The sequence below is a fragment of the Telopea speciosissima genome, unplaced genomic scaffold, assembly GCF_018873765.1.
Source record: "Telopea speciosissima isolate NSW1024214 ecotype Mountain lineage unplaced genomic scaffold, Tspe_v1 Tspe_v1.0175, whole genome shotgun sequence".
Lineage (NCBI taxonomy): Eukaryota > Viridiplantae > Streptophyta > Magnoliopsida > Proteales > Proteaceae > Telopea > Telopea speciosissima.
In genome coordinates, this window is record NW_025317511.1 from 1 (window position 1) to 71,997 (window position 71,997).

Genomic DNA, 71,997 nt, shown 5'->3' on the forward strand with positions numbered 1-71,997 from the left:
TCAGGGAACCGTAGACGATAACGATTCCCACTTCCATACACTGTGGGGCATGTCTTTCAGGTCAGATTCCAATTTGACGTCAAATCACAATCTTCACTCGCCCTCTTTATGCAATCACATCACATAACGTACAACTTAAATTATCCTTGTCTCTTCCATGGGGTCTGTGAAGTGGAGATTTATAGATATCGTGCGTACTCCTTTTGTGTGTTTCTTTAAATTTTTTGGGGGTGTCGGACCTTTATCCCCTGAGGTTTGCTGACTGGTACAGTTGTGCGATTCCTCTCATAGGGGGCTGAAATGACTATTCCACCCCCTGATCGAATACACTACCCGAGTGAGATCTATCCCTTTTATTAGAGGCACTAGGGAACCGTACCGGCAGGGGAAGCGCAGGTGATAAAAATTCGGAGGTGTCACCTAGGCTCTTCTCCTCCGTTGCCGCCGACAGACACTGACGAACAAACGAGATACACACGTAGAGAGAGAACTTTCATTCCTTCTGTAAAAAGAAAGATACTCGTTTTCAAAGAAACCACAACAAAAAATGTCGGAAGACGAGAAGTTATTAAAAGAAGCGAAGAAACTGCCGTGGGAAGATCGTCTATTACATAAGAACTGGAAGGTCAGAAACGATGCCAATATCGACCTTGCCGTCGTCTGCGATTCCATAACTGATCCTAAGGATCCCCGTCTCAGAGAATTCGGTGAGTTCGCTTTCTCATTTCTAGGGCACAGATCTGCTTCTTTAGTATATTGGTATCACATTGATCAATTTCTGCATCTGCAATGTGAGCTGATGCATTTATTGATTTAGGGTATGGCTTTTTTTCCTACATGCATCAAATGCAAATTTTCCTTTAGCCTTTCATTGATCTCACTTACTGCTATCTATGCCATTATTTCTTTTGATCAGGTCCTTTTTTTAAAAAGGCGGTTGCTGATTCGAATGCTCCTGTACAAGATAAAGCTCTTGATGCCCTTATTGCCTTCTTACGAGCTGCTGATGCCGATGCTGGAAGGTAAGGTGCTACTAGAATGTTGTCAATTTCTTGTGGATCTCATTACGTGTTGCATGTGTATATATCATTTGTATCTTAGACAAATTTTTTAAACTTGTACAGTTGTACCTGCTATGCTCGCTTATAGACAATCTTTTTTTCTTAATACCTGTTTTCAAATATAGATTTGCGAAAGAAATATGCGACGCCATTGTTGCCAAATGCCTCACTGGTCGGCCCAAGACGGTGGAGAAGGCGCAGATGGTGTTTTTGCTTTGGGTGGAGTTGGAGGCCATGGAAGTGTTCCTGGTAAGCCATTGTGTGCTTTGGAGAATAAGGTTTTCAGTGGATCTTTGTCTTTCATTATTACAGAGTTCAACAGCGTACATCTAGTAGTTGTTTTAGTGCCACTTGTGCTAGCAAACAGGTTGCCGTCAGTGATATTTTTTTTTCTTTAACTACCAATCTCTACGCCTCTCAACTCTCAAGTTAAGTTTGAGGAGTGCCTCTTTGGGCTAATGGGCTGGAGGTTTGAATCCTGTTGTATTACTTTCATTTTCCCCCTAATTAAAAAGATCTTTTTCTGGAGATAAGTTGAATTTGGGAGGGGGGAAGAGGGATAAACACATTATACTCCTAGTAGTGTATTATGTATTCAGATTCAGCCATTTGGTCATTGTCCTTGGAAAAATGTATTTATTTTTAATGAGGAACTCAAATTTTATTGGATAGAATGGATGCGTCAAATGGGACTTACAATTACATAATTAAGATTTAAAATTTTCTCCCTTTTTGGATAAGTAACACACTATTTTTTTGTTTTTGATGAAAGGAAAATATATATTTAGCTTGATGGCAAATTAGTACATTGTTCATACATACAAGGAAGAGATTGTTTTGCTGCTACATTAGCTTTTAGCCTTAACCAAGTTAGAATCCTATCATCAGTTAAAGGTCGAAAACGAATATCTTTTGCCATGTCCGAAATTTGTAAGAAAAGGGTTAGTGTTTCATATGGCCAAGGAGATCGGGATGGAGTTGGAAGAAGTCCAGGCAATGAATGGTCAGAACACCAAACTTCTTTCAGCTTCACACCTCTCTTTGAAGCAAAATTTATCCCGTTAATCATCCCAGTCAGCTCTGGTTCCATAACATGGGAATTTTTAATGAAACCTGTAGTGACCAAAATGAATTTGTCATCTAACAAAATGCCAAAGGCCCAACCAGAAGAATTTAAGTCTCTGGAATTAACCCCTGCGTATAACAAAACATGAAAATCTAAAGTGGGTAAATCAGGCATGGAAGAAAAAGACAAATCCTCATCAAGATCAGTTACAAATGGGGATGAAAAAGGAGTAGGGGAGATATGAAGATCCTGCAGCCACAAAGAAATCTTCCTTAAAAGCTTTATAGGGTTAGGTTTAACAGACTTAAAACAAGCATTGTTCCTAGCTTCCCAATGCAGTGACAAGTAATAATAAACACTGAAAAAAGCCATTGCAGAGAGGATTTATCAAGCCTTTGTGAGAGGAAGGTGGATATGCATAATTGTTCCAAAGAAGGATGGGTGATAAATTCAGTCCTCAATCGCAAAGGACCGGCTACCCAGATATGTTTAACCCAATCACTGGAGAAGAAGATATGCCAGATGGTCTCATTACAAGTGCCACAGAGAGCACAAGTGGGATCCCACTTGAATCCATTTCGAAACAGTATCCTTAACTGGAATCCTTGCATTTAATACACGCCAAAAAAACATTTTAAACTTGGGATGTAGATTGAGTTTCCAAAAAAACTTCCACCAATTGCAAGAAGATAAATCATGATTAGTGGTCAGAGAGTTAAGAAAAATGGCAGCTCTTTTAGTGTTAAACTGACCATCCTTGGTGAGGGTGCACCACTAAGAATCGCAATGGTCAGAAGTTGGTATGAGAGATATTGCAGGTGCGATGGTAGGGACAGCCAGTCTCAGCCGGTCACAATCCCATAAAAGATAATGGGAAAGAAAGAGGTGTGAGTCCTATGGGGAGCATCCCCAAGGATAGAAAAACCCGGAATGGTAGGAATCCAAGGATCCGACCAGAAGTAGGTATCCAGACCATTCCCAATTTTCCTAAAGGTGATCGACTTTAGAGTTCCAATGATTTTGGTGATACTATTCCAAGTCCAAGGTCCCTTTTTAGACATGGTTTTGGGATAAAAAAGAGACGTATTGGGAAAGTAACGGGCTTTCAAGATTTGAGCCCACAGAGAATTGTCAGAGGTCAAAAACCTCCAACCCAATTTCAAAAGAAGAGCCTCATTGTGAATTCTAGCTCTCCTGAAACCAAGCCCTCCCTCCGACAAGGGGCGACAAATTTTCTTCCAACAAGAGAGGTTTTCCTATGAGTTTCAATACCCCCATTCCAAAAATTTAGGCAAATAGAATCAATTTTCTTACAAATAGAGTTGGGAAAGTAGAAACAATTCATGAGGTAGGCAGGTAAAGAACTAAGAACAGATTTAATAAGCACACTACGCCCTGCAAAAGAGAGAAGGTTAGCTTTCCAACGAGATAATCTAGAATTCATCCTATTAATCAGAGGATAAAAGCATTTAGTGCGAGATCTGTGAGGAAATAAACTGGTTCCAAGGTAAGCTGCCTCATTAGGCATTTCAGAAATGCCTAAAATAGAGCAAAGATGATTTCTATCATGCACGGGGACATTTTTGGTAAAATGAATACCACTTTTTGAGAAGTTAATCTCCTGCCCTGACAGGTCAGAAAACAAATCAAGGATAGCCTTAATGGTTAAAAGATCCTCAGGCATAGCTCTGCAAAAGATGAGTATATCATCAGCAAACAAGAGATGAGAAATTTCAGGGGCATTCCTAGCAACTTTAATTCCTTTAAACAAATTCAGATCTCTATAAGCAGTCATGAGTCGCGACAGCACCTCCATAGCTGTGATAAATAAATAAGGACTGAGAGGGCATCCTTGTCGAATTCCCCTAGAGCCCTTACATATCAATTTTTAATGCAACATACCCTAGCATACCTTTTTTGTGGTTGAGGAAATGGAATATTTTTTGAGCAATGATGATATTGTCAGAAATCTGTTGACCTGCCACAACGGCAGCTTGATGTGGAGAAATAAACAAAGGGGTAAAGGTTTTTAACCTATTCGCAATGATCTTTGCAATTATTTTATAGCTTACAGTGCATAGGCTGATAGGTCTAAACTCCCCAAGCTTATTAGCATTATCAGTTTTAGGGATGAAATAGACCAGAGTATGGTTAACACTAGGAGGAAGATTGAGAGAACTGAAGAAGTTAACAACAAAGGAGAATAAGTCATTTTTAACCAAGTCCCAACAGTTTTGAAAGAAGCAAGCTTGAAACCCATCAATCCCCGGGGCTTTGAACGGACCCATTGAGAAAACTGCATTTTTGACTTCCTCCAAAGTGGGAGGCAGATTTTGTTGAGAAGGTGAGGGCACATTCGAAAATAGGCATTCCACAAAACTAGCATCTAGAGGGTTAGAGGTCAGAAAGACTTGTTGCAAATGATCAGAAGGCATTTGCGATGGTTACAGGATTGGAAGTTTTTTCACCATTCTTCAAAACCAGGAAATCAATCTTCCTCCTTCTCAGGTTTGATTTGACAATGGAATGATAATATCTGGTATTTTGGTCACCATCCTTGATGTAGTTGTGTCTTGACTTTTGCAACCAGAAAGCTTCCTCCGCATAAAAAATCCACTTTAAGTTAGAAGCAACAGAATTTAAGGATTCAGCAAGGGGAGCGTTAAGATTCTCTAGATGTTCAAAATTAGAGAAAAGATTTCTTTTATGAGTGTCAATGTGTCCGAAAACTTGTTTATTCCAGCTTTGAAGGAGGTTAGAGAAGGAAGCAAGTTGGCAATGGAGTGGGTCTAGGGAAGGCGCAGACCAAAAATCAGAGCACAGGGTATTAAAATTGGGGTGGTAGGTCCAAGCCATCTGGAAATGGAAGAGTTTCCTGAAAGAAGGTTTGTTGGGACTTGGGATGGGTATTGAGGAGAATTGGATTATGATCAGAGCAAACCGAAGAATGTTTCCTTAAGGAGGAAAGGGAAAGGAATGGAACCACCGAGGGATTAGAAAGCCCAATCCAAACATTCCTTAACAAGATTTGGCTCCCCTTTCACTTAGTAACACATTATTGATGAATCAAATGAAAAGGATACAACAAGCTTCCAAAGGAGGTCTGCCTAACTAGTATACCAAAAAAAAAAAAAAACTCAAAAACAATGTGGTAGTCTCAGGAGAAATGCTATCTTCATAACACATCCGAGGTCTCACAACTGCTTGTTTGATCAGATAGAGAAGCATGAATAGGAATAACCCATCTTCGTGTTCTTAAGGCCCTATAACTCCTAGCATATGCTGGACTATTTTACTGTCCCAAAGGCTTGCAACTCTACAAAGGAATGGTTGTTTAAATTATTATATAATATTAACTGAGTGTCCTACAGTCTAAAAACCTTCATTCCATAATAATAAAGGACTGGAAATGAAAATAAAATAAAAACACACACACTCTAGGAAGTTCCCAAAAATTAGAACACAAACACTCTAGGAAGCTGAAGAAATTTATGGTTAACTTGTATAGTCTTCTCTTCTTGAATTCTTTCTTGTTTACTCAGTCTATCCCGTGGAAGGCATTTAAGTAAAAACTTGTCAGTGCAGCTGTAGTTTTGGTTACCATGCACCTGTTTTTTTTTTCTCCACCAAGGACATCATATTCTAGGTATTCATCTTTCCCTTTCCTATTGGGCCTTTTTCATTGATGAATCTACTAATTGGATGTGGGATTCCATCAATTTCAATATGGTTTAGATGGATGTAATGGTCCCTTTTGGAGGAACTGGAATAAGCTAGCATAGTTTTCAGTTGGTCATGTGAGAAGTTAGACCTTGGAGGTTCTTCAGGTAAATATGATGATCTTCAGGAAGTTACCTTGATTTTTTATAAAGGAAGCATTGAAGAAGCTGTTGCTAGTGTAATTGCACATTTAGAGAATGAGGTATCTATGTAGGCCAAAGTGATGCTTAATGAGTTGCTTTCATCTGGATTTGTTTGACCAAGGATATCAAGTTTTTGGTGTTTCAATAATTTCTTTTTTCTCCTTTGCAAAATCATTGTCCTTTCTGTAACGACTCCAAAACTACAGAGCTGGGACTGCACAGGGAAAACATTTCATCCTTTACCATCAGCAACAAAGGCCGCTAGGTGTCGATTGGATCAAACACCAATCCCACCAAGGCACCAATGAACCACCCACACTTCCCACTGAAAGGTGTCAATTAGATCAAACACCAATCCCACCAGCTTTGATCAAACACAAAACAAAAATCTTCAATGGAGAAGAAGAGCAGCAAAAGCTTTCATTAATATCAAAATTTATGTTCCATGCATGCTCCCATTACAACCTTAAATAAAAGACTCAAAAATAGACCCCTACACAAAGAGAGAACCTCCTAGCCGTCACGGCGTAAGGAGAAGGAATGGAAAACAGAATTTAAATTCAAACTTACCACAGGATTCCACCGGCAGCAGCTTGATCAATGAAGGATGAAACCACCTTCACAAAGAGAGAACCTCCCAGCTGTCACGGCGTAAGGAGTCACAGGAAGTCCACTTGTCCTTCTTCCTTGATAGATCCACGAGGCAACACTCCAAGGAGCAGGAGTAGCAGCAGCAGCAATCGGCAGCCAGTAAACAGTCTTTTTTTTCTAAAATTCAATTGTGGGAGAGCCTCCACAATTTTATTTATTTATAATAAGGCCTTAGGCCAATTCCTAATACAATCTAACTACCTCCTCACTTAAAATCGTGGAAGGAACCTAATTAAAACAAAGTTACTAATATAAAACCCTGAAAAGACTTAGTTACCCCTATTAACTTAAATTAAAAGATTCTAACTTAAAACTACTGATTTAAAAGAAGATTCCATACTAGGCAATAGGATTTAAGAACCTATTAGCCAATAGGAACACTTCACTTAAATTAGACCAATTGAACCAATTGGATGCAACCAATTTAAACCGGTTCAATTTAAAAAATAGAAAAGAAAATAAACTAAGTATGGAAAATGCAAGCAAAATAAACCTAACTTATGGCTCCCTACTTCAGCCCTAAGTTCAGGACTTCTTCTTCTTCCTACTTGGGGCTGCATTAACTCTCTCCGTCTTGAAAGCATTCATCTCCGATGAATGGCTGGAGATCACAGAATGGTCTTCCAAATTACGATCAAGTTTCTTGAGTTCATCTTCAGCGGATGGTTCAAGCTTGTATGCGGACAGCAGCTCTTTGACAGATGAATAATGCTGGAACTCTGGCTGGGCAGCAACCTCTTGAAGTATCACATGAACACCTCGTACATCATCATCAAAATAATTAGCCACATCATATTCATTATTAGGAGGGAGTGCATGAATATGATGTGCTCCCTGGTCTTCATCTTTACCTTGAACTTCTTCCTTTTCAGTCACGTTGATTGGCTTCTTCTTGTGTGGACAGTCCCTAGCAATATGCCCCTTATCTTGACAATGGTAACAAGTGAAAGGGTCATTACGGCCCATAGGTGCTTTGCCCCTATCATCAACACGTGGGGGAACAGCAGGGCAGGAGGTGCTGCCTATAGAGGGTCCTTGTTGTGAGGTACTAGTGTTGATGTAGGCCGGCTTGGGAGTAGGACCCGGTTGTTTACTTGAAGCTAGTAGCTCCTTTGCTTTCAAGGCCTTCTGAAAGCAATCTCGAATGTCTTCAACGTCAACCACCCCAATTGCCCTGTTGATCTCACTTGACAAACCCAACTTGAACCGGGAAAGCATTTGGATGCCCACCTCCCTAATGCCAGTGCGAGAAGAAAGAGCATCGAATTGCCTCATGTACTCAGTTCCAGTCATGGTCCCTTGGCGGAGGGAGTTGAATTGATCCTGTAGCTGAGACCTGAAGTGCCTTGGCAAATATTGCTTACTCAGGTCGTATTTCGTGTCTTCCCAAGTGCGGGGTGCAGTACCATCAAAGTCCATCTCTCTTTTAGTGGTTCTCCACCACTCACATGCTGGTCCGACAGGTGTAGCACGGACTAACTTCATTTTCCTCTCTTCAGACAAATCATACTAGTCGAAGTAATCATCTATTGCAGATTTGCAACTAGCCAGTCATAAAATACCTGGGGGTCAGGGTGACCATCGAATTCTTTCAGCTTAAGCTTCACCTTTTGGTTGTCTGTGTAGCGCCGATTAGGGCCTTGGTCTCCAGTGAAGTAGGACCTCATATACTCCTCAAAAGTAGGCTGACGACCTCTATTTCTGTCCCGGTCTTCTCTATCTCTGTCTCTGTAGCCTCGGTGGTGATCTTTGTGTTCCCTGGAAGGCTCACGGGCATCTCTAGGTCTGTCCTGACAATCTCTTTAATAATCTCTACCATCCCTGTCATCTCGGTCAGTCCTGATTTTGTCCCTATGACCTCTGGGTCCATTTCTATAACCCTTGTAATCATCTCTGGGGCTCCCATCTCTATCAGGCAGCCTCTGTACAACTGAATGCAGTTGGTACCTGTCTTCTTCTATAGGTAAGTTGCTGTCTTTATCAAGGGGAACCCTTTGTTCTTTCAATCGTTGCACCCTAGCTATGATGGCATCGGCAGCAGCCTTTTGAGCTTCAGTTACAGCCCTCTGTTCAGCAGTAAATTTTTGGAACAAGTCCATCATAGCAGCCATAGGGTCGGGTGGATGTGGCAGCACTGTATTGTGCACTGGATTGCCATGTTCAACCTGTCTCTGATACCAAATAATGTAGTTCTAGATAGGGTAAAGCCCTACTAGAAGCCAAGTAAAATCAAGTTCTGATCGAGTCTGGTGTTTGGGGCAGATTTGGGGCTGTTTAGGGCAAATTTAGGGTTTAGGCTAGGGTTAGGGGTGAATGTGATATATGGTAATGATCAGCAGGTCTAGGGGATTATTTTTCTATAAAAATATTGACATTTGGATGAGTTTAAAATTCCTGCAGAATTAGAGTTAGGGTTTGGGTGTTAGGTTTCAGGTTCTAGGGTGAACCTTAGGGTTTTGGATGGGGGTTTGAAGTTGGGTTTTAGATGATCAGATTGGGTTCAAACTAGGATTGAGTATAGGGGCTAGGATAGGGATGATATGCCTGAAATCTGAGAGGAATTGGGTGAGGGGATAGGGCTGGACAGAACTTAGATTGAACTAGGGTTTATGAAATTAAAACAGAAATTAAAGGGGGATCGAATGGGGAAGGAGAAGGAATGGAAAACAGAATTTAAATTCAAACTTACCACAGGATTCCACCGGCAACAGCTTGATCAATGAAGGATGAAACCACCTTCACAAAGAGAGAACCTCCTAGCCGTCACGGCGTAAGGAGTCACAGGAAGTCCACCTGTCCTTCTTCCTTGATAGATCCACAAGGCAACACTCCAAGGAGCAAGAGCAGGAGCAGCAGCAGCAGCAATCGGCAGCCAGTAAACAGTCTTTTTTTTTCTTCTAAAATTCAATTGTGAGGGAGCCTCCATGATTTTATTTATTTATATTAAGGCCTTAGGCCAATTCCTAATACAATCTAACTACCTCCTCACTTAAAATCGTGGAAGGAACCTAATTAAAACAAAGTTACTAATTTAAAACCCTGAAAAGACTTAGTTATCCCTATTAGCTTAAATTAAAAGATTCTAACTTAAAACTACTAATTTAAAAGAAGATCCATACTAGCCAATAGGATTTAAGAGCCTATTAGCCAATAGGAACACTTCACTTAAATTAGACCAATTGAACCAATTGGATGCAATCAATTTAAACCGGTTCAATTTAAAAAACAGAAAAGAAAATAAACTAAGTATGGAAAATGCAAGCAAAATAAACCTAACCTATGGCTCCCTACTTAAGCCCTAAGTTCAGGACTTCTTCTTCTTCTTACTTGGGGCTACATCACTTGTTCTCCAACTCGTGCTTCATCTCTTCCCAAGTCCTAGGTACACATCTTCTAGCTTTGAGTTACTCTTCATGGGATTACTACCATTGTTTAGCATAACCAGCCAATCGGGAGTAAATAAAACTAAGCTTCTGTGCCTCTGTTTGGTTCTACCAGTCAAAATATTCCTCTAGAGAATCCAACCAATCAAGGAAATAGGAATGGAGCATTTGTTCTAGCAAAGTAAGGAACTTCTGTCTTCATCTTCTTTGTATTGATATCAACCCTAGGAGGTGATAGGCTCTGATACCAAAAAATGTAAGACTAGAACCTGAATAGGTCTAATCCAAGGCAGGATCTAAAAGAAAATCTCCAAAGAACGAGAAAGAGAGCAATGGAAACAAAAATCCTATGAGGGAACCAAGAGAACAATGGGAAGGTAATGTAGTCCTAGGTAGGAGTAATCCCACTAGGAACCAGGGTAATAGGATCTCTTAACAAGGCTGGCCGATTGGGACAGCTTAGGCTAATTAGGGCAGAATTAGGGTTATGGTTAGGGTTTCAACTTAGGGTTTTATTTGGTAATGATGTGCAGAATTTTATGAGTCTAATGGTATAAGTTGGATCAAATTTGGTTGAGGTTGGAATTCTAGGGTTTTGGGTAGGATGCCTTATGAAAATGGACTGTTTGTAAGATCTAGGGTTTAGGGGCAGATTTTAGGAAAGAGGTTTATAGGGTATTAATGGGCAGGTCTAGGGGGTTATTTTGGTATAAAGAAGTTAGGGTTTGGATGAGTTACAAAATTCTGCAATTTAGGGCAGAATTGGATTTTGGGTTTTAGGGTTCTAATGGATCTATGGATTAATGGAAGGGGTGATAATAGGAGTAGATGGAGCTTAGGTTATAGGATTAGAAGAAGAAGGTTAAATGCTGAATTGATAAACTACTTACTTGAAAGATTAAATCTTCAATGGTAGCAGCTTTGAAGAACTAGAAGAAGGACCTCCCGATCTACAAGATGCAAGGAGTCGATCGGAGTCCACCAATCCCTTCACCTTGATATTACCCACAAGGTAGCCTTGATATTACTCACAAGGTTCACTCAACAGAGCAGAGCAGCAGCTATGGCAGCAAACAAAAGCTTTTTCATTAATCAAATTCGTTTTCAATGCTGGCCTCCCTTACAAACTTATATAGAAGACTCAAAAATAGACTTAGACACTAAAAAGGAATGGCCTAACCTTATCCCTAACCTATTAGGCAATTTAAACTGACTAGGAAACTCAAATAGACTCAAAATAGAGTCCTAATGACTTAAAACAACTTAAACTACTTAAAATAAAGAAGATTCCCTAGTAGCCAATAGGATATAAGAACCTCTTAGCCAATAGGATCACTTCACTTAAATTAGACCAATTGAACCAATTGGATGCAACCAATTTAAACCGGTTCAATTAAAAACACAAAATAAAACTAAGTATTAGGCTAATCCCGTATGCAACCTATATACCCTATTTCAGGCACACTAAAGTGGCCTAATACATAGAAAACCCTTGGGATCAAAGGCCCAACATGTATGTAACTCAACCCTAGACTTATTCCCAATGAAACAAGCCTTATTTGATGATGAATCTGCATCAACTCTCCCCAACTTGAAAAAATTCGTCCTCGAATTTTGTAGTGATGAGGGGGAATCAACATGTGATCAGTAGCTTTGACCATCCCCAAACAGAATTTCGGTGAAGCGGGAACATTGGGGATAAAGTCTTCAATGCGTGGAGCGTTCTCTTCAAAGAACCATAGTGGCATAACAAACTCTATGTGCTCGACCTCTTCAAGAACAACATCTTGGATGTCGATGATTTCTTGTGGAGTGTTGTCAATCACCACTTCATCTTCCATGTCCTCAGCCTTGTCTACTTTGCCCTCTTCAGTAGTTTCTTCTACCATTGTGTGTTGGACCTCCACATCAATTTGATGGCCGAGCTTCTCAACCATGATCTCAACTACTGGTGCAGCTTGGTCTACTTGAATTTCTTTAGCTATAGGTTCTTGAATCTCTTCAACACAAACCGCTTTAGTAGAATCTTTTGTTGGTGCATCTGCCATAGGTGAAACTTCAAACACAGTCGATGTTACTTGCAGTTGAGTTGACATGTTCGGCAGTCCTTGTGGCTGTACAGTCGATGTGGTCACCTTTGGTTGTAATCCTTTTAGAGTAAACAAATGGTATAGACGTTGTCGATCAGGTAGGACACACAAGTTGTTTTCCGGTTCAATCCAACCTTGTCGCTCGTCCAACCAATTGCAACCTACTGCAATAAAGATCCTTGGAGATGGTACCGGCTTACACCAAGCACCATCATGATATGAAGAACACCCAAATTCAACACAGACTTTACCTGTAGGCTCGATGCAAATCTCTCCTGATTGGGACAGCATATCCACCACGGATTGTGAAATAATGTTGTTACGTCTCCTCTCATCAACAACTAAGATGGCTGTGCTCCCATTGGGTAGACGAACTTGGGTCTTGAAAACAAAGGGAGGTGGGTCTTTCAAGGCTTGGTTGGAGCTTCCCTCTGCCATAGCTCTGATACCAATTTAATGTAGTCCTAGGTAGGAGTAATCCCACTAGGAACCAGGGTAATAGGATCTCTTAACAAGGCTGGCCGATTGGGACAGCTTAGGCTAATTAGGGCAGAATTAGGGTTATGGTTAGGGTTTCAACTTAGGGTTTTATTTGGTAATGATGTGCAGAATTTTATGAGTCTAATGGTATAAGTTGGATCAAATTTGGTTGAGGTTGGAATTCTAGGGTTTTGGGTAGGATGCCTTATGAAAATGGACTGTTTGTAAGATCTAGGGTTTAGGGGCAGATTTTAGGAAAGAGGTTTATAGGGTATTAATGGGCAGGTCTAGGGGGTTATTTTGGTATAAAGAAGTTAGGGTTTGGATGAGTTACAAAATTCTGCAATTTAGGGCAGAATTGGATTTTGGGTTTTAGGGTTCTAATGGATCTATGGATTAATGGAAGGGGTGATAATAGGAGTAGATGGAGCTTAGGTTATAGGATTAGAAGAAGAAGGTTAAATGCTGAATTGATAAACTACTTACTTGAAAGATTAAATCTTCAATGGTAGCAGCTTTGAAGAACTAGAAGAAGGACCTCCCGATCTACAAGATGCAAGGAGTCGATCGGAGTCCACCAATCCCTTCACCTTGATATTACCCACAAGGTAGCCTTGATATTACTCACAAGGTTCACTCAACAGAGCAGAGCAGCAGCTATGGCAGCAAACAAAAGCTTTTTCATTAATCAAATTCGTTTTCAATGCTGGCCTCCCTTACAAACTTATATAGAAGACTCAAAAATAGACTTAGACACTAAAAAGGAATGGCCTAACCTTATCCCTAACCTATTAGGCAATTTAAACTGACTAGGAAACTCAAATAGACTCAAAATAGAGTCCTAATGACTTAAAACAACTTAAACTACTTAAAATAAAGAAGATTCCCTAGTAGCCAATAGGATATAAGAACCTCTTAGCCAATAGGATCACTTCACTTAAATTAGACCAATTGAACCAATTGGATGCAACCAATTTAAACCGGTTCAATTAAAAACACAAAATAAAAACTAAGTATTGGGCTAATCCCGTATGCAACCTATATACCTCTATTTCAGGCCCACTAAAGTGGCCTAATACATAGAAAACCCTTGGGATCAAAGGCCCAACATGTATGTAACTCAACCCTAGACTTATTCCCAATGAAACAAGCCTTATTTGATGATGAATCTGCATCAGAAGGTAGAATAAGGGAAACAAGAGAACAATGGAAACTCAAATGAGGGAACAATTTCTTTGGTTGAAGTATAGTTGTCACGTTGTCACGGCGATCCAAGTCGGTGGAGGGGTGTCTAATTGATATATCGACAAGTCGCCCGCTATGGCAATCATGTCGACCATGTTTTATTTTTATTCTTTATTTTTAATATAATTTAGTATGCTACAATATATACCCTATAACTTAAAAAATCAACATGAAAGTGTACTCTTTTTAATGTCATTTAATATGTTATAGTATATCCAAGGTTTAAAGTATCAGTATCGGTATCGGGTGATTTTAAGAGACGTATCGTATCGTTTTGAAGATACGTATCGAACAATACAAATACGCATAGAAATGGTCAAGATACACATGGAAATACACTTTTGGAACAAAAACCAATATAAATAAGCAATATATAATAAGCATAGTTCGAGAACTCGTTTTGTTTCGGTATTTCGAGCTGACCGAAATATCCGAAATATTCGAAATTTCGGATATTTCGGTCGAAATATTGTATTTTTTCTGGTATGTTTCGATAGGTCATTTCGGTGGGTTTTAGGCTAAGTTAAGGCCTGAAACTTCATGGAAACCCTATTTTAGGCTATATAAACACATTTAAATGGTCAAATTGCAAAAATAGTCACCCAAAATGGTGTTTTGGATGTGCACCATTGATTGGCAACGTACGGTCGGACCCTAATGTATGACTTAGTTAATTACACATTTACACATACACATTGTAAATTAAATAAATAAATTGACTTGGAACTAAGTTGGAAACATAATGACTCATAAGTTAAGTCATAAATCATAATATTAAGTACATAAGACATCTAGTTAATAACAAGTTAACAAATAACAGCTTAAGAGTTAAGATTTAAGAAGATGATATCAATTATCAAACATTTCAAATCACAATATTTCAATATCCCCAATTGTCCCGTACAAGGCTACAAGTCAAGTAGTCAACTAGTCATCATTCATCTCAAATGTTTACAAATTTGCTAATAATAACTACTCCGCCGTCCAGGATCAACCCCACTCATGGTCTGGAGCGACATGTATTGCTCTCCGACTGTAGGACAAATGCATGCCACGTCATAGTCTGGGAGAAGAAGCGAGTGTAGTCATCCACAGTGGCCATGTAAACTGCATTATCAACATGCTGAAGGTAACCTATCCTAGGATATAGGTCACCAAACTGTGAAGAAGTACTACCCGCTGATCCACTATGATATGAGTCATATGACGGCTCTGGGAGCATGTACGGGTTGTACGGCTGCGGCTGGTGGGTTGGGTAGCCAGTGTAGGAAAAGAAGTCATGCACAAAAGACGATCCACTATATCCCTGTGAGTGGGAGTCATACTCAAAACTGGGAATGGATGGAGAAGATATAGGCTGCTGCCCCCAAGGGTACTGCCCAGAATGCCCTTCGCCATATGGATGTGAATGAGATGAACCATGCTCTGATTGTGCTGGAGATGGACTGCTGTCTACATGAAAAGATGGGGCACGGAAATGCCTACTCGATTTACTGTCTTTATCGCCAATACTCAGTCCACCAACAGAGCCAGATAGGGCATCAATGTCCATAAGCTCAGCCTGCCTACCTACTAGTACCACTACCACGACCATCAGGACGGGACTGGCCACGCTGCTTTCTCGAGTAGGTCGAGGTGGACGATGTGGGCCGTGTGGCTGGTGTGGGGCCGGTGGGGGCACGGGTTGCCTCTTGTTGCTCTTGTACCACAAACGGGACTCGAGTTCCCTCATATGCTTGACCACCATCACCATCATCATTACGTCCATCATTACCTTCATCATCACCTCTATCATCACCATCTCCACCAGGACCACCACCACCATCTCCACCAGATGACATAGACCAATCTTCATCCTCCTCATCAACACCACTAGTAGGTTGGAACGGTATGGGTGACGCGTCCCGTGCGTGTACCTCACCCTCTGCAGCCATGAAGTCATCCACATTAGCTTCGATGTGTTCAGCTATCATGGGGTCAGGTCTACCTCCAGGCTGATCTAACACTGGCTCACCTCTATCCCTCACCCAATCAACAATAGGGTCTTCATCATCTGACTCCACCTGGAAAATGTAGGCGAGATCGATATTTTCCCTGATACCCTCTTGTCCCATGCGTATGTGTTGCATCTTCAACCTCAAATTATAATGCACATACACTAAGTCAGAGAGACGTTCAGAACCCAATCTATTTCTCCTCTTCGAGTGGATGAGAGAAAATGTACTCCAATTCCGTTCACAGCCAGATGCTGAACATGTCTGGGACATAACCTTGATTGCTATTTTTCTTAAATTGTTTGCCGAACCCCCATACAACACCCACCATTCAGCTGCATTACAACGAAAAAAACATGTCACCTTCATTTCAAAAGAATAAGATATTGAATTGAGTAATGACTAATGAAGTAATGACTAATGAGTACCGGCATCACCGCGTGTCCGGCCTTGCTCTGCAGCATCGGTTCCAAAACTTTCCAATGCATCCCTAAAAGTCTTCAACTATAATCATTTGGAAAATATTTAAAATTAGTAATGACTCATTACTATTTAGTATTGAATTGAGTAATTCCAAATGAATTATAACTTATAAGACTCACCTCATTGTTGCATATCGCCTGTAATTTACTATTCGGCTCCAACTTGGCAACTACTTCTTTGACTGCGTCAATAAGACTATTATTTAACCCAAGCCTATGACTGTATTGATACTTGGGGTTCAAATAATATGCTGAAATTGACATTACATATTGACTAGTTAGTAATATATCCTTCAAATTAACTTTAAAAGATGTAATTGCATAAAAAACAAAGAGTGTACACTCACCAGCCTTATGCAGTGGATGCATAAGTTGATTTTCCCAGCGCTCGTTGATAATTTTGAGAAAGTGTTTGCTACCTCGTGGATTTGCATTGCAAACACCTTCATTCATAAAGTCTATGGCAGCATATAGATGTGGCATGGTTGGTCCCTTGAGAGCAGAATCAACTATATGCAAAACCTTGACCACTGGGTCTAGAAGTTTTACCACTTTATGCAACTTAGACCAAAAGTCATCTGATGAAACTGTAGCTTGTGCTTCCCTACCACTATGGGTATTGGACCCATTCCAGTTGAACTAGTCTTCAGAAGCAAACATTGATCTCAGTCCAGACTTCTTGGTCTCTATACTCCTGAGTGCAATGTAGTTGGTGGCGAATCTAGTTATGCCTGGCCTCAGTAAGTCACCCCCACACTTCTCCCTCAAGAGGTTTAGTGCAAACCGATGGTTGTAGACAAAGTTGGTCATTTGCCTTGCCTTTTCCACAACATGTTGTACCAATTTGATCTTTCCCATGTCCTTCAACATAAGGTCTATACAATGGCAGCACATGGAGTCCAAAACAATCGGTTCTTATTGTTTTGCGTCAACCTCTCACCGACACTCTTGTAGTTTCTTCCGTTGTCCGTTACAATTTGGACAACGTTCCCCACTCCTACATCTTCTACCACTTCCTTCAGCAAATTGTAGATATACTTTGCATCCTTTTTCTTCTTGGATGCATCAACAGACTTCAGAAAGACTGTCCTTCCATCACAATACACCATAAAGTTGATGATGGACTTTCTTGTAGGACCAGTCCAACCATCACACATTATGGTCACCCCATAGTTCTCCCACAGCCCCCTCATTTCATTGATGTAGTCTTCAAGCTCTCTCTTTTGTTGGGGCAAATACACATTCATAATCTCATATGGGGTGGGTCCCTTATACCCTGGGCCAGCCTCAGCAATGGAATCTATCATAGTCTGATAAAAGGGGCCTTGTGCTGTGTTTGCTGGGATGGTATGGTATAATATCCACTTAGCTATAGATTCCTTCACCATACCCTTCAGATTTTTCCATGCTCCCTTGATTTTTGGTTGTTTGTTGCCTTTCTTTCTATAAACACCAGGTGCTTGGTGAAGTGCTGGGTCATCTTGTGGTGGTGGAGGCGGAGGGGGAGCTGCCCTCGTACTCTGTGATCTCTTAAAGGGATTAGGCAACCCACCTCCTCCACTTGTACCTGCTCCTCCACTACCACTAGCACCAGCTCCTCCACTACCACCTACTCTCTGTCTCTCGACTCTCTCCTGATCCTCATGATAACTGGCTCTGCTCATCATCTGTGCTCGTCTCCAATCCCTGGCCTCTTGCTCAGTCTCTATATCATCCGGAACATAGACATCATCATCAGGAAAAATCTCGAAATCTCGAGAATTTCGATCTAAATTTTGTATTTTTTTGATTCGAGGGGCCATTTCGTTTCGAGAGTGTCAAAATTCTCGAAATCTCGATCGATATTTCACGAGAGTTTGAACTATGGTCCTAAGGATTTTGGGTGTGTTGTTTTTGTCCGAAATCACCATGTTCATGGCAATTTTGATTCGAAGGGGTTGTAGAATAACCCAAAAAATGCAACGCTACCCAGAAGGGATACAAGTGCTATTACCCTTCCTCTAGAAGGCTGCTTGTCACTATGGATGTTGTTTTTCGGGAGACAGAGACATTTTCCATCTCATGCTCCTCTTCAGGGGGAGTCTGTCAGTGAAGAGGTGCCCTTGATTACTTCTCTTGATGCGTCTATGGTAGAAGATACATCGGTTGAACTCAAGGATGGAATAATGGGGCAGGAATAGGAGCAATCTCAAGTCCAGGGGGAGACTGGGAAATCTGACACCTTGAAGTTTTTTCTAGAGGAACGTGGCATAAACAGAAGCATGTTGACAATACCATCACCACTTCACCTAACCAGTTGTTGCTCTTTGATCCAAGTTCTTCACCAACTCCTCCTGGTAAGTCTCCTTTGGATCCTACTCTAGATTTACCGATTGCTATTCGTAGAACTTGTACTTAGCATCCCATTTCTAATGTTGTTTCTTATGACTCTCTTTCCCCCATCTTTCCATGCTTTTGAATTCTCCTTGTCTTCTGTTTCCATCCCTAACACCTGACAGGAAGCAATGGCCAATTGAAGATGGAAAGATGCAATAAATGAAGAAATGAGGGCACTAGGAAAAAATGACACATGGGATATGGTGAGTCTTCCTCCAGGAGAAAAATCGGTTGGTTGCAATTGTCAAATATAAGGCAGATGGAGCAGTGGAAATATACACGGCAAGACTAGTTGATAGAGGATTCACTCAGACACATGGGATCGACTATTAAGATTTTGAAAAATCTCGAAAAATCTCGATTTTGATCGAAATTTTGTAGTTTTTTGATTCGAGGGGCCATTTCGTTTCGAGAGGGTCGAAATTCTCAAAATCTCGATCGAGATTTCGCGAGATTTTGAACTATGATAATAAGTGTCGTGCATAAACCTAAAATGGTGAATAATGTATAACCAAACAAGTGCATTAAATTGAAATTGTTATAAAAGATGAAGTTTCTTACATGTTGTAATCGTCTATAGCCATGAAGAGTATTGGATAATGCAAAGGATGATGTTGTAGCACTCCTTGATTCGTTTTTTTCTTTAAAAGTTTGAAAAACCAAGATTAAATGCAAGATTTTAGGCTGTTGGTTGAGAGTTTTCCTTCATTTTTTCGTTAGATTAGGAATTGTATAGTCTGTGAGTGAAAATGGCTTTTTTATGGAATGTATCAATGGTATCGGTATGTATCGGTACGTATTGGTGATGTATCAGTATGTATCGAGCCGTATCGGTCGATACGTATTAAACCACCCACTGAACCCTTTACTGAATGTATCGATGCATATCGGTCGTATCGTATCGTATCGGCCCGTATCGGTCGATACAATTCGAGACAGTTCATTTTTTTTTTAAAAAAGGAGACGTATCGGTATCGACCGATACCGATACGTATCGGTCTGTATCGTATCGTATCGGTTGCTACTTTAAACCATGAGTATATCCCTCCCCCCCATCTCTCTCTCGACTCTCCCTCTGTCTCTGTGTGTGTGTGGCTGTGTGCAAGGGAAGAAGAAAGAAAGTCCCCTCTCTGTGATTGACTGACTGTGTGCAAACATACAAGGCAAGGGGAAGAAAAAAGAAAAAATCTGTGTGCAAGCCTGCAACGACTGCAAGGCAAGAAGAAGAAACAAGAAAAAAGAAAAACCTCTCTGTGACTGTGACACTGTGTGCAAGCCTGCAACTCTGCAAGGCAAGAAGAAGAAAAAAGAAAAAAAACCCCTCTCTGTTGATTCTCTCCCTCTTTTTCTGTGTGTGTGTGTGTGTGTGTGTGTGAAGAAGAACTGAAGAGAAGAAGAAGAAGAAGAACTGAAGGAGAGAGTTGCCTGTTGGAGGACTGGGAGGAGAAGAATAAGAAGAAGAACTGAAGACAAAGAAGAACTACCAAATAAAAAAAAAAACAATTACTTGCCTGCTGGGAGAACTCGCCGGAGTCGATGAAGGAGGCCGATAGTCGCTGGACTGCTGGAGGGGTTCGAAGTCTCGAGTCTCTTTCTATCTAACGATTCTCTCCTTCTCTGTTGAGTCTTTTAGATTTCTTTTCAATTTCTATTAGGGTATAGTCATTAGTCAATAGTGTTTTTTATTTTTTTTTTGTGTTAATTTGTATTGCAGGCGTAACTTTTCCCTCCAATACACATACACTTTAAGAGAAAAGCATTATCTTTTAAAAGGTTAAAAAATAATAATTATTATTAAAAACTAAAGTTTATACACTTGAACAAGAATATTGGTCTATATGGCCATATATCCTGGTATGGCGTCCATGTCGGCGCCATGGTGATGCCATGGAGGTCTTATCGGTCCATATTCTTACATATCCCATATCGTTGGTCAATATGCCCACTATTCCAGCGATATGACACCATGGCGACCCCATGACAACTATGGGTTGAAATAACAAATTAAAAAACCACAAATTTGTAACCTATTGAAGCAGCAATTATCTTGTTGTAATAATCTTCAAGAAATAGATGTGATGATCAGTTGAAAGAAATCTCAGCAGCTTGTAGCACTCTTAAACTCAATTAGGATTTGGATTCAAGAACCGATGGAAGGGGATGTGGGAAGGGAATGGCTTTCTCAGCCTGGGCATCTCACCCAACCTATCTCAGGATTTTTGGAAAGGCTAAAGCCAATATTTCATTAATCAAATTTGTGTGCAATGATGGCCTCCCTTGCAAACTTATATAGAAGACTCAAAAATAGACTTAAACACTAACAATGAAAGGCCAACCCTATCCTTAACTAATAAGGTAACCTAAATTGACTAAGAAAGTGAAATAATAAAGAAAAACTCAAAATAGGACTCTAACTAAACTAAGGAATAAATCCCATTTTCCTATTTTCTATCCATATTTTAGGCCCATTAAATTGGCCAATTACAAAATAAACCCTTGGGATCAAAAGCTCAACACCTACATAACCCAACCCAAAGCTTATTTTCAATAAAATAAGCCCTCTAAGTGACTTATTTACATCACTTTAAGATTAGTAGAACGAAGCGGAGTATTTAATGTGTAATTTTAGTCATACTATGATGGATACCGACAATGTGCGAATTGAGGAAAGAGAGATACCGCAAAGTGACTGTTTTAGATATCTGGGGCCAATCATAAATAAAGAAGATGATATAGAGGATGATGTGCCACAGAGAATTAAATTGGGATGGATGGCCAATCATAAATAAAGAAGGTGATATAGAGGATGATGTGCCACAGAGAATTAAAGTGGGATGGATGAAGTAGAGAGGTGTGTCCAAGATGCTGTGTGATCGACATATTCCTATAAAGCTTAAAGGAAAGTTCTATAGGACTGTTGTACGACCGACTATTATGTATGGGGCAGAATGTTGGGCAGTTAAGAAGTGTCATATTGAGAAGCTTTGTGTAGTAAAGACGAGGATGTGAAGATGGATGTGCTGAAAAACTAGGAAGGATAAAATAAGAAATGAATGTATTAGAGATTTAGAACCGACTTGGGAGTTGCCCCGATCAATGACAAGCTCCTAAAGAGTCGTTTAAAGTGGTATGGTCATGTTCAATGGAGGCCTAGGGACGGCCCCGTAAGGAGGAGTGATATGATCCCGATTGAAGGCCTAAAATTACCATAGGAGAATTCGTGAGGAAGGACATGCATAGTCTCGGTCTTCTCCCAAGTATGACCTTGGATCATGGAACAAGAACTCGCCGAGATCTCGATTAATTTCTTGCTTTTTTGCATAGGTGAGAAGAGATGGCAAGAAAAATAGGAAAAGTGCATTGTCTCAGCCGAGATCTTGGTTCGAGGTCTCTGTTCGACCGAGACTGAACCAAGCCCAGGTATTAAAAGTGCTTTGTCTCGACTATTCTCGGTCGTCTCGATTAGAATACCTCTATCTTGTCAAGAATTCTTTTGTCTTGTCAAATTTGGATGGAAAATCGCCGGATAACTTCAACAAACACTTGGAAACGTCGATCTATATCAAGATTGCAGTGATTAAAAGAAGTTTGGAGGATTCCAAGGTAAACCATTTTTCCCTAAATCTCTTTTTTTCCAAATTGTTCAAATCTTGGCGGTTGGGTGTCAATTTAATATATGTTACACAACTTTGGCCGATCTATGACTTCATGGAGTCTGATTTATTTATTATTATTTTTTAAATTTTCTTAAAAAAATGAATTTCTTGCAAAAAAATAGGGTCAATAGTGATTGTTTGGAATTGATTTTTACGTATGTTGCACACCGTTGAATGCTCTTCCATACTCTAAGATAGGGTACCTTCAGTTTGTTGATGACTCCACTTTTATGTATTATGTGTAAGAGTATGTGCGATTCTTCAGCATCACTATGACATGGGAAGCCTATGTGTTACAAATAGAGCCTAACTTGCTTCAACAAAGTGAACAAGGGTCTTGAGGTTTTGATCCAACACGGTAGTCGTTTGCATGATAAAATTAGTATTTGATGTATAACTGTATAAGTGAGAAGTAATTCAAGTGAGATCGAAAGAGTAGTTGATAGAGGTCTATGTTAAGATGGATGTATTTTACATTTTCACATTTCTAATGCTTATTTAAGTTTTACATTAATTGTATGCATTGATTGCTTTCTATTACTAAATTATTTGTAGAATAGGGCCTATTAGTACATCGTAGCCTAACAAGTCAAACTCCTATTTGAACTTTGATTTTGGAAAATTTGATTGTGCCATTGTGTTTAAATGACCCAAAGTAGGCTGAATGCCAAATTTCATGACCAAACTAGGTAAAAAACCTACCGAAACCACCAAACGAGTTAAAAAAAATGTACCAACTCGTCGAGATCTCGGTCCAACTCGGGCTGACCGAGTTGGGGTCCGAAACTGAGTTCTCGAACAATGCCTCAGATAGAGCGTATTGGAGGTCTGGGATCCATGTACTAGACCCTATTTAGTTGAGATTCTCTTGAGTCTTGACTTGCTGGGCTGTGCCCCTTTCCTCTACTTCTATCTTTTGTTTTCCATTTTATTTTCCATTTTTCATTTCTCACCTCATTTCCCAATCCTCTTTTCTCATCTTTTATTCCCATTTTTTTGTTTAGACCTCAATTTCCCCTAACTTGTTTCGTTTGGATCCATATAAGGGTGTCAATCAGGCACCGAAACTGTATACCGCAACCGATACCGCACTGTATTACTATACCGTACCGAATACAATTCGGTATGATACCGGTATAGAAAAATGGTACCATACTCGGTACGATACGGTATCGGTATGAAGGTTAAAATTGTCGGTACATACCGATACCGTACTGTTTTACCGAATACCGGTACCATACCGAATTAAAAGCTATATATATATATATATATATATATAATTATATGTCTATATATATAAATATATATGTATTTCATATATATAATAATTTATATATGCAATATAACATATTAAATATAATATATTTCATATTATATGCAATAATTTTATTAATTTATATATAAAATATATCATATTGAAATATTGAATGCCATATATAGGTATAATACCGAATACCGTACCGCATCAAAATCGTACCGAGTTAGTACGGTATCGGTATGGGAAATTCACCATTTATCCGGGTACGGTATGGTAAAGGTATGGGGTATTTGACTTTTGTACCGTACCGAAATTGTACCGAATACCGATACCATACCGGATTGACACCCTTAGATCCATATAGCCGACCCCATTAAGTTGGGATATGACGTTGTTGTTGTTGTTGTTCAACTTGAGAATCTCCAATCAATCTTGCACTTCAGGTAAGTTGTAGAGTTGAAAGTAGAAGTAGAACCCTAGTTTTTCATTGAAAACATCATGTTGAGTTATATGGCCTAAGAGGCATTTTGGTGTTTTCCCCCTATAGCCGATTCATAATTACAGTCGGCTATGAGGGGTATTATTGTAATTCTTCTCTCTTTTATTATAAATAAAGAGCTTGGTGATCCTATTGACCACTCAAGCATTCCGTTCTAAAGCTGCTAACATGGCATCAGAGCCAAAATTCTAACCTAAAAGCAGTTTCTTCAGTTTTTTTCCTTTTTTTTTTGTACATTCCCTCTCCACGTTTTTTTATTCTTTTCCACCACTCTCAGCTCTTCCAGCTCCATAAGGGCAATACTATGAGGTGATCTCTTGTAGATTTTGATGCTGCCCTCGTTTCTACCTCATTGAAGATGATTGAAGAATACAAGTTTGACCAGATTCTTCCGGCAGATTTCCTCCCTTTTTGAAGATCGAGGTCTTCCTCTGATTGAAGATTGATTTCTCTTTTTTTGGAGATTGCTTCCTGCTGTTATTGGTACACCTCCATTCCTGTTTGAAGACTGCAGAATTGGATCAAGATCAAATTAGATTCAGCCCTGCGATTTCTCCAAAAACAGGTTTTTTTGACCTAATTTTGTAAAAATTGAAGGTTTCTTATTTACTCATCACAGGCAGCTGATTTTTGGCCATCTCCAGAGGGAAATTCGACCCAAGTTTCAGCAAATTCTGATGGTTAATTTTGTGGGAATTTCAAAACCCGTATATCATATTCTCTTGACATCATGTCTGATCTCACAACAGTTGAATCAGATGGTTCTTCTCATCATGAGTACCTTCCTTTTGCTTCTCCCACTAAATTGGATGGGACAAATTACCTGATGTGGTCCAGATCCACTTACCTTACCATTGCTGGCCGTGGCTTCATAGAACATATTACGGGCAGCCTTGTTAAACCTGATGAAGATGGGCCTGCACAGGATTGATGGCTATCCCATGACTCCATGGTAATGTCTTATCTTCTCAATTCCATGCATGCTTCTGTAGCCCCTGGTTATCTTCTCTTAGACACTGCTGCCCGGATATGGAATGCTGCTAAAGAAACCTACTTCCAAGTTGGGAATGATGCTCAAGTATCTGAACTGAGGAAGAAGATTCATGATACAAAACATAATGAGTTAACTGTCTCTCAATATTATACAGAGCTTCGTAAGTGTTGGCAAGAACTTGATCATTACTCGGATTATCAGCCCACCACTGCTAGTGATATTGCTGCCTATCGCAAACATGTTGATAAGATTTGAGTTTATGAATTTTTGGCTGGACTCAACGTTGAATATGATCCGATTAGAGTTCAAATTCTCAGCAAGGATCCCTTTCCTACCCTAGAACAGTCTTATGCATTGGTTGACATTGAGGATCGACGCCGTTCAGCTATGCTCCAATTACAGACCAATCGGCGTTACACACTGGGACTGGTTCAAACGGTCAAACCCTACTACTGTTTACACTTCCAAAGCTGTTAAGGAAGCTGTCAAATGTGAACATTGTGGTAAGCTATGGCACACTAAGGCCACATGTTGGAATTTACATGGGAAGCTTGTTGATTTTGAAGCAAATAGAAAAAAGGGTGGTGGAAACAAGGGCCGTGGTCAACCTACTGCTAAGGCAAATCAGACTAAGACTACTACCACACCTCCTGCAGACACTGGTCTTTCTATGGAAAAACTTCAAGCTTTCCGTTGGATGTTGAAGGCCTCTTCTACCTCTGCTGCCCAATCTTCTGCACCTGCTGCCTCTTCTGGTTCTATTTCTAACTTTGCTTCAAGTATTTCTGTTAGAAGTCAGTGTGCATCGGCAGTCTCCAGCTCATGGATCATTGACTCCGGTGCCAATGGGTCTCTTTCTTCTATCTCTGGAAAGGGCTCTATTTCTTGTTCCTCTTGTCTCACTCTTAATTCTGTTTTACATGTTCCTTCCTTCTCTACTAATTTATTGTCTATTAGTAGCCTTATAAAGGATCTAAATTGCAAAGTAATTTTTTTTTCATCTCTACTTACTTGATGGTGGTTCCCAGCCTTCCACTACTATTCATGCTCACCTTCATCAGTTACGTTCAGTCTCATCTGACTTATATCAGTGGCAACGTAGATTAGGACATCCCCTCATTGGGACTTTATCTCATTTGTTTCCCAAACTAGTTCAAAATTGTATAAGGATGAGTTTTTTTGTGAAGCCTGTATTTTGGCTAAATACACTCGTTCTATTTATCCATCATTAAATAAAAGAAGTATTTTCCCTTTTTATATTGTTTATTTGGATGTATGGGGTCCTGCTCGGAATGCCTCTATTTCTGGTCACAGATGGTTTGTTACTTTTATTGACTGTCATAGTCCTACCACCTGGGTGTATATGATGCAACATAAGAGTGAAGTGTTTTAGTGTTTTCAGCTTTTCCACAAATTGGTCTAGACTCAGTTCAACGCCACTTTAAACTTCAAAGATTCTCCACAATGACAGTGGCAGAGAATACATGGAAGGGTAGTTTCAAAAATATTTGGCTGATCATGGAATCCTTCACCAAACCAGCTGTGTCGACACACCTCCCCAAAATGGTGTGGGTGAGAGGAAAAATACCACCTCCTTAAAATGGCCTGTGCCTTGATGTTTGACCGCAATGTCCCATCTTAGTATTGGAGTGATGCTGTGCTTACTGTTGCCTATTTGATCAATCAATTACCTACTTGGGTTCTGTCCTCTCGTGCTCCGGTTAATGTTCTCTAGGCTGCCTCCTCCTTTCTCATACCTCCCAAGGTTTTCTGGTGTGTATGTTATGCGCGCAATCATCATCCCCATAGTAAGTTGGATCCTCGTGGCGTCAAGTTTATTTTTTTGGGTTACTCTGCAACTCAAAAAGGGTACAAGTGCTATCATCTTCCCACTCGCTATGTGATTGTCTCTATGGATGTTGTCTTTCATGAGTCTTTACCATACTATTTAAGGTCACATCTTCAGGGGGTGTTAGACTTGGCTTGTGAAGATGTGCCGACTACATTACCTGCTGCCCATCCATCCCCACCTGCTGTCCAACCAATGCCGACATTACCTGCTGCCCATCCATCACTATTTGCTGCACCTATTTCTCTTCTTCCTCTGAAAATACCGGATCAGGTTCCTGTTCAAGAAGGGCCTTCTTCAGATGCAATTCAGGGGAGCAGCCTACTCTTGGCTCTGCTAGAAGACAGATTGAAAAACTTCAAGGAAGACTTGATTGGATAGACCTTTGTGTTTTCACTTGAACTCCTAAAAAGCAAGTTGGAACCACCACCCCTGCGGCACCTTTACTCATCCCATAGCCGTCCTTGATGACTATTCTTGCCCTACTTGGACTGTTCTGATGAAACATAAGAGTGATGTCTGTGATGCATTTAAAAATTTTTATCAGATGATTCTTACTTAGTTTGAAACTCGCATCAAAATTGTCCGTTCTGATAAGGGCGGGGGGGTGGGGGGAGTACATGTTTATTGGTCTTCAAACATTCTTTACTGATAATGGCATTATCCATCAACTAGCTTGTGTTGACACTCCCCAACAAAATGGGGGTAGCTGAGAGGAAATGTTGCCATTTATTGGAGGTCACTCGGAGTCTTTTATTTGGCATACATGTTCCTAAGATCTTTTGGTCAGAGGCTCTTCTTATAGCTTCCTTTCTCATCAACCGCATGCCTACAAAACTCTTGGATTCTAAGTCTCTATTAGAAACCTTGTCTCCTCAAGTTTCTGCTTTCTCCCTTCCCCCTAAGGTCTTTGGGTGTGTTTGTTATGTCCATGTTTACAATTCCTCTCGAAATAAACTTGATCCAAAGGAGCTCTCAAATGCCTTTTCCTTAGGTATTCTTTTACTGCCAAAGGCGACAATTGCTACCATCCTCCCTCTTGTCGATGTTTTCTCTCCAAAGATGTCACCTTCCTTGAATCTGTACCCAATTTTGCTCCTCTTCAGCACCCTCTTCAGAGGGAGAATTGTGCAAGTGAACAGGCTGCTGATGTCATTCCCTTTCTTTGTCCTTTGTCTATCCCTCCATTCTTACTTGGTGTTAGGACACACAAGGAAGTGGATGTTGTTGACATTGATACCCATTCAGGTGTTGATGCTAGTAATGAAAGAGGTGTTGTGTACAATAGAGGTGAATGCTTGAAGGGAAAGGGAAAGGGAAAGGGAAAGAAGACTTGCCAAGAGTCCTCTTTGGATCCATATCCTGAGCTCCACCATCCTCAGTTAGGTGATATCCCTTCTCTACCTTCTGATTTAGATTAGGGGTGTCAATTCCAGGCTAGACCGGTTAAAGCCCGGTCCGAACCAATTATTAAACATGTTGGGCTTAAGTCCGACACATTTTATAATCGGGTGGTCCTGGTGTGAAATTGTAGCCCGTTGGGCACCTGACCGGACCGACCGATTCTAGGCCAGACCTAGCCCACCCGGTTAAAGCCCGACCTAGTTCCATGTTAACATGTTTTTCAAACAATTTTCCTGTGGAAGCCTATATCTTATGAGGAGCAAACCATTGAGCTTCTTCGTTGCTACTCCTCCAGATTATACTATTGCCTCTTCATTTTCTTTATCCTGATTTCTTCAAATAGTTACAGATTTACAAATTTAAGTTGATTTTATTCATATAGAGCAGGCCGATGTAATAGTGGGAGTTTAATTGGTCAAAAACGTCAATTAAAGAGAATCAAAGCAGCAAAACTTTTCGTCTTTGGAGAAAAAAACCAAGACACAAAGTTTCTAACTTTTCACCATTAATGGATCCCATCTGAGCCCTTCTTATTTCTAAAGTAAAACTTTGAAATCAGCTGTTTTCTGCTCAGTTTGTTCAAGTCGAAATGATCGAGCAGGAGGGTTGTATACTAATTTCAAAAAGAGATTCAAAACTATCAAAATACGACATTTCTTTTCTCTCTTCACTCAATCATGTAAGCTGTGCAATAAATGATCTAATAGGCTACATAATATGGTTACTAATTATAGTATATGAGGATAAAAAAAAGTGGTTCATAGGGCTGCACCGTTTAGAGTCCGTTTAAACATGCCCATAGCCTGGTTAAGGGCCGATTATACTGGCTCGATTGTAGCCAGAAACCCGACCCAGCAGGACCAGGCCCGGCTTGAAGACTTAAATGGGCGGTCACGGTGTAGGCTTTAAGCACCATGAGGCCCTACTAGGCCCGACCGAAACCCACTGAGCCGACCGGTTAACACACCTAATTTAAACCTTCCAGTTGCTATTAGAAAAGGAAAGAGAGTTTGCACTAATCCTATTGCCCAGTTTGTTTCCTATGATGCTCTCTCTCCTATAGGTCTTGCTTTTATTGTCGCGGTCTCTTTTGTTTCCATTCCCAAGAATCTCACTAAGGCTAACCCAAAGTGGAAGCAAGCCATATGAGGAAATGATGGCCCTTGAGAAGAATGGTACTTGGAAATTGGTAGACCTTCCCAGGGGGAGAGTTTCAGTTGGATGTAGATGGGTCTATACAATCAAGTATCGGTCTGATGGTGCAGTTGAGAGGTACAAGGCAGGGTTGGTGGCCAAAGGTATAGTCAAGTGTATGGGATTGACTATCAAGAGACATTTGCTCCTGTAGCTAAGCATAATTCTATTCGGGTTCTCTTATCATTGACAGCCAATAGAGATTGGCCTCTATTCCTATTGGATGTGAAAAATGCTTTCTCCTTCACAGTGACTTAGAGGAGGAAGTGTACATGCGGCCCACTCCTGGCTTCAAGTTCCCTTCAATTGAGGGCAAGGTGTGTCTCCTTAAGAAGGCTTTATATGGTCTCTAACAGTCTCCAAAAGCATGGTTTGAGAGGTTTAGGTAGGCTATTCTGAAGAATGGGTACTCCCAGAGTCAAGTTGACCATAACTTATTTACCCTGAGAGGTAATGGTACCGTCACATACTTTATTGTCTATGGTGATGACATTGTTCTTAGTGGAAATTACAGAGCTGAGATAGCTAGGTTGAAGACCTACTTGGCTCAACAGTTTGAGAGGAAATATTTGGGTCCCTTGAAATATTTTTTGGGAATTGAAGTGTCAAGGTCTAAGAAAAGAATCAACATATGTCAAAGGAAGTTTGTTCTTGATGAAAGAGACAGGGATGTTGGGCTGGAAACCAACAAGTTCTCCTATTGAGCAGAATCACAAACTAAGATAAGATTGTGGTCCCTCTCTTGTTGATGCATGGAAGTCCCAGAGACTAGTGGGGAAACTCATCTACCTATCTATGATTCGCCCAGATATTTCTTATGCAGTGGGAGTTGTGAGTCAGTTTATAGATGCCCCCAAGAGTGGGCACTTGGATGTTGTATACCGCATCCTTAGATACTTGAAGTCCTCTCTCTAGGGAAAGGACTATTGTATGCTAGACATGACCACCTGAGGATAGAGGGCTTTATAGATGCTGGCTGGGCTGGATCTATCTCAGATAGAAGATCTGGATCTGGCTATTGCACATTTGTGGGTGATAATTTGGTCACATGGAGAAGCAAGAAACAACATGTTGTAGCTCAATCCAGTGTAGAGGCAGAATTTAGGGACATAACACATGGAGTTTGTGAACTTATATATGGCTGAGATGATTGGTTCAAGAGTTGGGGTTTGATATTGATGAACAACTCTATTGTGATAACAAGGCAGCCATAAGCATTGCTCACAATCCGGTGCAACACGACAGAACAGAGCATATCGCAGTGGACCGACACTTCATCAAAGAGAAGATAGACTCTGGCTGCATTTGCACCCCTTTTGTGAATGCTATTGATCAATTGACAAACATCTTTACCAAAGGGCCTTCTTCTCCTTCTTCAATCTCCTACCTTCATCTTTCCCTTGTTCCCTTAATTTCTTTTACTTCCAACTGGACTGTCTAGAGATAATGGATCGAACTAGCAGTCCTCCTCTACAAGCCTTTATTTATATAGAATCAGCATACAACCAAAGATTTCTAACCCTACTAGGAATCACCAAATTAGTAACATAGTTACAATAGGAAACCAAACTAAGACTAGGACTAGACTAACCATAGATTAACTAGGACTAACACTACAAATATAAAGGGAGACACACAGGAGGTAGATATTTTAATCGAGATAGCCTACAACCCTAGTGCTTGATATACACTTTAACAAAGTCTATTGTGGAGAAGTGAGCATTTTTTAACTTGTTGGTAGTTTGATAAAAATATTGCATTCATTTTTCTATTCCTCCCCCCCCCCCCCGCCAAAAAAAAAATAAAAAAATAAAAATCCAAGCCTCTCTCCTTACAAATTGAAGTATTCCGTTGAAATTTCATAACAGTAACTCCCGACTGCTAGTGACCATTGAAACCAAAATGATGAACCTTGAATGTATCTTGCATGATTTTCTTCTTTTCACTAGTCCTTTTCTAGTGCTCTTGGTGTTTTTTCTGTGGACTTTGGATATTATATATTAAGAGGAGTCCCTTAATTACCTGTGGGAACTGCAGGATGCTATGGAGAAAGCAATTAAAAATAAAGTTGCTAAGGCAGTTGTGCCAGCTATAGATGTCATGTTTCAAGCTCTCAGGTTTGCTTTTTAGAAATTGTCAATGGAGGCTATATTGTTTCGACTTCCTCATATAATTTTCTATTCTAATATTTTATGATTACATTTAGTGAATTTGGCACAAAAGTAGTTCCCCCCAAAAGAATTTTGAAGATACTTCCTGAACTTTTTGACCACCAAGACCAAAATGTTCGTGCATCTTCTAAAGGATTGACACTCGAGCTTTGCCGTTGGATTGGAAAGGACCCTGTGAAATCAATCTTATTTGAGAAAATGCGGGATACTATGGTGAGTATATGTATTGATTAATTACATGGCATTGGGCTATGTTTTACCCAGTATCTTATGTCTAAAATGGTAGTTCAATTTTTGACTGTTTAAAGAAAAAAGAGCTGGAGTCGGAACTTGTGAATGTTTCGGGTGCAGCGAAGCCAACACGCAAAATTAGGTCAGTATCCACTATTTCTAAAACAATTAATTTATCTTTCCAAAACCATGTGTTTCTTTGTTGAGATGGGAAATTTTTGAATTTAGTGGTATCATGACCGGTTTTTTGTTTTGGCTGCTTAACACCCTTTTTCCACTTGCTTTAGCTCTGTGTTTTTATGTTGATAGTTCTTTGTAATTCTAGTATTTACAGAGTTTACAATTGCTCAACTGCATGGAAAGTTAAAAGTAATTCATTTTCACCTTCTAATTAACATCTTTTTCTACTATGGTTTGGGCAATTATGTTCCATAGTATGCTTGGTCAATTCTTATTTATTCTTTAGTTTGCATCCTTTTCATGTGCTGTGTCTAGTTCTATTTTTTTGTTCATCTAGGGCCTGCATGATAACACTTCTGTTTATAGGCCCTGTTTCTATTCCAGAAATGACATTTGTGTATTTCTGTTACTAGGCCAAATTTCTGGGCAAAAAAATGTGTTTAGTAACAGATAATAATTTCTATTTCTGGGCTGGAAAAGAAACAGAAACGCGTTTGTCAGGCACAACTATTTCTGTTTTTAGAACTTCTTAAAATTAAAAAAATGCCATTGAATACCCAAAAATTTGGTGGAGATGGTGGCGATGGTGGAGGAGGTGGAGGTGGCGGTGGCGGTGGAGGTGCTGGTGATAGCAGTGGATGTGGCGGTGATGGTGGTGGTGGTTCAAGTTGCATTGGAGGTGGTGTGTTATTTTGAACATGAAATTACTGCTTTGCCCATCAAATTAACCATGTGCTCATTAAAGGGCAATTCCCCCCTTATTTCTTTCTTTTTATTTTTAGGACAGAGAAGCTTCAAATTGGAGCTTCTTTTTTTCTATTTCTCAGCAACTTTTTTTGTCCTGGTTCATTCCCAGGAACAAAAAAATGAACCGGTATTAACAAATGGACTTCCCTTAATTTTTTTGTTCCTAAGAACAGAAAAACAGAGAAATAGAGAAACAAAAGTGTTATCATGCAGGCCCTTAGGTTTCCTATTTCTCTATCTGTTATGCCAAATGCCAATGTCCAGTTCCAGATGTTAAAGTTTATTATAACTTGCATATAGTTGCTTTAGGAGTCCACTATAATTCCCTGGGTAGGAATTTTATGACCTATGGGCTGTGATTGTGTCATGATGGATCTATTCAGTTGGTTTTCTGTGACATCATTTATGCTGCATTTGGTAGCAAAAAAAGAGAGTATAAAAAATGGAGGAAAATATTTGGTTCAATTTGGGTTGGGTTGCTTGGGGCAAATTTTGGTTCAATTTATAGCCTTGGCCCAAGAGATGGTTAATTTTTGGTTCTTCTAGAAACCAAAAACCGTGCGCTAGTTTTAGGAGTTTGCTTTCTTTATTTTATTTGGTTTTTATGTTGCATTAGGATACTCTAGTGACAACCATTATCTGGAGGAGATAAGGATTAGTTTTAAGGTTATCTTATCTAGTATGGGTTATTATAGGTGTTTTAAGTCGTGGAAGACTTTTAGTGTGTCTTAACTTAATTTTGTTTGAGTTCCTTTTTTTTTTTTTTTTTTTAAAATAAATACCTTGTAATGGGACTAATGGGTATGAGCCCCCCTCCATGGTTCTGATTAATGGATTGATTTAGTTTGTTTGTATTGAAAGAGGTTGTTACTTCTCCTCTCTTCCCCACCTTTTTTTCTTCTCTCCTCTCCTTTTCTTCCTCTCCTCTTCCCCTTTTCTCTCTCTCTCTCTCTTTCCCTTCTCTCCTTTCTCACTCCCCCATGATTCTGAAATTCTGTTCTTGTCTTCCTCACTCTCTTTCTCTTTCCCACCACCGGCAGATCTATTACTTGATCTGCATCAATAACAATAAGAAAAACAAATAGAAAATGAAGGGAGGATGAATCAACTGAAAATATGTTTGCTGGTTTGTCACCTAAAATTGAATGAAATTAAAGAGATATAAATACCAATTAACAATCTACAACATTCTTATGTTAGGGCATCAGATACAGCATTTTCACTCTAAATCTATTGTTCTCGTATGGACCTTGAGACAGAATAAAGCAGACCAAAGGTGGTGATCTGGTAAGGGGAATCAGAAGGGAAAAGGCTGGGTTTCAATGGGTGATGGGAGAGGTAAAAGAGTTTCCGCAGGAAGGGGTTAGGGTTTTGATTCAACTTCTCTCTCTCTCTCTCTCTTTTTTGTGTGTGTGTGTGTTGTTGTGGTTGGGGTTCCAGTGGAGTTGAAGGATAGAAAGAAGGGTAGGGGTGCTGCAGAAGATGGAAAAAGGATGGGGGTACTGGTGTGACGGTAGGACAACTGGGAAGATTAAAAAAATACAAGGAAGGAGAATGGGATAAGAGAGATGGACAGGAAGGGGATGGATCCTTCAGCTCTGATACCAAATAATGCAGAACCAGGGGAATGGTCTGCTATGGTGGGCTTCACTGAGAGAACAGTAGAAGAATTAGAAGAAAGGAGGGGAAAGGGAAGAGGGAACTCATGTTGATACACACACTCTCACAGAGCTTAACAAACAACTTTCATTAATCAAATCTTCAATTCTGTTGCTCTCCTATGATTACAATAAATAAATAGAGAATAGCCTTGCATAGGAATAGAAACCTAACTAAAATAGAAACAACCAAAAATGGAAACTACTAAAATAGACCATAGCTAAAGAAAGGAAACTACCTAAGATACTCCTACGTAATCTACTCATGAAATAAAATAAACCAAATTAAATATTGCATCCTAACTCCTAAGTGAACTACCAGCCCTTGCCAGACCAGAAAACCGGTTTAGGACCAGTCCTTGGTTTGGGCTTCCAAAGTGGGTCATGTCGGTCCAGCCAGGCTAAGGCAACTGCATCACAAAATAAAATAAACCAAATTAAATATTGCATCCTAACTCCTAAGTGAACTACCAGCCCTTGCTAGACCAGAAAACTGGTTTAGGACCAGTCCTTGGTTTGGGCTTCCAAAGTGGGTCATGTCGGTCCAGCCAGGCTAAGGCAACTGCATCACAGAAACTAAGAACCATCAGAAAGGAGAAAAAGGTACAATTTTTTTTTGTTGGAGAGTGCTCTAGAAATTCTAAACAAGTTATCACATTCTTTGTTAGGGGATCAAACACAGCATCTCCACTCTAAGTCTATTGTTCTGTTATGGACCTTGAGACAAACTAAGAACCATCAGAAAGGAAGGGATTTTGAAAGAAAAAAGTGCATCAAAAAATTTATTTGCTATTCATACACAGAAATGGCTTTACAGATCAATCACTTGTTCTTCCTGCCAGATGCTTTCCTTTTGTTTCTAAGCTGCAACAAAGATGGGTTTTTGGGGCCATATGATCTGCATTTTATGACCTGCCTGCCTTCCTATTTCACATTCTTACATTGTCTAAGGATTTAAAGGGTCCTGACAGTCCATGAAACAAAGCATTGAGAAGAAATGCAGAGGAAGGCAACTGGAGTTGGTGCTAATGGTGATTTGACAAAGAAACCAAGGCGAAGTGGTGACAACCAATAGGTGTTGACACCGGTTAACAATGGACATAGTGTCTTTTTCAGCTTGTTCAGAGATATAAACTCTATTCTCACGTGTGCTTTATTTTCCTTTTGAAATGGAAAATAGTGAGCGACCAAAACATATTTTATACTTAAAAAAATATCTTAAATTCCCTTTTGCCTTTATCGGGTTTCCATGACAATCTAACCATGGAAAAATTGTTTTAGGTACTATTATTTTCTTTTTGGCCAGCATATGAGGGTGTTACTGTGTTTTCTGCTTAATTGTGCCACATGGAAGGGTGGTTCAGCAATTTTGACTGTGGGATAGGTAGGACATGGTTTGGATTGCTTGTGTGTCAAATTCTGTAGACAAAATCAACCACATGTCATCAAAGCAAGGTTCGAGGTAACTAGGGTCGAAACCGCAGAATTTTGATCGAAACCTGGAAGTTTCAATGGATGTCATAGTTGTCAAGGCGTCACACCTAAGTGTTCAGGTTCTTTCTTGGGTCCAAGGTGACATCACGCCTTGTTGACACTTAATGAGTTTACTTTGATTGATGTTTATTGCTTTGTTTTTTATGTTTATATTATATTCTATATTTGTTTATTATTATTACTAGTAAACTTTCACGTGCAGATGCACGTGTGTTTTTATTTTTCATTGTGGAGAGAGAAAATGTTACACAATGAAGAATCCTAGTACATTATCCCCCCAAATAGCATATTTTTCTTCAAAATATTAGTAAATATAGTGTGTTGTAATTGAACCACATATGCAAATTATTTGTTGATACTATAACCAGCGTATGAAGTTTTCTTTGGTTCTGCCCCTTTAAATTTTTACCCAGTGAATATTTTCAACTGATTGAGTAGTGAAAAATTTAAGTAACATATAAAAAAGTAAACAAATGCAAAACACTAGTGCGTTTATAGATTTAAGCAAGCGTTCCATACAACTTGAAATAGGGTGTACAATAATGAATGAAGTAAATATAATAATGGGTGGTATGTATCTATTATTAAAAACTATTTGAAAATTATTTAAAAATATTATTTCCAATTAACAATATGTTATATTAATAAATTAATTCTTCTTAAAGTTTAATTATTTACCATTTTTTCAAATTGTTTGCTTCTAGAATTGTTGGGTCTATCTGGATTGTGGTTTCTCCAGTTGTCGATAGTGATAGACGTAATATACAGGAGAATAACATAGAAATTATATTGAAATTTTAACTTATATGGAGTATAATATGTAAGAATCATTAGTTTGGAAAAATAAATTATTATTATTAATTAATAAAAATCAAATAAAAAATAATTTATCATCTATCTAATAAAATTTATGGAGGCTTACTTTATTAGTTGAATTTCTTCTTTATACTTGATTTCAGTGCTTTTACCTGTTTTTATGGGGGCTAAATGATGGACGCCTACAAGCAATCCAATAACATCTGCAAAATAATATTGGTTTAAATAAGTAAACTGGTTTTTATGAATATTTATTATAAAATAGTAATTACTAATATAATTTTTTGGTAATAGAGAATAAAATTTCTTGGTAAATAGGTTATCATGCTTATTGTAATTGTATATATTCCTTAGCTCAATAAATTGTATATATTCCTTAGCTCAATAAATTTATATTTGATATTCTCTACCAGATTGGAGGTAGGACAAAAAATTTGGATGAGGCTTGGGGATAGGATCCTTTGAGGGCAAGCAACTTGTCACAGCCGCGAGTGAGCGTTTCGTGGGAATAGGTTAGGTAGCGGTATCCTTTGAGCGGTGTTTCATTAGGTGTCGAGACTATCTTGTGTAAAAGATCAAGCAAGGTGCATAATCAAAGGCAAATATTATTCAGTCAATGGTCTATATTTTGGCTGCTAGATTATAACATAAGCAAATATTTGCCAAACATTGTCCAATTTCATCCATCAGAAAATAGATTCCCCATCACCTGAAAAATAAATTGTTATTTCCATGTGCAAGATGCAAGAAAAATAATTGTCCAGTTTTATCCAGCAAAAAATAGATTCCCCACCCCCTTAGAAAAAAAAATATGTTATTTCCATGTGCGAGATGTAAGAAAAAGAAATAGTAAATTCAGAACAAGACAGTAATCACATATAGTGTGAATGCAAAAACAACAACCATTATCAATATTCTCAAGTGGTGTGAAAAATCCATCCCCTGCCCAAAAAAAATAAAATGCTATTTTCATGTGTGAGATGTAAGCAAAAGAAATAGTAAATTCACAACAAGACAATAATCACCTATAGTGTGAATGCAACAACGACAACCATTATCAATATTCCCAAGTTGTGAGAAAAATCATCCATCAGTTTTTTAGCAATGAAGACAGAAAAAATTATAGTAGGAGCAGCAGTAAGGAATATGGTTAGCACCAACCATCTAACATCTGGTCCAAATATAAACCTTTCCTTGAAGAAAGAATATCTACACAAAAAGATACCATATATGTCTTGATAAAATATCCCGAGTAAAAACATATTGAAACAATCCACTATAAGAAATCTCAGCTTTTAAGAATTTAAAATTACACATGATCTAGAAATACAGCGGAGGGAAAATTTAGCCAAAGAGCCACAACCATGATAACACACATGTACACCAGAAAGAATTTAGCACCCAGTATTTAGGGATGTAAATGGATAACCGAAAATCTGAATCCGATCCACATCCGTATCCGTTTAGGGACATCTGTATTCATTTAGAGATATCCGGAAAAAATCCAAATACTTCGATAAAAGTCCATCCGGAAAAAATTAAGTAAATAATGATCTTGAGGGTTTTTGAAGATTCAACAGGTTCTAGAATATGAGGAGAAGAGAATCATGATCAAAGAGATATGGATTGAGAGTGAATTGTATCCGCTAAAGGGAGGCAGGTCCGGGTTGCACAAGGCAGAGATGTAAACGGATGGTCGAAAATCCAAATTCGATCCGCATTTGATCCATTTATATGTATTCGCATTCGGCCAGGGAAATTCAGATCCGATCACATCCAATTCGTATCCAAGCCGAATCCGAGCCGTTCATCCCTACCAGCACTGGTATACACCGAAAATTGGGTAAACTCACCCGGGCAACAAGAAGACAATTCACTTGTACATTACAAACATCTCACTTATATAAACAACAAAATACATAGGACCTATCATAGTCTGCTTCTCTATTTAAGAAATGAATTTTTTTCTTTTGTTTCAGCAGCATGAAATGGGTTTAAGTTAGTAAATAGTATAAAAAGGTGTACACTTATCATATTTTTAACATACAATTTTAACCATATGATCTGTATACAATTTTTTTTTTTGACTATTTACCATAGTTTTATGAGTATACTTTTACAAAAAAAAGTTTGAAATGTGTGTTGATTTATTGAGTGTCTTCCCATTATTCTGAATGTTAAAAACAAACTCAGATTATGAAAGATTGGAGAAATTGCACCTGGATTTGGACTTCTGGTGATCATAATATCTAATATTTACCGGTATGAAACTTTCAGATTCTGCTTTGATTGGTACTTGTCGACATAGAGAGGAAATGAATCCTTCACGTATCGTTGGCATCTCTCTCTGTCAATGCTGAAGGTGGTGTCTCTAGCTAGGGAAAAATCTAGACCAGGTGATTTCAAAGTAGAAATTTACTGGATAAAAGCCTTAAGAACAGAATGAGTTATTTGTGGAGAACTGCGTGGTTAAATGACCAAAACTTGTCTCAAATTTAGAGAATTTTGTACTTTCACTCTTTGATGCATTACTGTACGGAAATAGGTTAGAGGCGGACTTGGAGAGGGGAGGTAATATGAATAAAACAGACTTAAATAATAAACAATAAACATCAAGGCCCAAATCATACTCACCACAAAGCTTATTTGAAGAGAGAGGTGAATGGTTGCTGAAATAATTATCAGATTCCTCAAAAATGAAAGATGAAAAAAATATTCCAAACACAAAATAGATAGAGGATTAGAGCGACATTTCTGAGAGGATCTTCGTCTGGTAGAGGAGGTTCCAATCTTGTATTAAGAGGGAAGCAAGGTCACAACAGTTGGGGCGGCATGTCCTGCTATCAAGGAAGAGACTCAAGTGATAGAGATGGATTTGAGGATAGCTCGAGCCGCGTTAACTTGCATAGATGGTGGAGAGAGAGAGAGAGAGAGAGTAGTTAGGCCGCAGTGGTGGTGATTGTGTTCTATAGAGATCGTTGGTGTTGCAGAGATGGTGGAGAGAGAGAGTAGTTGGGCCGCAATGGTGGTGATTGTGTTTTGTAGAGATATTCGCATATGCAGGAGATGGTTGACATTGGAGAGCGTGAGATTCTTGAGAGAAAATAGTGGAGAGACATGACTGTTTGTGGAGAAGTCGGATCAACTCTTGACTCTTGGGAGAAAATAGGAGAGAGAGACGTGTCTATTTGAGGAGAGTCCGGATCACGTTGGAGAGTGAATGAGTCTTGTCTCTTGAGAGGAAATAGGTGGAATGAAGGAGGAACCCGGAGACACTAAGTTTCTAGTAGTGTATCATTTCAAAGAGGGGCTATCAGGGAGAGACTAAGGTGTATGACTATTTGTAGAGGGTATTTTTGTCACCGTAAAAAGTATACGAAAACATAATTGTGTTTGGACCAAGGTTTAAAATCTCGTTTCGTTTCGGTGTTTCGGTCTGACCGAAAATTTGTTGAAATATGGTATTTTTTTTTTTCTGTGGGTGTAAAATGCCAAAATGACCAAGATTTCTGAAATTTCCAAAACGAGATGACCGAATTTACCGAGATTTCCGAAACTAGATGACCGAAATTTTCGAAATATTGTATTTTTTCAATTCAATGTTACATTTCGGTTCGACTCGACTGAGATACTCGAAATTCTCGAAATCTCGATCAAGACGAAATGAGTTTTTGTACTATGGTTTGGACTTTTAAAAGTAGTAATGAACTTATGATATATGTTGATTTTCTCATATTAAGTTATTACTTGCATAATTATAATTTCATTTATATGGCTTCTTTGTTGCATAATTGTATAAATTATCATTGCTATATTTCATATATTCATATGCATGCCTAGGGCACCTATGTAATGCTTAGGTGGTGCCTTGTCACCTAAGCACCCCTCCAACGCCTTGGGTTGCTTAGTCACATTGACAACTATGGTGGATAGTTTCAAGATCCAGATTGTCAAATTAGGTCCCAAAACTTATAGTAAACACAATATTTTAGGCTTTCTAAATATAGCGAAACCCTTGGATTGTAAAAAACACACACCAAATGTTAACAGAACAGAATATGATGTAATGCTAGAATGATCGATTAGATCAAGAAAGCCTTATATTTATAAAATCAAGGATTACATCCTGAGGACAGAATTACCCCTAGCTTAGCCGACTTTACTAGGTAGTACATAAAACATAACATAAAAGCTCAAAAGGACCAGAATACCAGGATGTATTCTGGTGTACATTATTCAACACTCCCCCTCAAGTTGGAGCAAAAATGTCAATCATGCCCAACTTGACTAAATTAGGATGAAACATCTTTCCAAGCAGTCCCTTGATGAATATATCAGCAAGCTGATCAACAGACTTCATAAAAGGAACACAAATCAGCCCTTCTTCCAATTTTTCCTTGATGAAATGTCTATCCATTTCAACATGCTTGGTACGATCATGCTGTTCCGGATTATGTGCAATGCTGATTGCAGCCTTGTTGTCACAGTACAACATCATAGGGAGACAGATAGGAACACCAAGGTCTTGTAGCAAACTCTTCAGCCAGAGCAACTCAAATGCCTTGTGCCATAACATGAAATTCTGCTTCAGCACTAGAATGAGCCACCACATTCTGCTTCTTGCTATGCTAAGTGACAAGATTGCCACCTATAAAAGACAATATCCAGAGATAGACTTGTGATCCAAAGAACCAGCCCAATCAGCATTAGTGTACGCCTCCATCCGTATGTGATCATGAGGGGGCAGGAGAATGCCTTTCCCTGGGGCTGACTTCAAATAGTGAAGAATACGAAGAACAACCTCCATATGGGAAGAGTAGGGGTCATGCATAAATTGACTCACAGTACTTACAGCAACAACAATATCAGGATGTGTATGTGAGAGATAAATCAAAATCCCCAGTAGTCTTTGGTACCGACGTTTATCAACAGGTTTACCCTCCTTTTCTTTGAGACGAACATTAGCATCCATAGGAATATCTGAAGGGTGCCATCCTAACAAACCAGTTTCAGCCAATAAATCTAGGACATACTTCCTTTGGGAGAGAAAGATGCCCATAGAAGATCTGGCAACCTCAATCCCAAGAAAGTACCTTAGCTTTCCTAGATCCTTAATCTCAAACTCTTGCCCAAGAAAGATAATGTAGTCCTAGAAAGGATAGGATCCTACTAGGAGCCAGGTGAACAGAAGTTCTGAAACTGCTAGCCGATTGGGATAGATTGGGGTATTTTAAGTCAAATCTGTAAATAACTTATTTGTAATGGAAGAACTTCAATGGCAACAACCTTGAAGACAGTTTTGAAGAAGAACCTCCCGATTTACAAGATGCAAGGAGTCGTAGGAGATCAACCTACCCTTCCACCTTGATATTATTCACAAGGTTGACTTGATATGACTCACAAGACTCACTCTCAAAGGAGATAACCAGCAGCAACAATGGCAGCAGCAAAGAGATCGAATTTTTCAAAGTCTAAATTGTGGGGAGCCTCCCACGTTCTCATTAATAAATAATATGGCCTAAGACCCAATCCTATTACAAATTTAAAACCTCTCGCTCTAAAAATTGAGGGGGGACAAAACATGGCTTTAAAACAATTACTTAAAAGATGCTCTAAGAGCCAATAGGATTAAAACAAAACTAGCCAATAGAAAAGTATCACTTAAATTGGACCATTGGTTGGACTGGTTTAATTGAAGAGCTCAAAAAAAAAAAACTAAGTATAGAATGAAGTAAAGCTAAAATAAACTAAGTATAAAACTAAACTAAGGCTCCAACTATGGCCCTATGGTTAAGGCAGCTTGTCTTCCTTGCGGATGCTTGGATCTGCATCAAAAGGTCTTCAAACGGCTGACCTCAGCACCATCATTGCCAGTAACCACAATATCATCAATGTAGACTATAACAACAGTGAGTTTTTCAGCAACCTTCTTTATAAAGAGAGTGTGATAAGCATTACTTTGCTTGTAGCCCACAGAAATCATGGCCTTGTGAAACCGGCCAAACCATGCTCGAGGTGGCTGCTTTTGCCCATAATGTGCATGCTTCAATTTACACACTTGGCATTGATTTTTGTCACAAGAGAATCTTGGTGGAATATCCATAAACACCTCCTCATCAAGTTCTCCATTAAGGAAAGCATTCTTCACATCCAGCTATTGTAAATCCCATCCAAGATTGACTGCACATGAAAGCAAAACTCGAACAGTATTTAGCTTTGCAACAGAGGCAAAGGTCTCTTGGTAATCAATCCCGTATGTCTGAGTGAACCCCTTTGCCACGAGTCGTGCCTTGTATCTATCAATAGTGCCATCCTCTTTCTGTTTCACTACAAATACCCACTTACATCCAACAGTCCTTTTCCCTGGTGGAAGAACTACAAGCTCCCATGTGTCATTTTTTTTCAGGGCTTCCATTTCTTCCATCATTGTTGCCTTCTACTTTCCATCTGGTAAAGCTTCCTGCCAATTTTGAGGAATACGAATAGAAGAAAGAGATGAAATAAAATCACGAAAAGATGGAGAAAGGGAATGATAAGAAACAACATGAGATCTAGGGTGTTGAGTGCAAGCTCTAACACATTTGCAAGTAGCAATAGGTAGGTCAAGTGAATAAGTATTACCAGGTGGAGAAGTAGGTTCTGGATTCGGGGTTGGCTATTGGATGGCTACCTATGTTGAGTCGATCTAAGCTGCTTATGTCTAAGACATAAACATGAAATCTCGAGGTGGGAATGTGGTCCTCAAGCTGGATATGGCTAAGGCATATGATCGTCTTGAATGGGATTTTCTATATCAAGTCTTGGCCAGGTTTGGTTTTGCAGAAGGATGGATTAGCCTGATAAAAAAAGGTGGAAAACTTCTGGTTCTCAATTGTCTTGAATGGAGGGCCTACTGGGTTCTTCAAATCTTCTAGGGGAGTTCGTCAAGGAGATCCCCTCGCACTCTCTCTTTTTATTTTAGCGGAGGAAGTTCTTAGTAGAGGGTTGAGAACTCTTTTTGTGGAGGGTAGAGCGGAGTACTGCTAGCTGCCGCAGGGATGTCCAAGAATAATTCAGTCTGTTTTCAGATGACAGCATAATTTTTTCGAGATGTTTGAAAACATCTCTCAAGCAAATTATTGGGTTTATTAGCAGGTATAAAGGATTCTCAGGGCAGCTAGTAAACAAGCAAAAGAGCAGCTTTGTCTTAGGGAAAAAAGCTGATGAAAATAAATACCGAATGGTTGAGATGGTTACTGGGTTTACCAGGAAAACTCTGCTGATTACGTATCTTGGTGCCCCTCTTTATGCAAGCCGGCTCTGTATCAGTTTCTTTGATGATTTTTTATCGAAAATGCACAAGAAGGTAGCGGGGTGGAATGGAAAGTTACTATCTGCGGGCTGAAGATTTATTCTCCTCAAGCATGTCCTCTCCTCTTTGCCCATTTATATTATTTCTGTTTTGGATCTTCCCCATACGCTGATTAAAAAATTCAACAACATTTGTTCTGATTTTTAATAGAGTCTTTCGGATTGGGGGAAACACCATCATTGGTGGGTTGGTATAAAATTACGTGACCTGTGGAGGAAGGAGGGCTTGGCATCTGGCGTTTAGAGGACATTAGCAATGCCCTTAGACTTGAGGGTCTTTGGAGAATCATGACAGAAAAATCCCTGTGGTGCAATTTCTTTAAAGCCAAATTCCTTAAGAATGACCAAATCGCTTTGGTCAATGTGAGAGAGGTTGGGTCGATTTCTTGGAGAAGAGCTTTAAATCAGAAAGATTTTTTATTGTCAAACTTTAGATGGCTTATTGGATGGGGGGACATCAATTTTTGGATTGATAATTGGTCGTGTTGGGGCCCTCGTATGGACCACGTTGATGGGGCGTTCCATCTAGATCTCAAATTGCAAGTTAGGGACGTTCTCACTGTTGAGGGAAACTGGAATCAAGAAATCCTTATGCAAATAAACTCGCAGGAAGTGCGTGATAGCATCATGGGAATCAATTATTGTTTGTCTAATAAGGATGACAGGCTAGTGTGGATGCCAGCAAGTGATGGGAAAATTTCCACTAAACCGTTATGGAACGAAATCAGAAATGTGGAGGAGAAAAAACCATTTTGAAAATGGTTTTGGAATCGTACTATTCCTTCAAAAATTGGTTTCTTCTCTTGGCAGGCTATGTGCGGGGGTATTCCCAAAAGGATGAGGCTTTGAAGAAATTGGGAGTGCCTCTTGGTCAGGGGTCATAGTTGTCAAGGCGACCTTAGGCAGTGGAGCGGTGCCTAAGCGCTTAGGTGTTAAGACGCCCGCCTAGGTGACCAAGGCGCCCAAGTGTTATTTTTTTATTTCTCCTATTTTTTGACATTTTTTAGTATGCTATAATATATGCCTTATATCATAAAAAATCAACATTAAGCCACATCAAGTCATCGAAAATCAACATTAAGTCTCATTAAGTCATAAAAAATCGATAATAAGCCACATCAAGTCATCAAAAAATCAACATAGAACTAGAAGACAGCAGAAATGAAGAAGCAAGCTATTGGAAGATTGAAACAATCAAAACATACATTTGGTTTGTATTGTTCTTGGAAAATATGATCTTATCAACAAGTAATTAAACTGCTCTCAATTTAGAGAAATGTTCTTGTTCTCTAATAAGTTTGACTGGTCATATGATTTTATTTTTACATGAGACTTTTTATATTAGGTACAGCACAAAACTAACTTTCCAACAAATCTAATATTGTTTAACTCTGATTTAAATTGAAGGAGTTATTCTTTGGTCAAACCTTATTTGGTGGCATGAATGTTGTTTAAAATCGCCTTGAATGGAAAAAAAAATTGTAGACATCAAAACAAAAAATTATTTTACCGCTCTTTTGGTTTTTAGTGATGTTTTGGTATAGTAAGATACATACATTTGAGAAAAACCCCAGTATTTGAAAGTTGAAAAATTTACCTATCGCCAAATATCCAATTTTTGTTCTTGAATTGGGAGGGAGGGGGGGGGTTGATTTTTTATCCTTTTGTAATTTTCTTTTTTAGCTATTTTTATTGAATTCAAATAGGGGGTGTATTTGTTTTGTTTATGAATAATACCTTAAGTAAATGAAATAACAAATATAAAAACGTTTACTTATACAAAAACATTTACTTATATAAAAAGGGTAAAGCTGTTTGTAACCAAACCCGGTTACAACAGATTTTTTAACATCTTTTTTCTAACCCTTTCCTTCTTCTGTTGAACAATTTGAAATAGAGACAAACTAAGTAATTTCATTTTTGATTCATAAGACTTAGCTTAGATAAATGGTTCAACTTGAGCCAAAGCCACAGAAAACATGGGTGGCTTCACTTAAGCCAAAACCCCATGTCTTCTTCTGTCGTTCGTAATCTGCAACTCAATGAAGTTCCAAGAGTCAAACAGAATAGTAGGCGCAACCCCTCTCGATTGCAAGGCTCTGTTAACTCCATAAAATTGAAGGTTTCCAAGAACGCAAAGAACAATGAAAAGAGCAATCGCTGATTTCCTTTTCAGGCAGCAAATGCAAACCTTGACAATAAGCATAGTTCGAGAACTCGCGAGATCTCGCCGAGTTTATCCGAGACGAGATGGGAGTCGAGTCACAAAAGTACAATATCTCAGCGAGATCTCGGATCTCGGTTTGACATAGAAAAATGCCCATTTAGGTCCTTTATATGAGTGCCAGATCTTGAGATCTTGCTAGAAATTCTTGGTATACAGACACCTATCTATGCCAGGAACAAAGACAGACAAGACAGACACTTATTTATGCCTAATATCATTTAAGTAAATGGTTTTAACTTAAGATATTACTCATAATTAAGCAAATACCCCCCTATTTGAATCCAATAAAAATAGTTAAAAAATCAAATTCCAAAAGGAAAAAAAGTCAACCCCCCAGTTCAAGAACAAAAACTGGATTTTCGACAGTAGGTGCAATTTTCAACTTTCTAATGCTAGGGTTTTTCTCAAATCTAAAAATTCCATAAATCTTATTATGGTAAAACATTGCTAAAAACCAAAAGTGTGGTAAAATATTCATTTGTTTTGATGTCCAAAAAACTATTTTCATTCAGAGCGATTTTGATAGCATTCGTGCACATTGAATTAAGTTTGACTAGTATATAACTCTTTCAATATAAATCAGGTTTAAGTAATCTTGGACTTGTTGGAAAGCTTTCAAAAAGATTTATATTGAAGGAGTTATGTATCGGTCAAACTTAATTCGATGTGCGCGAATGCTGTCAAAATCGCTTTGAATGAAAATATATTTTTGGACATGAAAACAAATGAATATTTTACCGCACTTTTGATTTTTAGCAATGTTTTACCATAATAAGATTTATGGATTTTTTGATTCCCAAATTGCAGGGGTTCTGACTGTCCTGTTCTTTACTATTCCCGGGGAGGAAATAGGGACTAAAAGGCTGAGAAAGAGAGGGAGAGAATTCCGCTGTTGTGGCAGGAACTCGAATGAAACCAGTAGGCGATCCTTGGGTGGGTATCGCTGTTGTTTCCTGGGGTTCTCTTATGAGAATACCACCTCGGGGGGTAGGGAGTAAGCCAAGAGAAGAGGCTTTTTTCTTGCTCTTGCGATGTGGTGTCGCGTGAGCTTTACCTTTACCTTTATCTGGAGGATACCGGGGATTCATGGCCTGCTAAGATAATCAACCAAGAAATTGTCAGTGCCTTTAACATGTACAATTTCATATTGATATTGATTAATTAAATTGGCCCAATTAATCCGGCGAGAATTAGTTTCTTTATTTTTTATTTTCAAAAAATCTCGTACAGCTTGGTTATCAGTACGAATCAGAAACTTCTCAGGTAAAAGATATATTCTAAACCGTTGAATTGCATTAACAATGGCTAGAATCTCTTTCTCATATATATTATAATTCTGTTGAGCTGAAGTGAATTTACCGGAGTTATATCCGCAAATTTGCTCGTCAGAAGGGTTTTTAAGGGGTCGTGCTTTCAGGACAGATCCCCAGTGTTCATTGCTAGCGCCTGTTTCCAGAATTAGGAGGTCACCAGCAAGAGGGAAGTAAACAGAAGGGCAAGATTGTGTAATCTCAGCCTGTATAGAGAGGACTGTCTGTGTGTCAGACGTGGTCCAAGTGAAGTCAACATCTTTTTTCAATTTTAATAAAAGACTTTGTTCTTTAGAAGAGAGGTCCTTTATGTAATTGCGTCCATAATTTAAAATTCCGAGGAATTGTTGGAGATGTTGTTTGTCTCGTAAGACAGAGGGAAAATCCCTGATTTTAATCAGGATATGATCTTGGAGTTGGAGTCCGTGATCAGTAAGGATGAGACCTAATAATTCGATTCGAGTTTTCTCGAGTTCGATTTTCTTGGGGGAAAGGATTATTCCATGCTTGAGGAATAAATCACCGATGATACGAAGGTGTTTCGTATGTTCAGCGGGAGAAGAAGAGAAGACAAGAATGTCGTCTATATACGCCACACAAAAAGGAAGATCACCAAAGATGGAATCAATCCAACGTTGGAAAATCAGGGGGGCAGTACATAATCCGAAGGGCATAACCGTCCATTGGTAATGGCGATTAAAAGGAGTGGAGAAAGCGGTGAGAGGTTTGGAGTCCTCAGTAAGCTTGATCTGCCAGAAGCCAGATTTTAAGTCAAATTTACTATAAATCTTAGCCTGTTTGGCACGGTGGATGAGAACGTCTTTTCGCGGAATGAAGTATCCGTCAAAGACAATGTTCTGGTTTAAACGTTTGTAGTTTATAACCATACGGGCTTTGCCACGTTTTATTTCCGCATGATTGCGTACCATAAAAGCTGGGCAAGAGTGGGGACTTGTTGAAGGTTCAATAAGTCGGAGTGCCAATAATTCGGAAATTTGATGTCAAATTCTTCTATATCGGTTTTGATGTAGAGGATGGGTTTAACTCGAATGATCTTGTTTGGAGCATTGAGTTGGATAGAGCACCAGCGAGGGCTCTTGTCCCACCAAAGAAGGGGATCTTCACGAAAATTAGGGGTCAACAGGTCAAGGAGCCAGTGGAGAATGGCTGTTTTGACAGAAGTTGGCCAGATAACGGATTGTGTAATTTGTTGAATTACGGAAGAAGAAATCCGTTGAGGAGTGAAGGCTGAATCATCACAGATTGATTTGTGAGAAGTCAGTAAAGGAATAGAGATATCACCAGTAGGATGGTGGATTTGAACAGAGGAGGAGTGCAGGATGAAAGGTAAATACTTATGTAGAAAGTTATTACCGAGAATGAAATCACCATGCATATTTGGGAAACAAGTAATTTTGGGGATAAAAAATTACTTGTTTTGGAAGAAGATAGGGACGTTATGAGCTCGGTATTCCAGGGTTGTTGTGGGACCAGAAACACCACTAATGTAAGTAGGTTGTTCCATTTTTTCCCAGAGATAACCAGGGATAGCAGTTGTTTTACAAATGCATCTGGTAGCACCGGTATCCATAAGGACATCAAGGTCATAAGACTTGAATCCGGGGAAATCAAAGTGTCCTGTCACATAGGTGTAGTGTTTAGGATTTTGATTGGATTGGAAGAAGATATCGTCGTCGTGGGTGACGTAACGATGAAAGATCTTAATGACAGCAGTTGAGTCTGTGTCAAAATCCTTAGCTAAAGGAGCTTTGAATGCTCTAGCTGAAGGGGGTATCCAGTGTGGGTTTGTTCCAGGTAGGTTTCGAGGAACATAAGAGGAAGATGAAAATCGAGAAGAAGATCCAGCGACAGAGGAGTTTGCTGAGGCTGTTCTAATCGAAGGGGTGTTGGCAGTCCAAGATAAAGAAGGACTAGAACCAGTAGAACGTCTTCTGAAGTACAGGTTATTACCAGAAGCTTGGAGTTCAAAGGTAGGAGGAGGAGGTGCAGTGATATTTTGAGGGGTATCAAGAATATCGAAAAGCATCCATTCCTTTGGAAGTTGGATAACTTGCCAATCGAGTAAACGAGGTTGGATCTCGTGTTCGAATGGTTTAGGTTCGAAAAGTTCGACGAACCGTTTATCTGGAAGGGGCAATAGTTTGGTAGAGGTAATATTGGTTAACTCATGCAAACATTTTCAGCTAACAGCAAGGTTGTGGCTGTCTGCTTTCATGCCAGTCCATTGGGTCTTAATTTTAAGAACCACAGAATCACAAAGATTTGGATCATGGACAGAGAGAAAGAAATTGGGTCGCAGTTTGAACCAAACTGAACCGTGAATGAGGTTTGACTCAATTCCACCAATTAAGGCATTAATTGGGTCGGCAAGGAATCTTTTGTCAAAGATAGCAATGACAACAGGAGTGTCTATGCCTTGACGAAAAAGCGCCGTGAGTTCAATCTGAATGAGACCAATGTGAATGTATCTCAAACGAGGATGTTTGGCTGTCAATCGTTGGATTTGAGCCGGATTGAACAAAGAGATTTCAAGGGTAGCGTCATCTGTAGACTGAGCAGTGGTGTTACCACAAGCTTGGTCAAAGAAACGCCTAGACCAGAGGTTAAGCTTGGAAAGCTTGTATACCTCATCGTGCTTAATTGACTTAAGCTTAGAGAAGAGATTAGGGTCGAAAGAGACATCTTCTCGGAGGAGATTGTTAATTTTTATCGTTAGAATCTTTATACCGATCTTTCCAATGGTCCATAATTTCCTTATGATAAACAAAGTTATCATCCTGAGGAGGGTCTGTAGAAGGGGTATCCTCAGTAAGGGTGCTAATAGCAAGAAAAGTAGCCTGGGTAGGGTACTCAGGAGGGGTCTGTGGTTGTTGTTGTTCAACCAGATCAGACAGGAGAGAGTGAGGGTATTATCTAAATTTTTTGTAATTTTTTCATTATGATCTAATGTGAGATCTATCAAATAATTTAAAGCACCGCTATTGCTAGTGCGATCGTGCTGTGCGTGAATACTGTGGTCATAAGAGATGAGTGGATCGGCACAGAAACAAGGGGGTAGGGAAGCCATAATTAAAACTTAGCAATTAAAAAGATAATTTCCTGGGGGCTAAACCCGTTTGTTATAATGGGTGAGACAAGGGTCCAAAACACGTACGGTTCTTCCAACCTGGTGTTCCTCTGGACATCAATTACCTAAGCAAATATATGACCGTGGAAATTACAAGATAAAAGCATAGAAATAAACAGCTATGTACCAACCTGTGTGTGTGCAAACCGGAACTCTAGATCGATGAAACGACCTTCGCAGTACTTAAAGGGGGTAACCCTTAGCGATCTATCACTTCGCAGATAGTCTTCGGTTGTGTGCTCAATAGTCTCAGATCATAATAGAATTGAAATACAGAAAAGAAAAACTTCAATATATGTGCATAAATGCTTACAAGCAGTCGGCAATAAGTTTGCCTCTTGCACTCTGCTGCAGATCGGAAGATAGGATTGACGATCTTTGGGTAGATCCTCGATACTATCTAACGGTCATTAGCAAATTTCTATACCTGTTTGGTCAGGTGCAGTTACAAAGAAAGAAAAAGAAAAGAGCGTACTAAAGCTCTGATACCAAATTGCAGGGGTTCGATCCTTAGAGAAGGTATCGAAAGGGAGATAGAAGGTGAAGGAGAAGATCAGAGAGGGGCGAGAGAGGCGGAGCTCGAGAGCTGGCGGAGCAAGGTCTGTCTTCTCTGAAGAAATGAGCTGCCTTATATAGAGGCAGAGGTCGGTTACGGATTCCAAAATTTCATTTCAAATCCGGAACAGTATCTGCTGACGTAAGTGCTGACGTAGGGCGGCTGGTACTATTCAACACTGTTCATGGGTCCATGATGACGTCAGGGGTGACGTAGGGCGGCGGCACTGTTTTGATGACGTCTGGTGACGTAGGGCGGCTGCACTGTTCATGTGGACCAAGGTGACGTCCGGGATGACGCTAATCAGAGCCGAGGTTGATGTCTTCTCTGAAGAAATTGTTAAGAGAAACCGAGTCACTTTCAGGTGAGGGAATCGGTTGGATTTCAATTGGAGTTGAGTCGGTTATAGACTCGTCTTCCATAAAGATGAAATCGGAGGAGTCATCAGAATCAAAATCGTCTGATGCTGAGAAGACTTCATAGAGAAGTTCAGTTGGGTCTGAAACTTCGGAGAAGAAGAGAATCTCGTAATTGCATTCGTCGAGGTAACGAATCATTTTACGGGCATTCTTCGATTTGTTTGGGCATTCATTGGCAAAATGGCCCTTTTCATTACAGAGGTAGCAGGTACATTGGGATTTGTCCTTTTTACCAGTGTAAGGGGTACGTTTGGAAACAAAGCGTTTTTTGGCAAAACGTTTGTGTTTAGCATAGTACTATATCTCGCGATATATCGGTATCTCGGGCCTACCGAGATATCCGAAATATCCGAGATATCGCGAAATATTCCCGAAATATTGTATTTTTTCTGCAATATTTCGGGGGTCCATCTCGGGGGGTATTTGGCCATATTTAGGCCTGAAACTTCATGGACAGCCTTATTTAAGCTTAATAAACACATTTAAACCATAAAATTGTAAAAATGTGAATTCAAATTGGTGTTTTGGGCTTGCACCCTTGATTGACATACGGTCGCCGACCTTAATGTATAAATAGTTAAATACACATAGATTAATGAAATCACAACTTAAGTTACAAATTACAAGTGCTAAATCGCTAATAGTAGTTCGTGCCTCCTGGATCAATCCCACTCATGCCTCATGGAGTCGACGTCCATTGCTCTCTGTTTGAATGACATATGTGGACCACGGTATAGAATCGGAGAAGAAACGAGTGTAGTCATCCACAAGTGTCACGTAAATGGAATCATCAACGATCAGAGGTAACCTATCCTAGGATATAAACTAGGGTTACCAATCGATCCGTCCGTGAAGAAGATGATCCATTGTGATATGATGTTGGCGCCGCGCCAAGAGGCGATGGCATTGGCCGCATGTATGGCTGGTGAGGTTGGTATCTAGGTCCGCTAGGGTATGCAAAGATGTTATCTACAAAAGATGATCAAGATGTCCCGGACTGGGATCGGTAGTCATAGTCCCCTACCCCACTAAATCGCCCATATGATGATGATCCATATCCATATCCACCGTAAGGTTGTGATGCACCATAATCCGATGCCAATGGAGTGGCATGTGCGTCAAAAGATGGGGCACGCCAATGTCCAGTCGGTCCTCCCTCCCTATCACCCATACTCAAACCACCAACAGAGCTAGATAGGTTATCAATGTCCATTTGATCAGAGTTGCAATGTGTTTGTCGACCCCTACGCTTCTGTTGTATGTATGTAGGGGGCCTCTCGAGGGTGGGGGTGCGGGGGGCACGTGCTCCGTGGTCCGTATCTTGTGTGGCATGATCAAACTGTGTCTCTCCAGTGAATCGGAGTGGGTCTACAGGTGCTGAATCCTGGGCCTCCTGGCCTACCACATAACGCTCTCGCATGCCGTCATATTCTTCACCAGCATCACCACCACCAACATCACCACCACCAGCATCACCATCACCACCACCAGCATCACCATCATCACCATCATCATCATTTGAGGACTTAGACCAGTCTTTCATCATCAAGAACATTGCCACCAGGTGGCTGGAATGGTATGGGTGAGGCTTCCTGCATGTATCTCGACCCTCGCCACCCATATACTCGTCCACATCGCACCAATCTCGGAAGCTATCATGGGGTCGGGCCTACCTCCCTCCTCATCCAACACTGGCTCACCTCTATCCTCACCCAATCCACAATAGGGTCCTCATCGCCTCGAGTCAACTTGAAAGATGTCGCTAGATCAATGGTGCCCCTCTGTCCCTCATGTCCCATGCGTATGTGTTGCGTTTCAGCCTCAAGTTGTAGTGCACATACACCATGTCGATAAACGTTGAGACCCCAATCTGCTTGCGCCTCTTGGAGTGGATGAGTGCAAAGGTACTCCAGTTCCTCTCACAACCAGATGCAGAACATGTTTGGGCAAGGACTTTAATTGCTATTCTTCTTAAGTTTTCAGCCGATTCCCCATACAACACCCACCATTCAGCTGCATTACAAGTTTACAACAAAAAAGACATGTGTCAAATGTTGTTTCAACTTTCAACTTTCAAATTTCAATACATATGTAATTTAAAACTTAAAAGAATTACCAAGATCACCACGTGCTCTGCCTCAGATCGCAGCCTCGGCCCAAAACTTCCCAATGCATCCCTAAATACCTTGATCTATACCCATGTGGAAAATTAGTAAGTACTTCTTCACTACTTATTTGAAAGCATCAATAAGTTGAGTTTCCAAATGAACTCACTTCATTGTTGCAAATTGCTTCAGAGCGCACCATCCGCTCCAACTTCTTCACTACTTGTTTCACAAAGATCAATAAGTTGAGTTTCCAACCCAAGCCTATTGTTATATTGATACTTAGGGTTGAAGTAGTATGCTGAAATATGACATATAGAATAGAGGTATTGTCAAATGCATAGGTAATTAGTAAATAATAATACTATGAATTAGTAAACATAAAACAAATTTACTCGACCTTATACGGTGGATGCATAAGTTGATTCTCCCAATGAGCATTTATGATATCTAAGAAGTGTTTGCATATCTGCGAGGACCCACACTATAGACACTATCTTTCATCAAGTCTATTCATAAGATATAGGGGGCAGGGGTTGGGCCCTTCGAGCGGAGTCAGAACATGTAGAACTTGAATTCATCGGCTCTAAAACTTTCACCACTTTGCTTAGTTTGGTCCGAAGTCCTCGGATGACATCGTTGTTTGTGCTTCCCTCCCATTTGCGCTCTTGGAACCCTTCCATTGAAACCACTCCTCGAAGCAAACATGCTTCTCACCGGCCTTCTTTGTCTCAATGCTTTTGAGGGCAATGTAGTTGGTGGCAAATCTTGTGATGCCGGCCTAACCAAGTCACTCCCCACATTTTTCCCTCAATAGATTGAGTGCATAGGAGTGGTTGTATACAAAGTTGGTGACTTGTCTTGCACTTTCAACCCAGTCTTCACCAACTTTAACTTTCCCATATCTTTTAGCATTAAGTCAATGCAATGGGCTGCACAAGGAGTCCGAAGAGCGGTACTTATTATTGTTCATCATCTTCTCACCGGCCAGCTGAAGTTACTTCCATTGTCCGTTACAATCTGGACAACATTCTCAATACCCACATCTTTTTCCACTACTTCCTTTAACAATCAGTAAATATATTTTGCATCCTTTATCTCTTTGGATGCATCCACGATTTGAGGAACACTGTCCTCCCATCACAATAAATCATGAAATTGATGATGGACTTTCTTGTAGGCCCAGTCCATCCATCTGCCATTATAGTCACCCCATATGTCTCTCACATATTCTTCATCTCACTAATGTACTCATCAATCTCACTCTTTTGTTGAGGTAGATAAACATTCATTACCTCATATGGGGTGGGGCCCTTGAATCCTGGGCCAGCCTCTGCAATGGTATCTATCATGGTATCATAATGGGGGCCTTGTGCAGTGTTTGCTGGGATGGTATGGTATAGCATCCACTTAGCTATTGATTCTTTAACCAATCCCTTCATCCCCTTCCATGCTCCTTTGATTCTGGGTTGATGCTTCCTTTCTTCTTATGCAATTTAGGATCGGATGTTGATGGTGGTCGTGCTTGGTAGAGGTGTTGGGGTTGCCCTCACACTTTGTGATCTTTTAAAAGGATTCAAAGTTTTAGGACCTCCAGATCTGCCGGCTCCTCCACTACCCCCTACTCTTTGTCTCCGATCATCTTGAAAACTTCCTCTACTCCTTGAAACAGTCCGCCTAAAATCCCTAGCCTCCTCTGCTGTTTGTATGTCATCAGGTACTGCAATGTCATCATCAGAGGAGGAGGAGTCATCATCATCATCATTGTATCGTCTTCCTCCTCCCATCGAACTCCTCACTGTATCCTCAAGTTGTTCTCTTATCCTTTGCTTGTCAGCCTTCCTCTTCTTTCTTCCCCTCAAACTATCACCAATCTCCCTGGCTACTTCAGTAGGGGCCATATGGCAACCTACAACATCTTTAGATCCTCTCGGATGTTGTTTAAGTCTCACTGGACCCACCTCCCATAAATTGCATGTGACAATAATTACATATAGATTTTCTCTTATCCCCATCAATGGGAGTACCATGTAACCATGCAATGTCACCCTATCTTGGCTGGTTGGTCTCTCTTGTTCCCTCTGTTCTCTTTGTTCCGTCCCCCCCTTTGTTGACTACTTTCCCCCACCTTTTGCTTGCCCTCGCACGTTGTCTATCACGATCCGCCATAATGATACTTGTTTATGCAATGTAAGTAACACAAATAATTAAAAACTTAATGTAGATGCACTTCAATTGACACTTTTAGATTACTAATACACTTGTATAGTTATTTAATATTTTTCCCCTAACCCTTATATTTTTCACAAAATTAAAACCAATTTTTTATATATAATGTTAATATAAGTATTGACCTAACACAACAAAACTATGAATTAGTAAACATAATATACATGTAATGCATCTCAAAACATATAGAAATAACTTTCATATTTTTTCATTATTTTTTAAACTTAAAACTCATATTTTTCCTTATTTATTTCTGTTTTTTTAATTTTTTATATATTTTTCTTAATTTTCGAAAATTAAAAGAATTATTTAAGAGCAGAAAAATAAATCCGACATCGTGAAGCCGTAGATCGGCCATTGGTGTCTAACATATATTTAATTCATTACCATCTAAGTCATATTACCCCTAATTATTTCCTATTTTAGTTGTAGGAAAATGAATTTTTAAAACCAGAAAAAAATAAAAAAATACATATGGGAAAAAATTTCGACACCGTGAGGTGTAGATCGGCCTCCGGTGTCTAACATATATTAATATCATCAACATCCAACAACATTTGTACAAAGTTTTTTTTAAAAAAATAGTTTTAGAGAAATATAATTTACCTTAAATAATGAAATTAGGCTTGGATGATGAGCTTAGATGACCCTCCGACGTCTTCCCGGCGACAAGGAGCTTCAATGAGGCTTGGAAGGGAGGAAGAAGAGAGAAAATTTCATTTTCAGCAGCTCTCGGTCGAAATATCGACCAAGAGCTGCGAAATATGAAATTTATAAGGATTTTGAATGTGACACTATTGTCACTTTACAATATCTCGCGATATATCGTGATATCTCGCGATATATCGTGAGTTCCACGATATATCGTCGAAATATCTCGATATATCGACGAGTTATTGTACTTTTTTATTTCGACCTTGTTTCGTATCTCGGTCATGTCGAGATTCACGAAATATCGCGATATATCGCCGATATTTCGCGAGATTTTATACCATGGTGTTTAGAAGAAGAAAAGTCCTTAGAAGGGAAGTCTTTTTTATGGAATTTCTTCCAATGATACCTTTTTTTCGTTTGACGAAAAGGAAAGGAAGGAGACTTGGACTTGGGTTTTGAGACATGAGATGGCTTGGTACCAAACTCAAACTCGTTGTTTAGAAGATCCTTGCAGAGGCCAGGGGAGACCTTCTGTTTCAACTGTTTGGCAGCACGTGCCTTTAAACAGTGATCAAGGATACGGCGAAACACGAAATTGATTCGGTTGCCAAGGGTATCAACGCTTTTGGAGTCGTTGATGAAGCCAGGATATGTCGTGTGACAGAGTTCATCCCAAGGAGGAAGTTTGGGGAAAAACTGTTCTTTCCAGTAGTCGGATTTTGTAGGATCTAACAATTGGAAAAGAGACATATACTTCTTAGAAAAAGCTTCAAATTCATTTAAATTATTAAGCTTAATCTTAGTGAGGTTGAAACTGACATCTTCTGCAAGCTTGTCAGGGTGATGGTAACCACAAAATTCTGATTTTAAGATTTTTGTGAATTCGACCAAGATTTTCTCAAAATTAGAGACATAGGTGAGGAGGGTAGTTTTGGTAACTTTCCCTTCATCAGCCTGGTCAAATTTTTTTATGAATTGCAAGACATCACCTTGCAGGGATCCACAGAGGTATTCCAAAAATTGTTCGGCTTTCCATGTGGCGTTGTTGTTGGTAATCAACAAGGAAAAGGTTTGAGCCCATTCCGTGATTGCCTTATCATAGTCTTTTATGGCAACATTGGTGAGGTCCAAATAGGTGCCATACGAAGCTAATCCATACTTGTGGAGGTCATCCTTACGAGTATAGATATTGACATTGGCGAAAGTTCTTCTAAACGTAAGGTGGACCCCAAAGACCATCTTGACACCGATACGGATTTCCAACCCCAATCGGGTACCCGCATTTCTTTTGGTTGAGAAAAACCCCAGCATTAGAAAGTTGAAAATTGCACTTACCGCCGAAAATCCAGTTTTTGCTCTGGAACTGGTGGGTTGACTTTTTTTCCTTTTGGAATTTTATTTTAACTATTTTTATTGGATTTAAATAGGGGGGTATTTGCTTATTTATGAATAATATCTTAAGTAAATGAAATACAAATACAAAAGCATTTCCTTAAATGATATTAGGCATAAATAAGTCTGTTTGTCCTGTGTCTGTCCTGGTTTCTAGCATAAGTGTCTGTCCTGCTTTCCCACTAACTGAAACTCCTATTTGAACTTTGTTTTTGCAAAATCTGATAGTGCCATTGTGTTTAAATGGCCTAAAATAGGCTGAATACCAACTTTCAGACCCAAAAGAGGTCTAAAACCCACTGAGATGGGCTTCCGAGTCAAAAAAAAAAAAATTACAAAAACTCGCTGCGATCTCGATTCGACTCGATTTTGGGCTGGGCCGAGATGGCTCCGAGACCCGAGTTTTCGAACCTTGACAATAAGAACAAGAAGCTTTTGTTGAGAAGGGTTCAACATTTATGGGTATCATTGTTGCTGAAGCCACTATTATGGTAGCCTCTAAAAGCTGACGATTTGTGAATCATCGTTTCTTCCACATGAGAGAGAGAGAGAGAGAGAGAGAGTTCAGGACCTGTTTTTAGAGTTCTAGCTCGTTTTCATTCTATTCTTCGCAAGGGAATCGAAAAGCCAACTTTCTATGTCTTGTCGACAGAGAAAAACATACTTGGTGTGGAATTGGAAGGCCACAACTTACCTTGGTAATGAAAGCCTGAAGGATTTCGCGACATTTGGCGATTCCCAAGCAGCTCAATCAATATAAAACTAGGGTTTCCAATTTTGATGTCTTTGAGCTCAATGATGATAACATAACAAGCCGCGGAGAACGTTATAGCCATAGTTTGAGAACTCGTTTCGTTTCGGTATTTCGAGCTGACCGAAATATCCGAAATATTCGAAATTTTGGTCGAAATATTGTATTTTTTCTGGTATGTTTCGATAGGTCATTTCGGTGGGTTTTAGGCCAAGTTAAGGCCTGAAACTTCATGGAAACCCTATTTTAGGCTGTATAAACACATTTAAATGTTCAAATTGCAAAAATAGTCACCCAAAATGGTGTTTTGGATGTGCACCATTGATTGGCAACGTACGGTCGAACCCTAATGTATAAGTGTATAATTTAGTTAATTACACATTTACACATACACATTGTACATTAAACAAGTAAATTGACTTGGAACTAAGTTGGAAACATAATGACTCATAAGTTAAGTCATAAATCATAATATTAAGTACATAAGACATCAAGTCAATAACAAGTTAACAAATAACAACTTAAGAGTTAAGATTTAAGAAGATGATATCAAACATTCCAAATCACAATATGTCAATATCCCCAATTGTCCCCTACAAGGCCACAGGTTAAGTAGTCAACTAGTCATCATTCATCTCAAATGTTTACAAATTTGCTAATAATAACTACTCCGCTGTCCAAGATCAACCCCACTCATGGTCCGCTGGAGCCGACGTGTATTGCTCTCCGATGTAGGACAAATGCATGCCACGTCATAGTCCGGGAGAAGAAGCGAGTGTAGTCATCCACTGGCCATGTAAATCGCATCATCAACATGTCAAGGTAACCTATCCTAGGATATAGGTCACCAAATCGTGAAGAAGTACTACCCATCGATCCACTATGATATGAGTCATATAACGGCTCTGGGAGCATGTACGGGTTGTACGGCTGCGGCTGGTGGGTTGGGTAGCCAGTATAGGAAAAGAAGTCATGCACAAAAGACGATCCACTATATCCTTGTGAGTGGGAGTCATACTCAAAACTGGGAATGGATGGAGAAGATATAGGCTGCTGCCCCCAAGGGTACTGCCCAGAATGCCCTTCGCCACATGGATGTGAATGAGATGAACCATGCTCGATTGTCTTGGAGATGGACTGCTGTCTACATGAAAAGATGGGGCACGGAAATGCCCACTCGATCTACTGTCTCTATCGCCAATACTCAGTCCACCAACAGAGCCAGATAGGGCATCAATGTCCATAAGCTTAGCCTGCCTACTAGTACCACTACCACGACCACCAGGACGGGACTGGCCACGCTGCTTTCTCTAGTAGGTCGAGGTGGACTATGTGGGCCGTGTGGCTGATGTGGGGCCGGTGGGGGCACGGATTGCCTCTTACTGCTCTTGTACCACAAACGGGACTCGAGTTCCCTCATATGCTTGACCACCATCACCATCATTATCACGTCCATCATTACCTTCATCATCACCTACATCATCACCATCTCCACCAGGACCACCACCACCATCTCCACCATCACCATCTCCACCACCACCATCTCCACTAGATGACATAGACCAACTTCATACTCATCAACACCACCAGTAGACTGGAACGGTATGGGTGACGCGTCCCGTGCATGTACCTCACCCTTTGCAAACATGAAGTCATCCACATCAGCTTCTATGTGTTCAGCTATCATGGGGTCAGGTCTACCTCCAGGCTGATCTAACACTGGCGCACCTCTATCCCTCACCCAATCAACAATAGGATCTTCATCATCTGTCTCCACCTGAAAAATGTCGGCGAGATCGATATTTTCCCTGATACCCTCTTGTCCCATGCGTATGTGTTGCATCTTCAACCTCAAATTATAATGCACATACACTAAGTCAGAGAGACGTTCAGAACCCAATCTATTTCTCCTCTTGGAGTGGATGAGAGAAAATGTACTCCAATTCCGTTCACAGCTAGATGCTGAACATGTCTGGGAGAGAACCTTGATTGCTATTTTTCTTAAATTGTTTACCGAACCCCCATACAACACCCACCATTCAGCTGCATTACAACAAAAGAAACATGTCACCTTCATTTTAAAAGAATAAGATATTGAATTGAGTAATGACTAATGAGTACCGGCATCATCGTGTGTCTGGCCTTGCTGTGCAGCTTCGGTTCTAAAACTTCCCAATGCATCCCTAAAAGTCTTCAACTATAATCATTTGGAAAATATTTAAAATTAGTAATGACTCGTTACTATTTAGTATTGAATTGAGTAATTCCAAATTAATTATAACTTATAAGACTCACCTCATTGTTGTATATCGCCTGTAATTTACTATTCGGCTCTAACTTGGCAACTACTTCTTTGACTGCGTCAATAAGACTATTATTCAACCCAAGCCTATGACTGTATTGGTACTTGGGGTTCAAATAATATGCTGAAATTGACATTACATATTGACTAATTAGTAATATATCCTTCAAAGTAACTTTAAAAGATGTAATTGCATAAAAAACAAAGAGTGTACACTCACCAGTCTTATGTAGTGGATGCATAAGTTGATTTTCCCAGCGCTCGTTGATAATTTTGAGAAAGTGTTTGCTACCTCGTGGATTTGCATTGTAAACACCTTCATTCATCAAGTCTATGGCAGCATATAGATGTGGCATGGTTGGTCCCTTGATAGCAGAATCAACTATATGCAAAACCTTGACCACTGGGTCCAGAAGTTGTACCACTTTATGCAACTTAGACCAAAAGTCATCTGATGAAATTGTAGCTTGTGCTTCCCTACAACCATGGGTATTGGACCCATTCCAGTTGAACCAGTCTTCAGAAGCAAACATTGATCTCAGTCCAGACTTCTTGGTTTCTATCCTCTTGAGTGCAATGTAGTTGATGGCAAATCTAGTTATGCCTGGCCTCACCAAGTCACCCCCACACTTCTCCCTCAAGCGGTTTAGTGCAAACCCATGGTTGTAGACCAAGTTGGTCATTTGCCTTGCCTTTTCAACGACATGTTGTACCAATTTGATCTTTCCCATGTCATTCAACATGAGGTCTATACAATGGGCAGCACATGGAGTCCAAAACAACCGGTACTTATTGTTTTGCATCAACCTCTCACCGGTACTCTTGTAGTTGCTTCCGTTGTCCGTTACAATTTGGACAACGTTCCCCACTCCTACATCTTCTACCACTTCCTTCAGCAATTTGTAGATATACTTTGCATCCTTTTTCTCCTTGGATGCGTCAACAGACTTCAGAAAGACTGTCCTCCCATCACAATACACCATAAAGTTGATGATGGACTTTCTTGTAGGACCAGTCCAACCATCACACATTATGGTCACCCCATAGTTCTCGCATAACCCCCTCATTTCATTGATGTAGTCTTCAAGTTCTCGCTTCTGTTGGGGCAAATACACATTCATAATCTCATATGGGGTGGGCCCCTTATACCTTGGGCCAGCCTCAGCAATGGAATCTATCATAGTTTGATAAAAGGGGCCTTGGGCTGTGTTTGTTGGGATGGTATGGTATAACATCCACTTAGCTATAGATTCCTTCACCATCCCCTTCAGATTTTTCCATGCTCCCTTGATTTTTGGTTGTTTGTTGCCTTTCTTTCTATAAACACCAGGTGGTAGGTGAAGTGCTGGGTCATCTTGTGGTGGTGGAGGCGGAGGGGGAGCTGCCCTCGTACTCTGTGATCTCCTAAAGGGATTAGGCAACCCACCTCCTCCACTTGTACCTGCTCCTCCACTACCACTAGCACCAGCTCTAGAGGTACTAGCTCCTCCACTACCACCTACTCTCTGTCTCTCGACTCTCTCCTGATCCACATGATAACTGGCTCTGCTCATCATCTGTGCTCCTCTCCAATCCCTAGCCTCTTGCTCAGTCTATATATCATCAGGAACATAGACATCATCATTGTTATCATCATCATCATCACGATGGCTTGATTGGCCTCCCGCTGTACACCTCACTGCTTCGTCAAGATCTACTTTTGCCTTCTCCCTCTGAGCCTTCCTCTTACTCCCTCCCTTCATGTAATCAATGACAGCCCTAGATACCTCAACATGGACCATATGACATGCGACCACTTCAGGAGAATTCCCAGCTAGATGTTGTTTGAGTCTAGTGGCACCACCTCCCAAAAACTGCATGTGACAATAGTTGCATTGGGATTTTCTTTTATCCCCATCGATTGGAGTGCCATGCAACCATGCAATGTCACCCCTAGTGCGCCTGGGTGTGCTCCCCTCCTCCTGGGTCTGAGCCGGCTGCCTCTGCCCCTCTTGCCTCTGGCTCTGTCGTTTACCACGGTTCGTCATAATCAGACTAGTTTACTGTTGCATGAATAAAAGACAATTCATTAATCACTGAAGCACATCAATTCTTTTAGTTTAAAATTTTAAATGTTTAAGAATTAAGATTTAAGAGCACTAACACAAGTATATAAGTATATAACTATTTAGTATTTTTCCCCTAACCCTCATATTTTTCTCATATTTAAAAACAATTTTTAAAAATATTTTTCAAATAAATATCTGCCTAGCACAACAAAATCGAAAAGATATGTAAATGGGCAGCAAATTAGAAGGATGTACAATTTACTTTAATATTTTTCAGTAATTTTAAAACAAAAACCTCATATTATTTCTTATTTTTTGCTATTTTTTTGAATTTTTTAAATATTTTTTATAATTTTCAAAAATTAAAATAATTAATTATTGGCAGAAAAATATTTTTGACACCATGAGGCCATAGATCAGCCAATGGTGTCTAACATATATTTAATTCATCACCATACAATATACATAACCCCTATTATTTTTTGATTTTTGTTGCAAATAAATCCAATTTTTGAAGTAGAAAAATAAAGAAATAATATATATACCAAAAAAAAATTTCGACACCGTGAAGTCGTAGATCGGCTTCCGGTGTCTAACATGTATTTATTTCATCACAAACAAACATGTTGATCAAGCATTTCCCTAAAAAAAATCAATTTTGAGAATATGGTTTTACCTGAAATAGTGGAAAGGCTTCACAGATGTGCTAAGAAGTTTGTTCTCCAAGTGATTCCGGCGTAGATGTGGCAAGGATTCAAGTGGGAAGTGGAAGATTGAAGAAGAAATAAGCAAAAATCTTCAAAAACCAAGCAAAAGAGGAAAAATGCTCTGTTTCTCAGTCTCGGTCGAAATTTCGACCGAGATTATCGAAACATGGTATTTTATATAAAGCATTTTCTCGAGATTTTTGAAATCTCACGAGATTTTGAAAAAATCTCGAAATATCTCAAAATCTCGAGAATTTCGATCGAAATTTAGTATTTTTTTGATTCGAGGGGTCATTTCGTTTCTAGGGGGTCAAAATTCTCGAAATCTCGATCGAGATTTCACGAGATTTTGAACTATGGTTATAGCTAGTGCCTCTACGATTAATCAGATTCAACCTTGATTGTTTCATTTGAAGAATAGGTCGGAGATTAGAATCGGGTTAAGATACAATGGCATCATATGGAAAATTTGAAACAAGATGGAGGGTAATTATGGAAATGAAATTTGTCTCCATCTTGGGCTTTAGCCTTCATGACATGTCGGCTCAGACTAATGGTAGACTTTTGAGCGAGGAAACCAATTTAATGTGAATTTACCTTATTTACCCTTCTATTCAAGTGAATATACGATATGTTAAGGGGCAACTGGAGTCTAGTTACAATTTTGTTTGTAACATGCTTGGTTTAAACATACGGACCCATATAAAAACAATGATATTTAGCATAAATAAGTGCCAAACCTGGTTCGATACTAGTAAAACCAGCGCCTTGGACCAAGGCGACAGTCTTCCTGAAATAAAAAAAAGTCTGGACGCCAGTGCGGTGCTTAGGCGACGCCTTGACAACTATGTCAGGGTCCTTTTTGTCTACACAAAATTTGGGCCCCATCAGGCTTGCCATGTCACATATAGTAGGGACGTATGAGAAGACCTTCCTTAGTGGGCCATGCAGGAAACCAAAGCCTTTTGTTACCAAATGCAACTTGGGAATTGGAATGGATATAATGGATCTTTTGTGTTGGCTCGTCTTCAAGAGGTTCTTCTGTTAAACAAAACATTGAGAACTGAATGCTTGAGTGATCGATTTGATCAAACAAGCCTTGTATTTATAATATGTAGAATTACATCCTAATGTCAAAATAACCCCTAGCTTAGCCGACTTAACTAGGCAATACATAAACATAAAAAAATATAACTGTAAAAGGACCAGAATACCCCCACGGTATTCGGTATTCTGGTGTACATTATTCAACACTCCTTAAGTTGGAGCAAAAATGGCAATCATGCCCAACTTGACTAAATTAGGATGAAACATCTTTCTAGGCAGTCCCTTGGTGAATATATCAGCAGGCTAATCAGTAGACTTCATAAAAGGAACACAAATAAGCCCTTCTTCCAATTTTTCCTTGATGAAATGCGTATCCACTTCAACATGCTTGGTACAAGCATGCCGTACTGTATTACGTGCAATGCTGATTGCAGCCTTCTTGTCACAGTACAACATCAGAGGAAGACGAATAGGAACACCAAGGTCTTGTAGCAACCCCTTCAGCTTGAGCAACTCACAAATGCGTTGTGCTATAGCACGAAATTCTGCTTCGGCACTAGAACGAGCCACCATATTCTGCTTCTTCCTACGCCAAGTGACAGGATTTCCACCTACAAAAGAACAATATTCAGAGATCGACTTGTGATTTGGAGAACTAGCTCAATCAGCATCAATGTATGCCTCTATCTGTAGGTGATCATGAGGAGATAGGAGAATGCCTTTCCCAGGGACTAACTTCAAATAGTGAAGAATACGAAGAACAACCTCCATATGGGAAGAGTAGGGGTCATGCATAAACTGACTCACAGTACTCACAACAATAGCAATGTTAGGACGTGTATATGAGAGATAAATTAAATTCCCCACTAGTCTTTGGTATCGGCCTTTATGAATAGGTTCACCCTTCTTTTCTTTGAGACGAACATTAGCATCCATAGGAGTATCTGAAGGATGACATCCTAACAAACCATTTTCAGCCAATAAATCTGGGACATACTTCCTTTTGGAGAGAAAGATGCCCTTAGAAGATCTGGCAACCTCAATCCCAAGAAAGTACCCTTAGCTTTCCTAGATCCTTAATCTCAAACTCCTATCCATGAAAGGTCTTCAAACGGCTGACCTCATCACTATCATTACCAGTAACCACAATATCATCAACGTAGACTATAAGAACAGTGAGTTTTTCACCAGCCCTCTTTATAAAGGGAGTGTGATCAACATTACACTGCTTGTAGCACACAAAAATCATGGCCTTGTGAAACCGGCCAAACCATGCTTGCGGTGACTGCTTCAGCCCATAAAGTGCACGCTTCAAAATTTACATTCAAAATTTATGCACTTGGCCTTGATTTTTGTCACAAGAGAACCCTAGTGGAATATCCATATGCACCTCCTCATCAAGTTCTCCATTAAGGAAAGCATTCTTCACATCCAACTGTTGTAAATCCCATCCAAAATTGACTGCACAAGAAAGCAAAACTCAAACAATATTCAGCTTTGCAACAGGAGCAAAGGTCTCCTTGTAATCAATCCCGTATGTCTTAGTGAACCCCCCCTTTGCCACGAGTCGTGCCTTGTATCTATCCACAGTGCCATCCTCCTTCTGTTTCACTACAAACGCCCACTTACATCCAACTGTCCTTTTCTTTGGTGGAAGAACTACAAGCTCCCATGTGTCATTTTTCTTCAGGGCTTCCATTTCTTCCATCATTGCTGCCTTCCACTTTCCATCTGATAGAGCTTCCTGCCAATTTTGAGGAATAAAAATAGAAGAAATAGAGGAAACAAAAGCACGAAAAGATGGAGAAAGAGAATCATAAGAAACAACATGAGATATAGGGTGTTGAGTGCAAGCTCTAACACCTTTGTGAGTAGTAATAGGTAGGTCAAGTGAAGAAGTATTACCAGGTGGAGAAGTAGGTTATGGATCCTCTGCTGAAATTCACCAATGGTCTTCTGGACAAGAGTGATCTCCCCCTGAGTATGATTTTCGGTAATCTTCCCCTGTGTAGGAACATCCCCTTCTGAAGAAGGGAGAGGAACAGGAGTAGGAACTTGTCCCCCTGAAGAAGAGGTAACAGGAGCAGGAACAGGAGCAGACTCATCATACACATACCTAAGAGGGGGGGTCTATGGTCAACACATCTTCACTAGAACTCTCCCCCTGAAGAGGTGGGGACGAATAGTATGAGAGAGTCTCATGAAAGACAACATCCATACCGACCATGGTACGTTGGGTAGTTTGATAATAGCATTTGTACCCCTTTTTGGTGGCAGGGGATCTAGTACCCCTAGCATAACAAACACAACCAAACACCCTAGGGGAAATAATAAAAAAAAGAGCCATGTAAAAGCTCGACAGGGGCTTGGAATCAAGAACCCAAGTGGGCAGCCTATTAATTAAATAGGCCACAGTGAGGACAGCATCCCCCCAATAAAATGAGGGAACATTTTGAGCAAACATAAGTGCTCGAGCCACCTCCAAGAGATGACAATTTTTTCTCTCAGCCACACCATTCTGAGTTGGAGTATCAACAGAACTGCTTTGATGTAAAATCCCATGGGCAGCAAGGTATTTTTAGAACTGACCTTCCCTATATTCTGTCCCATTGTCACTTCTCAAGACTTTGAGAGTGGCATTAAATTGGGTCTAAAACATTTATGAAAATGCTGAAAACAGGAAAAAACTTCATTTTTTGTGTGCATCAGGTAGACCCAAGTGAATCTAGAATAACGGTCTATGTAAGTGACAAACCACCGTTGACCAGAAATAGAAACTTTACGGCTAAGACCCCACACATCAGTATGAACCAAATTAAATAGGGAAGAACATCTTTCATTAGAAATAGGATAATTGGAACGTGTCTGTTTGGCCAAGACACATGCCTCACAAAAAAATTCTTCCTTATTACAATTTTTAACTAGTGCTGGAAATAAATGGGAAAAAGTCCCTAAGGGGGTGTCCTAATCTAGAATGCATTGGTGTAATTCGGAGGAGAAAGAAGATGGCTGACATAATTGGGAAGGTAATGCTCGTGGAGGAAGAAGTCCATCATCAAGCAAGTACAATCCACCACGCAGTTAAGCCGATCCAATCGTCTTTCCGAGTCAAGTTCCTGAAAAACACAATGAGTAGGAAAAAAAGTCACTTTGCAATTCAGATTTTTTGTAATACTACTAATAGAGAAAAGATTGGTAGTGAAATTGGGAATATGCAAAACAGAAGACAAGGTAAGAGAAGGGGAGCAGCCAATGGATCCTTTCCCGGATGCTGATGAGAGGGAGCCATCAGCCACTTTGACTTTATCCTTGCCTGAAGTAGGGGAATAAGTATGGAAAAGGCTAGAAGAATCTGTCATGTGATCAGTGGCACCGTAGTCTATGATCCATGGAGTGGAGACAACCGATGCACAATGATTGGCAAAGTAAATACTTGAACGGACAAAGTGGGAACCTGATGGAGTGGAGTAATTGGTAGGAAGAGATGTAGCAGAGGTAATGGAAGTCTGTAACATACGCTTGAAAGCTTGTAATTCTTCCTGGGAGAGACCATTTCAGCAGTGAGGGCAGTAGCTACACTTTCAGTGTGATTAGCCTTGTTTCTAGTCTTGCCACGACCATATTTGGCCTCAAAATCAGCAGGGCTTCCCATGTAATTTTCAGCATGTAGCCTTAGTGCGATAGGGCTTATTGTAATGTACACACTTTACAGGCTCTTTTGCTAAAACAGCCGAAGCAGTACCCTTAGAAGGAGGAATAGGGTTGGAACCAGCAGCTTGTAAAGCTGATCTCTCAACTGTAGGAGTGAGCAACATCGCAGCCCGACGGGTCTCCTCAGTGTGAACAAAAAGTAAAGGCCTGCTCCAATGTTGGAAAAGGAACCCGACCAAGAACTTGCACACGAATTGGATCATATTCAGCATTAAGACTAGCTAAAAAATCATAAATACGAATCTGGTCCACATATTTGCGATAGGCAGCGGCAATGTCCGCAGCGGTAGAGGGCTGAAAACGAGAGTAGTGATCCAATTGTTTCCATAGGCTCTTGAGGGCAGCATAATATTTAGAGGCAAACAACTCTTTTTGTGTAATGGCATGGAGTGTCTTACGAATCTCATAAACTTGAGCATCATTCCCCATCTGTCCATAAGTTTCCTTTGTAGCAGTCCATATTTGTGTGGTTGTTTCAAGGAGAACATACTAATTAGAGAGATCAGGTTGCATGGAATTCAATAAGAATGACATAACCATCGCATCCTTAGCAGTCCAACGATCCCGAAGGGGGCCTTCATCAAGGGGCTGAATAGAGGTGCCGGTAAGATGGCCAGTGAGTCCTCTTCCAGCCACAGTCACAGAGAGAGATCTGGCCACATTAAGTAATTGGTACCATCCAATTTAATAGCAGCAGCATAAGAAAGAAACTCAGTCCTCGATTGACCATCACCTCCAGAGGTAGCAGTGGTAGGATCAGACATCATTCCACCAGCCAAACGAAAAACAAATCGATATAAGCAAAATCGATAAATAACTTGGGGACCTTGATATCTTCAAAAAACTGCAACAGAAGAGGCTGAAATTGCAGTCGAGTGTGCCAATAGGATAGAGAAGTCTACCCAGAAAAAAGCTTCACAATCAGATGGCTGAAACCCTAAGATCGATGTAGTGTCTGGGTTTTCAAAACCCTGACAGTTGAGATCGATATAGGGGGAAGAGCTGGTTCTTTTGTGGTCTTCAATTGCAGATGAAGTAACTTGATAGATGCTGTCCGAAGTCTGCTGGTGGAGTTCCAATGTGAACAATCAATCTCCCAAACTGATATAGGATTGATTTAAAAAAAAAACAGCAGTCCAAAAATCGCAGAAGAGGAGAGGGCAGTAAGGTGAGGTGGTATGGAGGGCAGCATCTAGATCATAATGTGATCACCCTCATTAGTGCTGCCCTTGAAGGATGGAGAGAACCAAGGAGAGAAGAAGAAGAGAGATCGACAGAGAGAGAGAGAGAAAGGAAGGTGAGAGTTGAAAAAAACAGAGTTTTGTATAACCTAGATCAGAAAATTGGCTCTGATGCCATGTTAAACAAAACAATGAGAACTGAATGCTTGAGTGATCGATTTGATCAAACAAGCTTTGTATTTATAATATGTGGAATTACATTCTAATGACAAAAATACCCCTAGCTTAGCCGACTTAACTAGGTAGTACATAAACATAAAAAATATAACTGTAAAAGGACCAGAATACACCCACGGTATTCTGGTGTATATTATTCAACATCTTCTTTATTTTCTAATGGGCTTAACAGGTTTGTTGATTTTATTGCAGATCTGAACAAGACAAGGAACCAGAGCAGGAGGCTGCATCTGAAGTTCTGGGACCTGGCCCATCTGAGGTATCTGCCACTGCTGATGGTGAGGCACTTCTTGACTAATCCAGTTTCATAAATGCCATTGGGTAATATCATTTGTCTTCATCAGCTTAGTTGAAGCAAACTAATATAAGTATGGTACTGGTCAGTTCCTCAGGAGATAGATGAGTACGAACTTGTTGATCCAGTTGATATTTTGACCCCATTAGAGAAATCAGGTTTTTGGGATGGAGTGGTCAGTGTTCTATCTCTTGTGTTGCTTGTAGACGTTAAATACTTTGTTATTCATTTTGTCTGTTACTGTTATCTCATATTATATCATGTGCAGTTGACTTTTTTCTTATGTGGATTGTCTAAGCCTCATCTTTTTATGATTCTAGAAAGCTGCCAAATGGTCTGAAAGGAAGGAGGCTGTTTCAGAGCTTATGAAGCTTGCTTCAACGAAAAGAATAGCTCCTGGTGATTTCACTGAAGTCTGTCGGACACTCAAGAAGGTCCTCTAAATTATCTTTCATTACCAATAACATCTGTAACCCCCATGCTAGTTAAAATCTATTTATGGCATTTTTCAATACATTGTATGTTTAGGATGACATATCCAAAAAATATTGTTTTTTTTTCTTTCTTTTCTGGTTTGATGCTGTTTTCCTCTCAGTGTATATGCTTTGCTCATGCCTAGTATTACTATATTAACCCAGCTTGCCCAACCTTCTCAATGGGAAGATAACACAATTTTAGTGTACTAAATTGGTGTATTAATCTTCCAAATACATCTCCTGTTCCTTTACTCAATTATTCTAAGTAGGTGAAAAGATGGATAAAAAAAAATCAATCCAGAGTTTCACCAAATTGAGGACCTCTCCAACTGGGATGAAATGAAGTCATGATCCTTCCCTCTCCCCCCTGCCAGCCCTCCGCCTTTGCCCTCACCGCCACCCTTCCTTGACTCCCCCGGCAACCCCTCCGCTGTCATCTCTCCCTCTCCCCCTCCTCCTTCCATTGCTGCGTCTCAAATCCCCCCCCCTCTGCCTCCTGGTCCTTCCTTTTACGTCAGAATCCTCCGTCTCAGATTGATGCTTCCCTATACTTTTCAAAACCCCTCACTGAAAATGGCATCCCTTTCGCCCTCTGCCCCATGTCCATTCTATCCCCTGAACTCTCGAAATGGACCTTCTGCCTTGTGGGTCATTTTCTGGGTGCCCGGCCTTCTTTCTCCATAGTCTAGGCCTCCCTCACCAAGCAATGGAAAGCTCATGGGATGCTTGATGTCCATCTCCTCGACTCTGGTGTGTTCCTCTTCAAGTTTTTCTCTGAAGAAGCCAAGACTCGCGCGTTGGATGGTGCCCCTTGGATGGTGGGAACCAAACCAATCTTTCTTCGTCAGTGGCAACCTCATCTCCTTCTCCACAAGGTCAACTTCAACACCATTCCCTTGTGGGTCACTCTCCCTGGATTACCCCTCCACTACTGGACCACTGGGAGCCTTAGCCGTATTGGTTCTGTCCTGGGCATTCCTCTTTGCACGGAATTGCGCACTCTCAAGCAA

The 71,997-nt window shown here is 39.9% G+C and overlaps 2 protein-coding genes across 2 annotated transcripts; one reads left to right on the forward strand and one right to left on the reverse strand.

Moving 5' to 3' along the window:
* Nucleotides 1-520: 520 nt before the first annotated feature.
* LOC122647812 (protein MOR1-like) lies at nucleotides 521-36,827 on the forward strand. Its single transcript, XM_043841119.1, has 7 exons — nucleotides 521-707; nucleotides 917-1,022; nucleotides 1,187-1,310; nucleotides 31,583-31,662; nucleotides 31,752-31,929; nucleotides 32,025-32,089; nucleotides 36,731-36,827. The coding sequence occupies exons 1-7, from the start codon at nucleotides 548-550 to the stop codon at nucleotides 36,825-36,827; spliced, it is 810 nt and encodes a 269-aa protein (XP_043697054.1). The 5' UTR covers nucleotides 521-547.
* A 13,102-nt stretch (nucleotides 36,828-49,929) lies between these two features.
* Nucleotides 49,930-50,526, reverse strand: LOC122647811. The gene has a single exon (XM_043841118.1). It carries the CDS (start codon nucleotides 50,524-50,526, stop codon nucleotides 49,930-49,932), a length of 597 nt encoding a protein of 198 aa, XP_043697053.1.
* Between the last annotated feature and the right edge of the window lie 21,471 nt (nucleotides 50,527-71,997).

What these genes read in the sequence shown, in the direction of transcription:
- LOC122647812 (XM_043841119.1), top strand. Translation starts at nt 548, where the DNA reads ATGTCGGAAGACGAGAAGTTATTAAAAGAAGCGAAGAAACTGCCGTGG. An exon ending in GTCATGTTTCAAGCTCTCAG is followed by an intron (nt 31,663 to 31,751) that starts GTTTGCTTTTTA and finishes GATTACATTTAG; the next exon opens with TGAATTTGGCACAAAAGTAG. An exon ending in AAGCCAACACGCAAAATTAG is followed by an intron (nt 32,090 to 36,730) that starts GTCAGTATCCAC and finishes GTTTGCTTCTAG; the next exon opens with AATTGTTGGGTCTATCTGGA.
- LOC122647811 (XM_043841118.1), bottom strand. Translation starts at nt 50,526, where the DNA reads ATGATAACTTTGTTTATCATAAGGAAATTATGGACCATTGGAAAGATC.